Below are 72,089 nucleotides of genomic sequence, written 5' to 3' on the forward strand. Positions count from 1 at the left end.
ACACCACAGACTGACACAACATATGTTCTAGACTTTGCAGTACTCATCTTTCCAACAGAAATATGTTGGTGACTGCGACTTTACGATGGAAGTCTCGACTCCAAAATTGCCTACTGGGAAGAAATATTTCCACTGGAGTGAGAGAGGTCGTCATGTTAGCACATGTTGAAAACTAACATGCTAAAGCAAGTTTAAGAGAAAAGCAGAAGAAACACACAGAGACACACACACATGCAAAGAATGTTGAAACGGTGAGAGGTTTTAACACTACCCATTACAACTACAGAAACACAAGAGTTCCTTCTCAGGAATGTGCCCAATCAGGACATACCCACATTGTACACCTTAGAGCTTTCTCCACAGAGTGGCTGGTAGTCTCATGAAGCCTCCATGCTTTAATTCAACAAACATATACGTAAGCACCTGCCATTTCCAAGTGAGTGTGTGCACATGTGCACGGGGGTGTGCCCTCACGCACATGAAGAAGTGAACAAGATGGCGGAGAGGGAGAGAGAGAAATGTGGAGGGTAAAAGCTTGTGGTTGGTGGTACTAAACCCCTGAGAACACATCCCGAGGACAGAAATGGAAGACAGACCTACACATAGATGGCTCATCATCCCAGGAGCCAGTGGACACACTGTGTGTCTGAAGAAAAGGCATGGTGGCATGAGATGCCTCGTCATGTATCCAACAGGGAATTAATGGCAACTGCCCCTCGGTGGAGTCTACCTCAGGGGCAAAGCAGGACCAAGACAGTAGGTCTAGCTCAGCCATTCCAAATCCTAGCAGTGAGCCCACTGCTGGCCTTCCAGACTTGGGAGAATCTAAGCCTCCCCGTCAAGGTCAAGTCTGTTACCTCCATCACTGCAGGTCCTGGAGTCTGAGGCCAGGCTGTCCGTGGAGCCCGTGTTGAAGCTGACGTGGACGCCCCTGCAGGGAGGACTGAGGCTCTCTGCAGAGCCCTGGCTCACTTTTTCCAAATCAGAGCTGCTCTTGTTCATTTTTAAAAGGTGCCTGGAAAATGCAAGAACAAACAAGAAAAGCGATTAATTTGGGTTCAGTTCAAAAGCCAGGCAATGGGTCATGAACCTACTATGCTCTGGAAAGCTGAAGCAACAGCAAGTTTTGAAAAAAAGATGATCCTGGCAAGAGAGAACGGGCACACTTTTGAAACCTTATGCACGTGAATGGTAGGAGATTTGTCAAGTATGGTTAGGACAGGTGACTCTATGAAATTTAGACAAATCCAAAATCATGATTTGGGAGGAACCGCCTTCATATTCTAACCCTGTTGGCCAAAACATTTATGTCCCCTATTGTAGACTGTACAACATCTCTATGAAGAAAAACATGAACATTATCATACGAGTCAATTACAGAGATATACGGAGATGGGGTAGTTTCTGCAGGATCACAGAGCAAATGAATTGCAAATTAGGACTAAAAAGGTGGGATTTCCTCTTGACTGGTACTCTCTTAACAGAGCTTCAAAGGGTCTAGGTTATTCCTTGGAATTAACGAAAACTTTCTATCATTTTAACCAGACTTCTAGTACAATGCTCAGAAACACGTTAACATAACCCTTCTTCCTGAAGCATAGAATCTGCCTTAGGCTTTCTATGAAATCTTTTGTTGCATCTCTAAGACACCATTACCAACATATCACGGACCAGAATACCAAGTTCAAGAGAAAAATAACCTGCCTTGGAGAAAACACGGCCCGTTATCAGGTAAAGCAGTTAGCTTATTGATTTCTCCTTCCCTTTTTCCAAGGACTACATGAATATTCACTCTGACCTGACATTTTTGCCACCAAGTGAGGCAGACCACAATCAATCTAGCTCTCTCCCTGTTGGTGGTAACCCAGATTTGTCCAAACTGATATTTCCTGATGACAGTCCTGTTCCCACTACAGCAGATCTATATCTCAATATTGGCTGTAGGAAATATACAATGCAGTATTGATCTGGCATCAGAGCTGCCTTATTTAATGCACATGACCTTACAGTCAAGAATGTATCGACTGTTCTTTGTGTTCAACATTGCCAGACCCTCCATTGGTCTTTGCGGTCCCGGGAATGCTGTACTGATCACCAGAAAAGTTTAGAGAAAGTTTGTTAGCTCCCATGAAAATACTCTTCAGGGACACGTCCTTCTCCTCACCCCAAATTCTTAGAACCCACACTGAGAAATAGCTTACAGCTGTCAAGTGTAAGCTGTGACAGTGATGGCCAGGTCACGACCAATACTATGCCTTACGTTTTAATGTCGCTGTAGGGCTCTGGGAAATATCAGATCCTCAGGAAGTGCTCTGGCAGTAGATTATTTTACCCTCTGGCAAAATAAAATCATGGAAAGTTTTATAAAATATTTTTATTCTCATCTGATCTATCAAACATGGCTTTTGCAGATAAAGCCTAGATATGCAGCTGTGAGTAATGACAACTCCTGGGTCTATGAGAGAAGCCAGCTCTGTGGCAATGCAACGACCCAGCCCCCTCCAAAGTGGCCTTTGGAGTCTCTTGCTCCTCAGGCCCAGAAAATTGCCAAGGGAGAAATTCCGGCGCCAGAGCTGCTGAGCTGGCAAAGCTCCCCAGTCCATAAACCTAGAAAAACACTGAATGAAATGTATACAAACAGATAAAACTAAAAAAATATGTAAGTGTGTGTGTGTGTGTGTGTGTGTGTGTGTATGAAGACACACACACACACACACACACCTTGGATAGATGTCCTTGAGAAATGTTATTCAAATCACTAGTAGTGAACATGCGGCCCAGTCAATTTAGTGAGTCATAGCAATTTACCAGCAGTTTAACAAAATAGGCTGCTATGGGACCAGAAAACACGAAAATATTTCAGTTTAGGATTTTTGAAACATTGTTTTGTGAAACTTTTTTTTTCAGGTGTGTGCCTACTGGGTCATGATAGCCAAAAAATTTCTTATTGTGGGTCATTGTTAAAAAATGGCTAAAAACCACTGCTCTAGAATAGGGGTCAACAAGCATTTCCTTAAAAGGCCAGATGGGTGATATTTTAGGATTATGGATCATATGGTCTCTGTTACAACTACTCAACTCTGCTATGGCAACAGGAAAGAAGTCATCAACTCTATGTAAATGAATGGACATGTTTTCCAATAAAACTTTATTTACAAACACAGATTACCATACTGTAGATGGTAATTACTGACCCTGATGTAGACCAGCCTTGTCCAACAAAATTACAGTGCAAGTCATATATATATATAATCTTAAACTTTTTAGTAGCCAAATTATAGGTGAAATTATTTTAATGATATCTTTTATTTAAACAAAGTATGTAAAAATACTGTCAACTTAATAGGCAATGACTATAAAAATCATTAATGAGATATTTTACTTTTTTTTTTTTCATTCTAAATCTTCAAAGTCTGGTGTGTATTTTATACATACAGCACAATGCAATTTAGAGTAGCTGCATTTTAAGCTACTGACTATTATACCAATCAGTGCAGATCTAAAGAAAATCTCATACATGGACAGGTTCTTCATGGTGTTACTAACAGCAAAAACAATCATAAACAGTCCAGTGTCCATCAATAAAATAATGGATACACCGCGGTATAATCTTATAATGGAATATGATATATAACTAAAAAATAAATGAACTTGACTTAATGTACTAATACTGAAATGATTCTTAAATGTTGAATGTTAAAAACAGTTAAAAACTGCAATGAGATAATGACCTCACACCAGTCTGAATAGCTAGTATGAAAAACATAAGAAATAACAAATGTTGGCGAGGATGTGGAGAAAAGGGAACCTCGTGCATTGTTGATGGGAATGCCAACTGGTACAGCCTCTGTGGAAAACAGTGTGGAGTTTCCTCAAAAAATTAAAAATAGAAATACCATATGATCCAGTAATTTTACATCTGGGTATTTACCTGAAAAAAAAAAAATGAAAACCCACTAATTTGAAAAGATCGATGCACCCTTATGTTTACTGCCATGTGATTTACAACGACCAAGATACGGAAGCAACCAATGTGTCCACTGATGGATGAACAGATAAAGAAGAAGTCGTAGGTATATACAATGGAATATCACTCTGTCATAAAAAAGAACGCTCACCATTTCTAACAACATGGATGCATCTAGAAAGCATCAGGCTGAGTGAAATCAGTCAGAGAAAGACAAAAATACCCTATGAGCCCACATACATGTGGTATCTAAAAAAGAAAATGAGCAAATGAACAAAAAAACAGAAAAAGAGACTCATAAAAACAAAGAAGAAACTAGTGGTGGCCAGAGGGGAAGAAAGTGGGGGAACGGTTGAAATAGAGGAATGGGATTAAGAGGTACACACTTCTAGTTATAAAATAAGTAAGTCACAAGGATGAAAAGTACAGCACAGGGATTATAGTCAATCATATTATAATAACTTCATAGGGTGACAGATGGTAACTAGGCATCATGGTGAGCATTTCATAACGTATGGAATTGTTGCATCACTATGTATACCCAAAACTAATATGATATTGTATGCCAACTATATAGTTCAATTTAAAAAAAAAAAGTAATTTGCAAATGGTCTCAAGTACAGTGTGATGCCATTTAAATATATTTTAAAAATACATAATGACACTGCAATTTTTTTGTTTATCCTATATATGCAGTCAAATGGAAATAATACTCATCACCTTCAAGTTAGTGAACACCCTGGGTAACAGTGGGAAATGGAAACAGAAACTAGATATGAAGTCCTTTTCCCCTGAACCTGTAACATTTTAGTTTTCAAAATCTAAAATGGCTAATAACACTTGAAAAATCTTTGGAGGACACATGACAGCTAAATTATTCTTTGAACTTCCCTGTATGCTTAACATATTTGATAAATGGAAAATGAACATTTTTAGGAGGACAGAAAGTCAGTAGGGCCTGCATGAACCTAGGGGTGGCCGTTCTCGTTGACCTGCTGCTGAGCCTCGGAAAGGTGAGGGACAGAAAGGAGGACCCAACAGGGTTTCCACCAGGCCCCCTGGTGGGACGGGCAGATTCAGAGGAGGTTAGTAATACCACAGAAGAGCATTATAGATGGAAAAAGTTATTTTTCGGACCTAAGCACTCTTCTGAGACTTCAGAAATCAGTTCTTCTGCGTCTAGTCACTAGAAGGGAGAAGTCACGGTTTTGAACTCACCAAGTGAATGCAGACAAAGTTATTCTCGGGGTTGCAGGATAAATTTTCGGCAGTATGTGTGTACGTGTAGGGACATGGGGAGCCTCAAAAGTAGACTTGGTAAATCTCAGTACCTACGCACAGGGGGAATTTTCATGTTTTCATGGCTTCTGGAAAGACTATCCATTTCTCTACTAAAAAGGCTTGAGAAGCCCAGGCTCCCACCAGGTCACGAAAGCCCAGTAGGCACCTGGAATGCTCCGGTGTAAATGGGGGAAGCAAGGGGTAACCCTTTCTCATAATAGTGAGATCTTGGGAGTGATGACTCTTTTATATGAATTGCATCAAAAACCTTCTTTCTTGGAAGCCCATGGAATCTGTGCTCTTAACGCATTGCCATTTTAGGTAGGGAATGAGCCAAACTAGCTCAGATTTCAGAGTGAAAGGGGAAGCTGACCGTCAGAGCACACACCTACAATCAAGCTGCTTTTGTGTGCTCCATCGGTGTAAGCAAGAGATTGCTTAAGAATCCCCGGGAAAGGCTTGCTATTCCAAAGGTGACTTCTCTGAGCGCCGTTGGGTTGTTCTGTCGGACCTAAGGCCACAGCCAGGACTCTACTAGTTGTTTCTAAAGGCGCTTTCCCCTCATTAACAATAATTTGATCTGCTCTTCATAAAACTGGTGCCAACCATCTAGAAGTTGCAATCTGATGTCATGTCATTTAAGGAAGTAGCTTCAACCGGCCGAAACCACAGACTCCGGTCTTTCCTCTTTGGGTGGTGAATAACATTCTTATCAGCAGCAGGGAGAGCACGGCCTGCACAGATGTCTTTGCTCGTGCAGGGTGATAAATGACTTGTTCTTACTCAGACTTCCTTCCCTGCCTCCCGTCGATGAGCTAGAGTCACAGGAGAGGAGGATGAAATACAGGGCCCACGGCCTGGTATCCTTAGAGACTGAGCCCTGCAGCTGCCGCCCGGTGTTTTCAGAATGGCTTTTCCCCCCATTGTCCTTCAAGAAAGAAGCCCTGCCAGTGTTTTCTCCGAACTGTATTGGTAGAAAGCTGGGGGGGGAAAAAAAATCCAGGCACAAGAGCCATCTGCCGGACTTCCTCATTCATAGGAACAAGACTCATCTAAAAATATCCACCGAGCTTCCAGAATGTCCAAAATTCTTAGCGGATGCCCAGCCCCAGCTTGCTGCAGGGACCGTGGCTCAAGCTTTGCATGGCCACCAGGCTCTCATTGGACATCATGGTTTGTAAAGTATGACGGAGGCCAAGTTTCCTTTTCACTGTCCTGAACTGTGTTCAGTTCACACACATTCGGTTGAGAAGTTTTTGCCTCCGGAGCAGAAGCTTATGAAACCCCAAAGGACGCTAGAGCGTGATTTCAGACCCAGGACTCCAGATCCGGGTGCACCTGCACACCAAGCCTTAGGGCTGGTCAAATTCATTGCTAAGTTTGATGATGACTCGGAGAAACCCTCTGAACTAGATCTGAAAGCATACACGGGTTAGAAGACGCTACACCTATTTTTTAAAATTGCCCAGAAGAAGTGAAAACAGGCTAGTTTCAGAAGCAAGTAAGTCATGCCTAAATCAAAGAAGGAGAACCTCTTACCATCCTAAACTCTGGCGCGTCGTGTCATCCTCATTGGCAAGGCCCCCCAGAGCCCAGGGATGGGCTGGGCCAGGGGCTACAGGGTCCCATGGAGCAGCCCCGAACAGGAGGGCCAGCGTTGGTGGCAGTGCCGGGAGTGCGTGGTCAGCTGGCTGGGAACTCACCGCTCAGAGCTCTCCTTTCCCCTCAGTTCCTCTCTGACTTTTCTATAAAATGCACTTCCTGCAAAAGTACAGGAAAACAGGGACGGCTCTGCTCTGACCTGCAGCTCTCAATCTCCAATTGTCTTGTTGGGCTCCAATGTTAGCGGCAATTCAAATACGCTCTGAAACACAGTCAGCCTCACCCCACTCACTCTCTACTATGTAGCCACATCCTAAGGTCAAGATCATTAAATGATTCAAGCTGAGCTTGCTCGGTGAATAAAAGCACCTTGGTTTTTTTTTTTTTTTTTTTTTTTTTTTTACTTATCCTATGCCTCTATTACCTGCAGCATGTCCCCTGTTCTGTCTGTCCTGAAAAGCATTCCCAGGTCTTTCAAGAAATAAATTTTGACTGTCTACTCTGTGCTGAGCACTGTGTTAAATTCTGCGGTTACAACAGTGAGTAGAGACGATGCCATCCTTGCTTCAACAGACCTACGACCTGGGAGATAAATACTTATCCAACTCCCCTAAAAAAGTATATAGAGGGTTCAGTCTATACCTTCAGAATACATTTGCAGTCTTGGGAGTTGAGCATCCTGACTCCAAATCTCTCTAAAACACTGCTCTCATAATGACGGCTGACGCTGATGAGTTCTATCCAGAGCTCTTGCTAAGTATGCTTAACCTCAGCCATCATATTGGATCTTGGGTGCTCCATGGTGACTGAAATACATACCTCAGATATTCTTCACTAATCTCAATTTAAAACATTTTCCCCCGCTGTTTATATATTGGAATATATAGCTAGACTTCTTGTTTGGGAAAAAAAATTATTACCATCTTGTTTATATACTACTACTTCTCCTCCTTAATCCTTTGCTCCAACTGGGCTAATCTCTCATCGTCCCCAAAGCACTCTACATTACTGTCCCCTGCCTATCCTAGCTCTGAAGAAACAACTGTCTCTCCCTTTCAAAGCTTTTTATACCCGCAAAACCCAGGGTCAGTATCACTTACCTACAAATCCCTCCCAAACCACTGCAGTCTTTTCTGACTGGCCCGTCTCCTCTGGAAGGGACACCAAGCTGAGTCTGATTCACATCACTGGGCATTAGGTTATAATTCTGGTTAGATTATTCTAATTGTTTCATGTGAAATATGCTTGTTACCACGCCCAAATTATAAATTGTTCGAGGAGCTGTGTCATACTCAGAATATACTGGAACACACAGTAATTACTAAATACTTCTTGACTAAGTTTATCTGCCTCTGTTTCAATAACTCGGTGGCATCTGGGAGCATAAATGTTTCCTTTTGGTAAAGAATTACACTTGCCCGGCAAAACTTGCAAAAGGCAGGAACATGGAGCAAACACCCCCAGTAAGGCTGGATTGAATAGCTGGACCTTTCTCATATTTACAAAACACAACAGTCTCAAAATATCCTGAACTTCTACAAATCTTCTAGTTAAAAAAAATTAAAAAAAAAATTTTTTTTTTCAGGAGATGGGTTGAAAAAGGCAGATAACTACGCTGAAAGGTTTTTATTCTTTTTATTTTTGGCTCTCTTTGATGAAAATGCTAGGGGAGTTATTTTCCAAGTATCTCAATGTCATAGGAAAGGGCTAATAAAGTCCAGTCTACTCAGGGGGACATGCTTCCCCCCTGATTTATTAGCATGTATAAAGATAGGAAATCAGTTTCATTTTTGGTCAAATGACCTCAATGTTCCCCAAAAGGCAAATTAATAAATTTGCATTTGCAGTTAATGCACTAGTGACTTCCATAGCTCTACAAGCTGAAAAACCCTTTGGTTCAACCTGATGATGAACGCAGTTTGCATTCAATGCAAACCACTTAAAAACAGGAATAAACCCATACTTATTTTTAAAGATAGGGATGTGCACATGCACACATTTAGGTCAGTCATTAGTTTTAGGGAAGGATAAAAATGCTTGAATTGGTCAAATGGAAATTTGAAGGCGTTTGCCCTGATGACATACAGATCTACTTTGGCACTGAGAGATATGTATGTTTTTAAAAGATCACCTTTCAGGTCCCCAAAAATTAAAATTCCTTAATCCGTGGCCCCAGGTGGCGCTGTTCTTTTGTGTACTTTCCTAGAGAGGGTCCGGGCTGCCTGATGCTGGAGGAAGGCAGGCAGAGGTTTGGCGTTACCTGGCCTGGGGAGCTTTGAGCTGGGGCTGAGGACAGGCCAGGAGCTGTCGGGGAGCAGGTAAGAGAGACCCCACCCCCAGTGCACCACCTGTTATCTCCAATAGAGGTAAAGAGGCCCCGAGTCCTGGCTGGTAAGTCAAGGAGGATGCTCTTACAGGTGTTCACCACGGGCAGAGAGGAAGAGAAGATGAAAAGGAGACGAGGAACAAATGGACGACCAAGAAGCTGCAATCCAGAGGGCTACCCTGACTGCTGGGCCGCCTATGGGCCAGCACAGTGTGGGAGCAGCGGGAGCCTTTGGGAGGAATAGCCATGCAAGAATTTGCGGAACTTCCCAGAAGGATTTCAGAGTCATCTAGGAAGGCTTCTTATGGGGAGGTTATGTGAACCCCAGGGGGCTTTGCTGCTTGGCTTGGATCCTGGCTCCTTGGCTTACTGGCTTGGCACCTCAGCTCTCCGTGCTTCAACTGCCCGTCCAGCCCATTTCTCCTAATGGGGTAACAATCGTACTTATCTCACCGGACTGTTAGGCAAGAGGCAATGAGTTAATATTTGCTACGTGCCAAAAACAGTACCAGGTGCACAGAAAGATGGATGGTTGGATGGAGACAGAGACAGAGGGAGGACTTCAGCAGCCTCCAGTAAACTGAGTAATTCTGCTCCCTGGATAGAAGCAGAAAAGAGCACATGGGTCCCAGATTTCACTCTGACATCTCTACTTTTATTATGGTCCTTGAAGAGACTCAAAGGGGGCACCTGGATGGTTCAGTCGGTTGGGTGTCTGACTTCGGCTCAGGTCATGATCTTGGGGTCCTGGGAGGGAGCCCCAGGCCTTGGGCTTTGTGCTCAGTGGGGAGTCCGCTTCTCCCTCCCCCTCTCCATATGCCCCTCCCCCCACTTGTGTGCTCTCTCTCTCTCTCACACACACACACACACACACACACTCTCTCTCTCTCTCTCTAATTAATAAATAAAATCTTTAAAAAGAGAGAGAGAGAGAGATCAAAGAAGAAAATTCATCAGGATGATGCTTTGAAGATAGGCATTATTCTAAAGTAATGAGGAAGAACCAATCTGTCCATCAACCAGACCTCAGTATGAATCTATGATTCGAGACGTCGCTAAATTGTAGTATGGCCCCAGGCTCAGGGCTAAGGTACTGTACAGATGACCCGGTTGCTTAGCTCCATCTTCAAATTAAGAAACAGAAGAACCTCTTTTCTTGTACTAGCCTGTCTCTCCTCTGCAAAAAAGAACCTTGCATGATTCCTTCCCTGTTCACACCACCTCTCCACCCTCTCACCAGGACTCTGGTGATTGAGTAAACCAAAGCAGCAGCAAATTCTTACTCATCAACTTGGGAATTACTGCTCTTCCACTGCTGACCTATCTCTCTTGGAACCCATCCACCAATACAATCTGTGCCTGACCAGAACCTTTCTGTTTCTAGACTACTGGTTTTGGCAACGACGCTTTCAGAATTATCTTTCCCTCTTTCTCTTGATTCAGCAAATGCTCCAAGTCCACTCTGTTGACCCAATTTCTGAGCCCAACAATTGGCTTAAGAAATCCATGTGTATTTACGTTAGACTTTGTTCTTATCCTCCTGGCTTGGGAGAGCGAGGCTATTTGTAACAAAGCCACTAGATGATCTTTTCCACTCCCTACTCTGGCCCAGTCTGTTGCCCAAAAAGGATGAGGTTTCTTTCCCACTCATGGGTCACCTCTTCAGCCCTCTGTTAGCTGCTCTCTCCCACCTCCCATCTCCCACAGCCCTGGCTGAAACCTCCCCCAACCCAGGTAAGGGTTCTGGTCGCCTAATTCCAACATGGCGGTGGTGGGAGGGGGGGTTCCCTACACCACAAATTCTCACCAGCTGGGTGTCCTACCATTGAACTCAGTGCTGACACTAACCATCCAGAGACAGCATCAGATTCTACAGGTTAAGGGCTCAGTCCCCACTAAACTGCCCTCTATGGCAGATGACAATCCCGGGTCCACGTCACCACCTGTGCTCTGACCGACCAGCTACAGATCGGAGGTTCCAATGACCTCCTCCCTGGGTCCGATTCATTTGCTCGAGCAGCTCACGGAACTCACAAAAGCACTTCACTAACAGAATATAACCCAGGAGCAGCCAGATGGAAGCGACGCACAGGGCAAGGTGTGGGGAAAGGGCTCGGAACCACCCATGACCTCGGCAGGTCCACACCACTCCACCCGCATCTCCAAGGGTTCACCAACCTCGTAGCTCTCCAAACACCATCCTTTGGGTGGTTTTATGGACGCTTCATTCCAGAGGCACAGCTGATTAAAGCACTGGTCACAGAAGATGGATTCAACCTCCAGCCCCTCACTGCTCCCCAGAGGCTGGGGGGTGGGGCTGAAAGTTCCAACTCTCTAATCGCAGGGCTGATTTCCTGGCAACCAGCCCCCATACTTAGGCGGGTTCAAAAGTCACCTCATTAACATAATAAAACACACCTTTATGACTCCTAGGAAATTCATCACCTAGCAAACTCCAGGGGTTTTAGGAGCTCTGTGTCAGAAACAGGGATGGAGACCAAACGTTTATTTCTTACAAATCACAATATTGCACCAGATAAGTTCAAACACTTTCCATCTTCACTCCTGCACCAAGCAGCCCACTGCTTCTCTAGGAAAGTGCATAACCAAGCAGCTGGGGACCTCAATTAATATACGCTTCCTGCCTTCATCAAGCTCTTGGGGCTCCCTGGCAATCCTTGCACTTGACCTCTCATGCAACAAAGCAGCTATATCAAACATTCAACAGTTTTCTTGATAATCTTGGTTGCCATCCTTATTTCTTGCAAGTAAGTCTTCATTCTCTATGATTCAGTCTTTCTTTATGTTCTTATTCATTTCCAGGGCAGAGAGGTGAGATCTGGATTATGCCATACACCTTTACACAGATCTGCCTTGTTTTAGCGTTTCCCTTCCTCCCCATCTCTACACTAACCCTCCACTTTCCTGTTTTCCCACTTGCACGTACTCACTGTGTTTCCTTGGATGTATACCCTTGGACTGATCTTTTAAAAAGACATGTTGTTACTTTACGTGTTTTCAATTTATAGAATTACCTTGTGTTACAGATCCTGTTCTGTTTCTTAGTTACTTCTCTCAAGGCTAGTTTAAGTTTCTTCCATGTTTCTGCATATATATCCAGCGCATAATGTCTGACTGCCATTAAGTATTTCATTTCATACTCATGATGTTTTACCTTTCTGTTTTCCTAGACCTTTTACTTTTCTGTTTTCCTAGATAGGAATATCTGGGCTTGCCCCACCTACCCTCTACTGGGAACAATGTTGTGATGATCTCCGTCATATGTGTTCCTCTATGGACCCAAATGTTTCTCTGAGGCATACAGGGAAGAAGGGAGAGTGCAGGACATAATGTATTCTTACATTGAATTTTACTCAGTAACTCATATTAGCTCTACCTACACTGAGTCCTCAATATTTAGTGACTGATCAACTGTTAAAACCAAGAAAACTTCAGACTCTGAACTGTAAGAAGAGCCTCTTTCATTATGGTTCTCTGCTTTTATAAGAGGCATGGGCAAGCATCGGAAATAGGATAAGAAGTAGGATCAAGGGGCTGGATTTAGGATTCACTGGTAGAGACAATTTCTGTTTCAAGTTTTGGAGAGGACATGAACATAGAGAAGGCATTTTGAGAGACTGGAAGGGAGGTCACGAAACAAATGTAACAGATCAGTGAATATTCTGTCCTGGCTTTCTTGTACTTGCTCCTCAGGAGACATGCTCCATCCCCAAGTTGAACATCTCTGAAACAGACAACCTAGCTCACCACCAGCCCGGAAGATGCAGAAAAATTATATCTACTATGCATTATGAAAACATGTATTTATATTATAATACATTTATGTTACATTTATATGATAAATCGATATAATATTTACATTTATAATATGGAATTTTCATTTTCAAACTATCTGGACTTTGAGGTTATAATCAAAGAGAGACCATAGTCCACTGAAGTCTGCTCAGGATGGCCTGAGCTGGACAGAACACAGATCCTCTCTCAGGTGTAAAATCCTTGAATTAGTGTAGGGAATAGTTATTAGACCTAAATTAACAAATACCTGGCACACATGTCTACACCCTGTGTTGGCATAACGTGCTGACAGTACTCATTGACCATGGTGAACCTTCCTGCAGGGAGGACCCAGGGTCTCCCTGTTTTCCACGTGGGGCTCAGGCTGTCACTCCCGTTGATGGGAACTGGTGTGGAGAGTGCAACCGCACTGCCCTCACGGTTCAAGAATATGCAATCACAGAATCTTCCTTTTGAGCTACACATATGAATAAGTTTTAAGTGACATCCCCACTGTGACCAGTTCTAAAATTCCAAAGACTTCCTCCCTTTTTCCCTGATCTTCAAAGTCTTATTACTTACTAATATGTCAAGTTATCCCAACTATCCTTGGGTTTATCCAATGTCATTGTATTTTTTCATTCATTTTGACTACCACCCAGAGCTTCCCAAAGAGCGGAAGCCATTCTGAAGGGCGTTCTACAACCCGGGAACATACGTGGTAACACTGCCCATTATCTGCCTAGGTTTCCAACTTCAGATAAGTTTTTATAGCCAAGCATACATGAGCACGAAGTGGCCAAAAACCGAACTACCAGGAAGTCAGGGGATCATCTGACAGTGATAGGTTCTGGACAGTAAGATGAGTAAAAAGGGAAGGGTTTCTTAACAGCTATCTTCAGTCTGGAAGTTCCCCTCCCCGCCGCCCCCCCCCAACAAAGAACAGTTGTTTCTGGGAGTCAGCCCGTTAGAGAAGCACAGAGAGTCAAGCCATCCAAGCCATCAGACAAAAGCTCATCGAAGCAGGGAGTTTTACAAACTTGTATGGAAAAGAGCATGAACACCCTTAACAACCGACAGCTTTAGGGAAGTGACCAAGAGTCAATATAAAAAAACAGTAAGCAATTCTAGTGCAGAGGATGAAGACTGATCTTAAACTCTGAAGGTTATCAGCTGCAGAAAGGGCCACGGAGTATTCTCTGCAGTTGGTCTATCAACGCTGATAAGAGGAAATCCTTCCCTGAGCACACCCATGATCCTAACACAGTGTAACAAACGACTCGCACCACAAATAGATAATTTCTCACCAACTGGTGAGTCCTACACCCCAAAAGTAGGCTGGCTATTTTAGGAAAAAGTTCGTCAGATCACTTAATGGACGAAGGGGGCTCAAGCATATGGCCCACCCATGTGTTTTTCAACCCACCTCAGGAAGCATGAAGAATCTCTTCCCAAGAGCAGTGAAACCACACCCAGACTTCCTTGCGACTCACTGGTGGGGAGAAAGGTGCTTAGATGATAACTACCTGAAAGGAACATTCTTATGGCAAGAGAGAGGGCTGGATCCACACACCTGCTCAGCTTGGGGAAAAAAAAAAAAATAAAAAAGCAGAGTATGAGCCCAGTTGCAAAACCGAAATGTATAAGTGCTGGAGAGAAATTAATCCATGAAAGGATGCATTGTGCCTATAGGGCACCTTGAAATGCCCACCTTGAAGCATTAATAATTATTAACTTCGGCTTCTTTCGCTCAAGGTGACAATGTTCTGTTGAGCAAGGCTAGGCACAGAATTATAAGAGGCTATCTAGTGAAAATCAGGCCAAGTTCTGTAGTTCTCTCTGGCCTTTTGCCCCCCCCCCACCATTCAATAATCCTTTATTGAATACCTACTATGTCCCAGGTACTATGCTGAGGCACCCTATGGGAAAGTCAAAGGAAAACATACAGAACATGGTTCCTGCACTTCCAGGAATTTACAATTTCTTGACAAGATACAAATAGGGATCCAATTGAACATGGTGTAAGTCATACTGTGTTAACTGCCTAAACAGAGTACTGGGGCAATCCAGAAACCTGGGTTTCAGAAAAATACTTGGATATAAGAATTTAAGGCTACTTCTTCCTTTCTCAACATTTCCTGATGTCAAAGCATAGTGCTTTTGCAGAAAGTGAGATAAGCCGAACATGTTTCTTTGCCTACAATTCAACATGTATTTCTTGAGCATCTATTATGTACCAGGCACCAAACAGGTTACTGTGTTTTTACAGATGGCTAAGCATGCACTTGACCTTCAAGGAGCATCTGCCTTCCCACCCCATCTTGCCTTTTAAAAAATAAATGGTTATCTATAAACCAGTACTAACCTTGATCTTGAATGGGGTCAAAAGGCACTGAAAGAAAGGACTATTCTTTCGCTCCTCTGGGACACCGAGCTGCACTTACCTCTGTGTTACCCAATAGAACGAGGATGTGCTGAGACTCCAGTTGCTGTGATAATGAATCTCATCAAAAGGAACCAAAACAACATGGGCAGAGCCCATGGTGGTCAGGCAACACACCGCTGATTTAATTTATACCCACTCAACCCTTGGGGCGTGAGGGCCAGAATCCAATCACTGGTGTTTTAGCACCTTACACAGAACATAACAGGAAGTAGACACCTGATGAATTACAGAAAGAATCTAATCCCTACCTAGACTTAGCCTTGGATGTGTGCTCCATAATGGAGAGAAATCTCAAAATTCTTGATATAGACTACTGCTCAACCTGGTGATTTTTCTAAATTTCAGAATAGAAATAAAGGAATCAATTTTCATCCTCCCTGGTCCAGACAGCATCATTAGATGTCCAGTGTTTTCAGTTTCTATCCATAAACTCCGGGGAAAAAGCCAACTATTAATTTGCCCCTGGCAGGAAGCAGAATACAAACGTGCCTTGCTGGTGTGCTTTGTTCTGTTTGCCAAACTCTGAGTGTATACGCGGGAACAGTCTCTCTCCCTGAACTATCCCCAGTATTCATTCTTCCCTGGATCGATTCGACCTCCAGCTAACTTATTTCAGCTTTGTCGAAAAGGCTAAACACAGCCAGAGAAGATTCTCAGAGCACACATAGTGCTTTCTAATACAAACTGTGATTCCTAAAATGCCACACAGAAAAGCCCATTACTTTTACATCAAGACTATGGGATTTCCTAGTAAATTGTTGCCGTTCTACCGTAATCCACTGTAGCAGAAAATGCCTCAGGAATAAAGCATCTGGAGCTTAACTCAGATTGGATATGGAGTCTGGAGATAAATACCGATTTCCATCATTCCATTTCCATCCTTGGGGCTCATGCTGAGAGACCATTTTACTAAGAGACCACACAATGAAGTCATTTTGATTTTTATTCCAATGGCCCAGTGGCCACTTCTGGGGACAGAAAAGTGCTTCATCTGTGACACTGTCACCACTTGTCTGGGGAGCAGTGATATGGGAGGGAGAGCAGGGATTCAAGAATGAGCAGAAGCCCAAAGATAGACTAGGTCTCTGCTCCCCAGAATCCCCGCAGAGGGTGGAGAATGTAGTTAAGCAGTGGGGTAAAATCACAACGAGCATGAGTGACAACGACAAAAGTAAACGTCTGTCACTTTCTTGGGGGAAACTCTTTTCTTTTGGTTAGTCTTATCTGGGGCCAGACCTTTGGCCACTAAAACCATATAAACTTGTCTTCGTTCTTATTCACCTGCCATGCTCTCAATCCTCCTCGGAGTTCAGGCCTCTCATCCTAATTTGGGGTTTCTCTATGAAATTTCTGTCTGTGCTAATCAGAGGATTCTCCCTCAACTGAACTTGTCACTCAAAAGCCATAAGTCTTTTAAAATTTTCCAGGTTTGCATCTGCGAAGAAATAAAGGGCAGAAATAAATTTGATTCTTCTACATCTTAATTATTTCCCCAGGTGCTGCCGCTCTCATGAAACTGCTTTAAGTCTTGAACGTGACATTGAAACTAAGAAGCCCATGCTTATTTCCCTCGGTGAGGTCCATTGGTCCAAGTCAGTGAGCCAGAACTTGTAGGTGGCCGCCTTGGTGGACCCAGACCATGCCTCATCTGCTGGGAGGAACACTGGGTGCACTTAAAGACCTCTAAAGGGTATGAAATGGGCATTGAGAGCCTCTAGCCTATATGGCATTATGGCAAGAGTCTTCTCCAGAACCCTAATGGGAGCTTACAGAGGACAACATCTCAGACAAACAGAAAAGCTACTGCCAAACATCCAAAACAAGATCCCAGGAAAGCCAAGTCAACCTCCCCCCCTTTTTTTTTGAACTCCAAGCCATAAAATGATTCTTCATTCTTCCATAATAGTCCAAGAAAGCAGAAGGATCTAAGTGAAGGTAAGTGAAAAGTAACACTGTCTTACATGAAACAACCCTTTCTCTAGAGTGTTGAGTCATATGAGATCGGCTATTTTTGTTCACGGGTGAGGCTGATTGTTAGAAATAGGACCCATTAACAGATGGGCCATGCAAAGAAATTGAGTTGACCTTCAATGTCATTCACAGACCTTCCAACATTTTCCATCTTGGAAAACTGACATCAGCCTGCCGTAGTTACCAGTGTAATACTGGTATTGGTTCTGGATCCACCGTGGGCTCTATTCTCGTAGAATAGGGTGATCTGCCTTCACCCTGACCTGCTAGATTCAAAGACTGTGGGTTTCTGGCACCTTTCTCAGAGGGATTCAGCAAGTATTGAGTTCCAGAATTAAAAGTCACCTTATGGTCCCAAGCCCACCCTCTTATCTCCTCACAGGGGAGATGATTCAAGAGATGTCAGTAGCTTAAAACATCTTCCCCAAATGAAAAAATATATATGTATATGAGTTTGTTTTAAATAGTACCAGGCGCTCTTTGCTCTTTTCTAAGTTCCCTTAAGCTATTTTTGTTTGTTTGTTTGTTTTGGTTCCCTTAAGCTATTTTTATTTCCTAGATTTTTTTCCCCCAAAAGTCGTGAAAATAAGAACTTTTTCGGTTTGCTTGCTTTTTGTTTGTCTGTTTGTTTTTGTTTTTAAGAGCTGGAACCCAGAACCTCTGAGATTCCCACCAGGTTTGAGCTGTATATAACCCAATGGTTTTATCATAACAAACTGGGCCAAAAAACTCTCACCTCAACCCAGCCGCTAACACAAACCCTACCTGAGTCACATTGCTGTGGCGACTGGGTTTCGCCAAGTCCTTAATTCTTCCATGAGAAAGGTTTAGTTTCTTCTCCAAGGAACCAGGTAGTGTTCAGGTGATATGCCTAGGAGTGGGTCAGGAGGTTCCCATAGGGTATGGGTGTCTCTGCACCACCAGTAGCCCTATGTGGCTCTTGCCTACATAATAACTAACCTCTCAGAATGCCTGGGTGGCTCAGTTGGTTAAGTGTCTCCCTTTGGCTCAGGTCAGGATCCCAGGGTCCTGAGATCAAGTCCCATTTCAGGCTCCTTGCTCAGCAGGGAGTCTGCTTCTCCCTCTGCCTGCTGCTCTCCCTGCTTGTGCTCTCTCTCTCTAACAAATGAATAAATAAATCTTTAAAAAAGTAATAATAATAGTAACTAACCTCTCTACTGGAGTCTGTTCATCACACTCGAGTCTTTCAACAACAGGGTGTTATAAAAGCATTGTTATTCCCATCCAATTTTAGGGAGGCTCAGTCACCCCCAAGTGGCTTGCTCAAGATCACTCAGCCCATAGATAAGACAGATGCCGTCTAAACTTGATTTTCTGATCAAGTTCAAAGCGCGTGCATCCCACTAACCTAATGAGGCCTGAGGCAGACAGATCCAATGCCCATGTTTTCCTCTCATGCCTTGTTCGCTTCCTACACCTGCTGAAGTGCCCTATGTGTTAGGAGCAGAGCTGTCCAGGGATAGCTGTGTAACCTTGGCAGGTGACATCAGCTCCTTTTATCTCTGCCTTGTCGTCTATAAATTGGGGGTGGTAATTCCTACCTCCTGGGGCTCTTCTGAGGATCAGATGCGTTAATAGGTCTAATTCTCTTAGCTCTACGCCGGGTCCATAGTGAGCACCATATAAACGGGAGCTATTCTTAGCTGCTGGCTCCCTCATTCACTCAGGAAGTTAAAACTGTGGCCAAAAGGAGTCTGCAACCACCTGAGGACCTGGAGGACGTCTACGCCGCATGGCAGGTGGCCAGTGCAATAGCAGAACAAAGCAGTGGTCACGGAAAAAGCCCATGTTAGAGAACATCACAGCCTGAGATGCCTTGATGTTCAAAGTCAAGTGTCACAGCTGCATCTCTCTGTGGACAGCTCCCTGCTTCCCACAGCAGCCCAGAGGCACATGGGCTGAAACAGAATCACTGGAAATGACACAACTAGAAAAGTCCTGTTTGGAAAGGCTGTCATTTTTAAAAACAAAAGAATAACAACAACAACAACAACAACAACAAAAACACAGCAAGCTTTCTCCTTTCCCTGGTAGAAATCCATTTTGCTGGAATAAGAGGGAAATTATGTTTTCCCAGAATTTATATTCCATGCACAACTCAATATCTTTAAAAAGGCACTTATTTTTTCTTAGGCCTTTGAAAGGTACTTTAAACTGGCAGGAGACTGCAGAGAAGCGGTAGAAAAGCTGTAAGTTTCAGCGTGCTCAAATGAACTCCTTTTTTTTTTCCTCCCCGTAAAAACCCACATCTGAAGGTTACTAACCACGTGCAGAGCCTCCTAGTATTCTGCTCTTGGCTCCAAGGCCTAACTGTTTCTGGAACACATTTGGCAGCGCCCATGGGCCTCCCCATCTCTTTACCTCTCCAAATTCTGCCTTGTAGTCTCCCCTGGCCTTCTTTTGCATGTCTAAAGAAATGGGGAATCGGGGGGCATTTCCCCAGAAAAGCCTGCTAGAGAGACTTCAGAGAGATGGGGAGGAAAACAGCACCAGTTTCCACAGCTCTGAGCACCGGGAGAGAGGAGGACCAGCTTGGCAGTGCTTCTTGGAAAGAGTCATTTCAAAAAGACCGGGCAGGGCCCTCCTGGTAGGCCTGTTTGCTGAGCACAAACATGAACAACTCAGAAGCTTATATAAAGGCACAAGAGCCTTTGGGCTGACGCTGGTGCCCAGAGCGCAGGACTCAGGGCTTGGGCCTGAGGGATTCCGGTCTAGGACAAGAGCAAAGGTTTCTGGAAGGGCCCCGAGGGACACAGAGACCATCGTACTCACCTCGACTTTGGAGGCGGTGGCGGAGGTGAGAATACCTCAATCCCACTTCTGTCCTTGGGGAACTCGAAGGCAAAAGAGGCTGACTTGCTCATCCCAGTCCCAACTTTGCTGCTCTGCGCAGAGGAGCTGTCCGTGGGGCGCAGACGGTGCCAGGTGGAGGAGCTTGAGGGCTCCGCGGTGCCATTTTCCATCTCTCTGCCCCAGCTTTTACTCAACAGATCGTGCTCTACCTCCTCCTCTTCCTCTATCCGGCACTGGCGGCTCCAGGCTCCCGTCTGGTACCGGGGCCTCCTCTGGTCCAAGGTGGAGGCGGCGGCAACAGGCGGGTGGCACCGGGCAGAGTCACCAGTGGCGGCGATGCTGTTGGCCCGGCAGGAAGCAGCAGAGTCTGTGGGGGCCCTGGAGGAAGTCTGGGGCCCGGGACCACCTGTGGAACTCCCCTCGCTGAGGTCTGAGAATGGGGAGGTAGACGGCGACACGGGGGACCCTCCAGGGCTACTCTTGGACAGCTTGGGGGGAATGGCAGGCTTCCCCTTGGGCGTGTTCTCACTGGCGTCGGGACGGGCACCTTCCCTGGAGCTCGTCCCCTGACCAGCTGAAGCCTCCTCTTCCCCTGCCTCAGAGTCCTGGCTCATGGGCCCGCGTGGCCACTGTACCCCCACGGCGGAGTCAGGGCTGCTCAGGTAGATTGTCCGGTGGTCCTCTTCTGGGTGGGCTGCCATGACTGTGATGGTGGCTGCCACCTGGGGAGCCATGTCTGGGCCTTCCCGGTCCCGGCCCCAGCCAGATGCTGATTTCTGAGCCCAGGTGTTAGCTGTCCGTACCTGGCCCTGGCCTTGGCCCTGGCCCTGGCCCCGAGCAGCTGCTGCCTGTTCCACTGCGGCCTGTGGCTTGGAAGGTGCTGGAACCACCTTCTTCCTCTTGGTGCTCTCGGCATAGATGGGTTCAGGCTGTACCGCCTCTCGGGGGTGGGCTGGAGGCTGGGGTTCCCCCGTTAGTCCAAGGCCTCTGTTAGAGGTTGCCAAGTGGCAGCCTGAGTCCTGCGGCTTCCCTGGCACAGGCTCCTTCGTGAGGGAGCAGTAGTCACTGTCCAGATGAGGTGCGAAGGGGCTGCTGGCCCCGCTGCTGGTGCTCCCGCAGGAGAGGCCGTCAGAAGAGCTGGCAGCCTCGGAGGTCAGGGACAGCTTCTTGGGGGCCAGGCAGGGCGGGTTCTCTTCGGAACCCTCCCTCCGGAAGCCCAGAGCCCGCTTCTCCTCCTCGGGGGGCCCCGCACATACTCCCTGCTCCCAGCACGGCGGGGAGCGGTCCCCTCTGCCGGGTCTGCACCGAGAACTCTCGGCCTGTGACGTGTCTGTGGCAATGGGGCTCCCGGGGCAACAGTCCAGAATGGAGCAATACTCTCCCCCTTCGCTGTCCCCCGAAGGTGAGCACCTCTGATAGCTGTCATCCTCCAAGGGCAGGGACTCCCGCAGGGGCTGCGGGGAGGGGCAGGGCCCAGGGCCCTTGTGACAGCCAGACGTCATCCCAGCAAAGGCAGCCACCTTCTGGCGGAAGCTCTCCTGAGCAGAGGTCAGCTCTTGGTAGGGAAGCATGGGTTTCTCTTCTTGCCCCACCTTCTCAGGGGAGAAACTCACGGGGTGGAAGGCGGTGGGCCGCTCCCCCCGGGCCTCTAGGCTGTGCAGCCCCACCATGGCATAGGCGGGGGGGCAGCGAGCGTGCCCATCTGTGGAGGCAGAGGGCCCAGCGGCCTTCTGGACACCTCGGAAGCTGCCCAGGTAAACTATCGGCACGTCGTCCTGCTGCGGGAGGGGGAGCTTGCCGGGGGCTCGTCTCCAGATGACCTACACAGCCCCAAGGTTAAAAGACTTACATTAGACCTTGTCAGAGAAAAAAGGAAGAGAGAAAAAGTGAGAGGGAAGTGCCATGACATTGTGAATGGTCTTCCATGCTGCAGAGCTCCCTCCCTGCAGAGCACGCCTACCTTCTGATCTCCCCACAGACTCTCTTCATGGCTGGGGCGCCCCGGAGCCAGTGGTCTTCCCAGACACTGAGCTGTGCTTCCCACCCGGGGTCTGTAATTCTTTTGGCTTAAGTCTGTGAGGCAGGGGTAAAAAAAATCTGAAAAAGGACATTCTGCCTTCTCCCTCAAAATGGCCCGATGAGAGAAATTCTCCTAAGAGCTTTGAAAACAGAGTTTTGAGTTTGGTTGCATTTTTGTTTTATGTCTGTTAGTTTTTTGATAACCGTGTCACAGTACAATGCTGAAGAAACCAAAGTCATGGGGCTTTTTGAAATAGCTTGGGGAGGGTGGTAGGGCAGGAGAATGAGGGCTGGTTTCTGAACTGGGTCCCCAGCTCCCTTACCGCTCTCTGGACCTTGCCGAAGAGCTACTCCCCCTCCAAGTTACAGGCAGTGTGACTCAGCCCGAGCTTGCAAAAGGGGCTGGACTAGTTGAGCTCTGAGACAAAGATGCGGGTTGGTCATGGGACACCTGGGTGGCCCAGTTGGTTAAGTGTCCAACTCTTGATTTCAGCTCAGGTCATGATCTTGGGGTCATGAGGTCAAGCCTCATGTGGGGCTCCATACTAAGTATGGAATCTACTTGAGATTCTCTCTCTTTGGCTGCCCCTCCCCCCACTCATACACGCATACACACACACTCTCTCTCTCTCTCAAAAAAAAAAAAAAAAAGAAGAAGAAGAAGAAGTAGATGGTCATTCCCATTACTGAAGTCACGGTCCCCTTGCCCTCCCCTTCTAAAGTCTCCCGTACCCCAAAACTTTAAGAAGCGGCCTCAAAGTTGGGCCGCCATTTGCCTCCTTTCCAAGATGATTCTGAACTGAAGGAGTCCCCGGCTTATGTCTGCGAAGACCAAAGGTCCTGAGTGCAGCCTGGTGAATGGGTGTAACCAGCTTCCGACTGATGGAGTGGTTCTGGAAGGACATGGAACTAAGTGCAACCACAGGAAATGCCGCTCCTCAGTTAAGCATCCTCCAATTTAAAACTGACCTCTGATTTCACATCGGCTCAAACACCCTTCCTAATCCACTCAGCAGAATAGGCAAAAAGGTCAAACAAGTCCCCAGAGGTTCTTAGTCCTAGACTTCCAGCTTCCTAGACCTGTCTAGAGGCAGCAGGCTCTACATGCCCTCTAAAGAATTATACTTCTGTAAGGGGGACCTGTGGGATGAGCAGACCAGTCTAATCTCTGGGGATATAACGGTCTCTAGGAGTCCCAGGTCAAAACTGCTGAAATCCAAGCTTCACAACGGGAAACATGAACACCGGCTGGGAAGTGGATATGAAGGGATGGCCACTCACAGGTCAAGTGTGATCATAGCCTTGTGGTTCCCTTTTTTAGGAAGACTTTATTTTTTAAAGACATGGGCAGAAATGCCTGGGGTGTGCTTTAAAATCCCAGGGAGGAGAGGGTGGGGCTGGGGACATAGAGGAAGCAAGGTGGGGTCATGAGTTCATCTGCGGACACTCATGGATGTGGACGTGGGGCATTCCTTATGCCATCACTGCTACTCGTGTATGCATTGTAAACGCAATAAAAAAAGTTCAAAAACTTTTTCTTTTTAAAGCTGCATTTTTGTGTGCCACCAGTTACATAATTAAGACACTCTCCAATGCCACTTGCGGGACCGGACTGATGGTTCTCAGCCTGAAGGGACAGACGGAAGGGAGCGCAGCTAGGAATGAAGGGCAGGAGTTGGGAAGGAGCAGTCATGGGGTGGGCTGACCGGAGGCCACCCCGCAGGAGTCATGCTCTAACAGCCCTCCCTGGCTGCCGGCCAGCCATCCCATTACAGCAAGGGCAGCCCCTGTAAAAATACCACGGGCGTTAGTCAGCCTCACCTGCGAGACGTCGGCGCTCAGGTTTGCCTCTGTCCACACATCAGAGGCGTCGGCGCTCATCATGGTGGGCTTCACGGCGATGGTGGGCTTGGAGTAGGGCGAGCCGTTCACGGCTTCATCTTCCAGGCGGCAGGTGTCAGGCCTGGGGGGCAGGCGAGGCGGAGGGGGCAGGTGGCCGGCTCTGGGCTGGGGTTGGCCGGGTGCCAGCTGGTGGTCACTCCTCAGGCAGAAGCAGTTCTTGCAGGACCCGGGCTTCCAGATGTGCTCCACAAAGTCACTGCACGCAGACATCTTCGGGCTCTCGGCGCTCAGGCGGACGGTCTGGTGCATCTTGAGCCCGCGGCGCGCTGGTTCATCTTGCGCTCGGCTCTCCGGCTGGGCTTCTGGGGGACAGAGGTGGGTCGCAGGGCGGCCTCCTGGAAGAGTAGCAGAACACTGGGCCGATCAAAGGGCTGCCCAGCCCAAGGACAGCTGCATTACCAGCTGGAGTCTGATTATTTCGAGGGGAAGTAGAAGGGGGAGGAAGGAGGAAAGGAGGAGAAAAAAAAAGGCAAAGATTAGCATTCAGCGTTTTCAGAGGCCCTCACCTATTTGCCATAAGGCTCTTAGTCACTCTCCGGTGGGGCGGCCTTATCAGAAGCTGTAAAAACCAAACACAGCTCTGGGACGGGAGTACAGAGCCCAGTGGGCATTTCAGTCCCCAGGGCCGAAGGGGTCTAGCGCTGGGGACAAGAACTACAAAGCTGTACAGCAAATAAACGTGGTAGCTTCCAGAGGACAAGCCACGACTTCACACCAAGGACTGTGTGAGTGGGCAGGAAGGCCTGGGCCCTGAGCCTAGCTTTGGAAGCCATACCTCTGGCCCCGCGGACACTGTATGGATGAAAAAGGGGAGAGGTGTGGGGCCGGCCTGCCCCTCAGAGGAACTGTGTCAGGAGGTCCAGCATCTTGGGAATTGGCCCTCCTCCCCTTACTTCAACCCAGTGCTCACGGAGGTCAGCAGAGCTGGGGCTGCAGGCCAAGGAGGGAAACAGAAAGAGAAATGCCCAATTACCACAGCCCTCTGGTCTAAGGGTGGCCAGGTAAAATATAACAGAGGGAAGAGCTTATCACACAATTATTTTTCCCTACGATAGCCCTAGGGGTAAGGCAGCCGGCTTGTTGCAAGAGTTGTCTCTGACAGCGAAACAGGGAGCAGCGGGCTCTCCCAGAGAACCTAGTAAATTCACTTGTTGAAGATGAGCTCAAAGGGGTTGAAGATATTAGCCAATTAGCCTGAATAACAGCCCGGCAGGGAGCTGTTATCCCCATTTTACAGATGGGGAAACAACGGCAGTGACATAAACTAAGACTTGTCCAAAAGACACAGGGAGTTTGGTGGTTCTAGAAGGCAAAAGGCCAACTGTGCTGGAAGCCCTTCAACTTTCATCACGTCATTCGTGACACACGGTGGCTGCCCATCGCCTGTTTGCCGCTCCTCGCTCTTCTTCCCTCATTTAAATGAACTGGCCTCCTCAGAAGGAAAACATTCATGAGAAAATCATCTCTACAAACCGCGGGTGATCAGATTCTCATCAAAAAGGGAGTTCTGCCCTGGGGTTTGCTCTCCACTCTCCTCCAGTGAGAACTTGCTTTGGGGCTGATGCCGGACAAATTATCAACAGGACTAACCAGGTGGAATGAGCCAGGAGCCCATTCCAGCATCTGCAGGGAGCATGCTCTCTTTCCAGTGCTCCACACTCACGGACAGGGGTGTTTAATCACCAAGGACCAGAGCTAAATTTGCCTCCTTTCCCTCCAAGGATCACCGTGAAGCCACTGACTCGTGAAGCTAAATGAACGCTCCGAAATAAAGGCAAGTGTTTGTCTTTCAGCAACTGCTGGTGGGGGCTTAGGCATCCCTCTCTTTAAGATGATTGTGGGTTGCATTCTTCTCCTCCCCTAAATATATCTGAGTAGCAGGTTCACGCCTCACCAAGTTCCCCAGAAGAGGTCACTAAGCTTCAACAAGCAGAGGAGGAGAGCAAGGGTTTTTCTTTCCTCCCATAATCTTGAGCCACAGAGAGCTTTCGGCTCTGCTGCTGAATTTGGGGGAAGTAGAGGAAGCACACTGGTATTCAGAGAGCAAGTGTTCATATCCGTGCCCCAAGGCAGGGAGTTGGTCCTCTCCTGGAGAGCGGTTGGCTTTCTGACCACAGGGAAGGAGAGGCTCCCCTTTACTGCAGGCAAAGGCTCCCAAGCCCCGTTGGTGGGATGGGGAAAGAACACCTTCGAAGCCCGTTTTGTGGGAGCCTTTCACATTCCTGCAGCTCCTTATAAGGCTGAGCTATCTGTGGAGGTGGACGTCCAACCACTTCCTCAAGGCTACCACAGACTCACAGAGAGGCAGTCTGGGATGGCCGCCCCTCATTTCCTCCCCCGGCAGGCCACCCAGAGCACAAACTTGTCACATCTGCTTGGTGCCAGAGTGCCTCATTCTCTGTCCCCGATGGCCCACAACAGCCCTGGGACTTTGGATCAGCTCTGGATGACTGAGGTACAGGCAGCTTCCTTCAGAACGTTCCCCGGCTTACGCACACTGTCTGGGCTCCCATGCCCAGCTCTGAGATTCTCTGACCTGGGCACAGCTCTCCACACCACTGCTCAGAGATGCAAAGATTTTTAGGGGAAGTCTTTGACTACGAGAACAGAACGAAGCGATAGACTTCCACCATCACAGACTCACTGCCTCCTGTTAAAACTGGTTTCACAGTCACAGCAAACAGAATTTACCATCACGTCAAGCCAGAAAAGATCCTTTTCCAGTTCTGTCTAGAGAGCTCTTTGCCTGGAATTATCACCTATTTGTTTTCAGCGAAAGATGGTGAAAAACTCAAGTGGCGCTCTCAGAGTGGCAGCAGTGCTGGGCCTCCCAGCGCTGACTCTCCACAGCCTGGGAATGGCACCTTCCTGCCCACATTCCTTACCTCAGAGGGGAGGCAGCCCCCAGAATTATGCAAATTCCCCATTTCAGTGGGAGGTAGCAGTGTAAGATTAGAAAAAGATCCCAGCATTCTTTCTGATCCAAGTCATGATAAAATAGCTTTGCCTCTGCAAACCTCTGCACGGGATTTGTGGCTACAGTTTGCAAGACTGAAGTTGTCAGACACACTCCCATCCCATTTCGAAAGAATCTGAAGAATGGTGGCCAGATCCACAAAATCAAAATGCCCCTCACACTTGCATCAAAGGCTGTTAATGCCTTACTCTGAAGTGACAGAATTCCAGAAAATATTCATCTAATAAATAAATATATATGTATCATATCTGTATCTATATTCAGATATCTATATCTATATCTATCTCTCTATATATGAAGATTAAATTAATGCAACACTGAAAAAGAAAAGTACATGTGGAAGGTGTCTGGATTTCAATACTCCACTGGCAGGGGTTGCCCAGGCAGAAAGAACAAAATGACAACCTTAACACATCTCCCTAACACCCCCCGGACACACACACAGGGTGTCATGATATTTGCCCAACTTTTAATTTTATTTTTTCCTTCTCCAATGCTATGTAATCTAATCTCAGTGTTAGGAATGTGATTTTCATGGGTTACACTACAGCCTGCGCCAGCAAGGAGGACAGCCGGATTCCACAGGATCCCCTGATAACAAAGTAGTTACAGAATTCCCCAGGGCTTCCTGTCACATCTCCCTCTCAAAAAGGGAAAAGGCTGCCACCATAGCACGGGCCAGTGATCAATAAGGTCCGTGGAACCTGCTCTGCCCTGATCTCATTGCAAAACTCCTGGCCGGTAGACCTTTGGGCCATGCCTTCGCCGGCTGAGCTCTACCTGAGAAAAATAAACACGTTTAGCCGGCCCTGCCTCCATTCCCTTTTACAGGACCTGAAAGCGGAGAGGTGGAGAGGTTCTGTTTTCTCTCTCTCTCTCTCTCTCTCTCTGTGTGTGTGTGTGTGCGCGCGCGCGCGTCCAGCTGGGGACACAAGCAGCAGGAGCAAAGGTTAGGAACATGCCCACAGTACGCCTTTCAGGGGGCTCAGCCAGCGCTCGGGAGAAAGGCATCATCTCGTTCCCCCTGGGGGCTCGGAGGCTGACATCTAAGCCGCGGCAGCGCATGAGGCAGCTACCCTGGAGCCCCAAACCATCTCGCCCCCGGGGTCCCCGTCCTAGCAGCCCCGGCGGCCTCTCCCTCTCCGCTCCTTTGACAATACTCCTGCCGCAGAAATGAAGTCTTCCCCATTAGCAACTCGCAAAGCGCTTCGGTCTCTTGCCCCAGACAGAACAGCAAGCCCAACAAGACCGGCTGAACAGGCGGCTTCCCCTCCCCGAACTCGAAGGAAAGTTTCCCCGTTTTAAAAAAGCGCGATTCTCGAATGAATCGAAAATACCCTCCGGCTCCCGTGTGCTCCCGGCTCAGCGCCTCCAACCTCGAGCACAACCCCCGGGCGCACGCGGTCCGGACGCTCCACCCTCCGCCAGCGGCCGCCTGTCACCCCGGGGGAAGCCGACAGGGGAGTCGCCCTCTCGGGCACCAAGGCGCTCCCCGCCGCCCCGGAGCTCCCCTCTGCGGCCGCGTTCGCCAGACAAAAAGAGACGGGATTTGGAGAAAGCGTCGCGGGCTCACCTCGGGGCCGCGCTCCCCCGGCCTCGCCGCCGGTCGCCCAGCCGCCAGCCGCCCAGCCGGGCGCCTCGGAGCATTGTTTGGAGAGTGAGTGCGCGCGGTGCGTGCCCGGCCCCGGGCGGGTGTCCTCTGCCTGGGCCCGGAGGCCGGGTGGCAGCTGCGAGCGCGGCTCCGCCCCCTCCGCCTCCGGTTCCGCCGCGCGCCGGGGCTCCCGCCGCACCTCCGCAGTCCCCGCCGCCGCCCCGCGCGCCCCTAGCCCCCCGCAGGCCCGCGCGCCTCCAGCTCCCCGCGGCCGGGCTGCGGCTCTCCCGGCCCGGAGCGCTCCCAACTCTCCCCGCCCCGCCCCTCCCTCCCTCCCTCCCGCGCCCACCCGCCCGCCCGGGAGGCCCCGCCCCTGGCCCGGCGCTGGGTGCCTTCCGACCCGCGAGCCGAGCCCCCACCTGCCCCCGCCCCAGAGGCGGCGGTGCGCGCCTCCGCCGCGGCGGCGGTCCGGGCTTGCCGCCTTCCTTTGAGCACAATGCGTGTGTAGGTATCAGAGGTGTCCGGCATCCCTTCATCCGGCCGGCTCTGCTGGACCCCGGGGCGGTAAAGCCCGACCGCTGGGCGGGGGAACGAGAAAGCGAGGGGTCGGGAGTGGAACAGCGAGGTCGGGAGCCCTCCGGGTCGCGAAAGCTGCGTGGGCACCGATGTTGGCCGTGACTGTGGCGGGGGAGGAGGCGGGTGGGGGGACGCGAGGGAGCCCGGCTGGGACTCCCGACCGCGGATTCCTGGTCCCGCTCAATCCCGGGACTGAGCGTCAGGCACGTCGCTTCACCCCCAGGAACTTCAGTTTTCTGGACATAGAAGGATGGTTGGGGCTGGGGAGAGCTGGTCTAACACCTCCCCTGGACCGACAGCCAGGGCTTCCGCGGGCCCGTATTACACCTGTGTTTACAGTTTTCCCTGAGTGACTCACTCACTGAGATAGACTGAGTTCGAAAGAGCCCCCGGGCTAAAAACTCTTGTAACCGAGTATGACCGCCTACCACCTAGTCAGTCTCCTCGCCTCCTCCAGTGGCCTGTGACGGGCCCGGAACCTTGACCTGGGTGTTTCCTCAGGGAATTAGTGAGCGCCAGGGTCACCACCGTAAGCATGCCTGGGTAAGGGCAATGTGGTGGAATGGAATAGAAAGAAGACCCTGGAAAAACACCTGTGGCCTCCCCTCTGGCCCTCCTGCTCCCCAGAGAGGTAATGGATGGCAACTCCAATTAGGTCCACAGGGGTAAGCCCGTGAGGCTCCAGCCAGCTGAGAGGCGCAAGACTGGTTTCCCTTGAGATTCCAGGGCTTGCCATGAGATCTGGCAGGGACAGCAGGACTGAGGGTGAGGAGGTAGGTGGAGGGGGGACCTGTTCTTGAGGTTTGGCTTGGGTGCGAGAAAAGGGGAACGGTAGAGGGATATAAGGAATACTTCCTCATGCTCCAATGTCTGGATTTCTCCTTAGTGTGAATAGAACTGGGGGGAGGGGAGATAGCATGGAGGGATGGAAGGGGAACTAACATTGTTCAAGTACCTACCCTGTGCCAAGCCACCCTACGAGAGGGATGCCATCCCCATTTTACAGGGAAGAAACCTGACGCACAGAGGACCACAGAATTTGCCAGGGCCTGTGAACAGCGGTAATACTGGGATCGGAAGCAACAGCCATCTGGTTCCGCTGGTGGACAATCCGGTCTTGCCGTGCTGCCCTCTCCAAGTCCTGGCAGTCCAGCCCGATTTTTCCTTCTTCTCGAAGTGAGAGGAAACCATGTGAACAAACAGGGAAGGAAACTCTGGCTAGCCTCTGTCAGCATCCAACAAAACAGAAGGGTCCAGGCCTCTCTTTACCAAGACCTGTTGGTGGAGGGAGGGCGCAGGGGGCCGGGGGGTTGATAAGCAGGTAGGTACAAAGTGGTCTATACCAGAGAAGTAAAAAAATGGCATAAGGACATGCATGCGATTCAGTTACAGTGGGAGATGGCGCACCCCTGGGATTCGAGAAGTTCTTTGTTCCCATGATTCAGGTTAGATGCGCCTCTAGTTCTCCCTCTATAAGGCCTGGCTGGGGACACCCACCTCACAGGATTGAACATAGAGAAAGCATTCCCATTCCCCCTTGATCTTCCTGTCTTTACTTAACGTATCCCTAACACACAAACAGGCGGAAGAACATAAGGATCAGAAGCAAAGGCAACGGTGTGACGAGATTGACAGTTCTGTGGCGTGGGATGGCAATGGAAGGGTTAATTCAGTCTTTCTGCCAAATAATCCGTGTCCCCAAGTGTTTTGCTGCGCTCACACAAAATAAATGCATTATTCCGTAGTTGCTGACATATCACGTGAATCTTTTCACGCCAGCGACATGGCCTTAAAGATGGCTTCATCTTGCCTAATGAAAAGAATCAAAAAATACTTCAAAAGACCCACTTAGATCCACATAAAATACCCGTTCTCTCATGCAGGGTTCCACCAGTGACTGTTAAGTATGTTATCTCCTCGGTAAAGCCGCGGTAAGCTCATGCATTTTAATAAACAATTCTCACTCGAACTTCCACAATGCATCCTGCAATGCAATGTCATTGGTGTGTACACAGCGTTCTGCTTCTAGTTACTTATCGGTGCATTTCATGACACTTCTAACTGCAGGGCTCGGGTTCCCAGATACAGATCAGACCTTAAAGAAGAGTGATTCCCTTTAGGTTTTAGTCCATGAGCACCAGTCTGTATAAGACAGCTGTGAAATGGGGGGAAATTAGGACAAAGGCCGGGACAGGTAGTGCTTTGGTGGTCGGTAAGCTAGAGTCGTTTGAACTTAGAACGGCAAAAAGGCAGAATGAGGAAGTGTACACATGAAAATATACTGAGAAGAGGTTAGCTGGGATATTGGAGGGGTTGGACCATGGAAGTTTGAACCAAAGTAATCCCATGCCTGATTTCTGCCCAGCTGGAAAGTAGAGGTCCAAACAGCAGAGAGGTGTCTCTCCCCTTAAAGGGAGAAAGGGGTTCAGTATTAGTAAACAAACATTTATTGAGCACTTCTACTTACAAAGCTCAGGATGAGGTCCTACAGGGAAAACAGGTCTGTGAGCTGGAGGTAATGCCGGGACAGTGGGGGCTCAAAGAAGGAAAAGACAGAAACCCAAAAAGTGGTTTCACAGAGGCAGGGGGCTTAGGAGGATGAGAAGGATTTCAATTTGTGGACAATGGGAAATTTCCAGACTGAGAGAATGGTATCCACAAAAAAGTGGTCAGAGGAGAGGCAAGAGACTTTGCAGAGATTCCCCATGCGGTATGGCTGGAGTGTGGTTATAGGAGATGAGGCTGAAACCACAGCGTGGGACTGGCAGGAAGGAGGAAACTTACCAGTGGGGGAGCACCGACTTTTCTGAGCAACCGAATGACGTCATCCAAGCTAGTTTTTCATTGGCTCTACCTGGATCTTCTATCCCAGATAGATTAGGAAGTGGGAGAAGAGGTGAGAGACAAGGAGACTGGCTTGGAGTTTCTATCTTTGGTCCAGATAGGAGGTAAGGGGCAGTGGGAATGGAAAGCAGGGATGTGGGATGGATGGTTTGGAAAGATGTGAAGAGGGAGATCTGGGGACTGACTGCTTAGTAATTCACTGAGGGCACTAAGATATTTACAAATAACAGCTTGCACGGCGGAGCATCCACTCTGTGTCAGGCCCTGTGTGCTAATGGATTTGTATGCCTTTTCTCATAGGAAGCTCACAGAAATTCCCAGGTTGGTGCTACTATGGGGGAGAGGAAGGAATCAAAGATAACCAGCAGAATTTTAACCTCCAGAGACTGGTAGACTAATGGTTGTGCTAGTACAAGTAGGGAAGTGGGCTCTCGTGTCTGGTGTATATGGCAGCCAACCGGGGAAGGACGGTATCCTGCCAGCTGTGATGTGTGGAACCATAGAAAAAAATGAAGGACATTGGAGAAGAGATGATATGAAGTGGCAAAGTGTTGGCAAACACGTAATCTAGAAGACGCCATGGAGAAAAAGAGCATGGGCCCTCTCTCTGAGACCTTCTGAAACCTAGAGCTGTGTGCAGAGGGAGACTAGCCAGGAAGGAGGTGACATGAAGGGAATTCAGGTTGCAATGAATTGTGTCAGATGGAGAGTGTCTGAGACCAGCTTAAACTCTTAGTTACTCTGCTTATAACAGCAGGAAGTTCCAGTGGACCCCATAGAAGAAGGAAATCAGGGACAGAGGAACATGGGATGGAGAAGGTGGGCTCCTCCAGTGGGCTGTTGGTCCAGAAAAGGGCGTTTAACGGGGAGGAGGATGGGCTGCGGATGAGATAGGATGGAATCACTGGAAGCCATAGGCAGGTGCCCAAAGCCACCCCAGAGGGGACTGGTCAGGGAAGAAGCAAAGGAAAAAGTTCTGAAAATTGCTGGGAGGGAGTCATCTGAGCTGGAGGCTGGTCGTCTCAGCGAGACAGCCAAAAGTTGGTCCAGCAAGTGTGCACAGCCCCGCTCCCCTCCTTCTTTCTCCCCAAGTGATAATCAGCTCTTTTGGTTGCCAACCCAACTTATCTTTTTCTTCTCTGAGCTGTGGAAATTCAAGGAATTTCATCAGCCAACCCTGTCCTGTGATTATGGCATTACATCCTTGTGTCCCAGTGTTTTAAAAAACCTTTTCCAACATCCCATTCTCCCCTCACCCCCCGACTTTAGTCCTAGGCAATTCTCCACAGGATAAAATATTCTAAATAATTGACAGTATCATATTCCAAGCACTGAATAGTTTTTTTCACCAAAACTGAAAGCTATTATTTAAATAACTGCTGGATGTCAGAATCTCAAACCACATGGGACTGAGAGCCAAGGGTTCAAGATTGTTATGATCTTCCTTTGTGTCCAAGTGCCACAGAGCTCAGACGTCAAGGGCTGAAGAAGGAAACACTTTCTTTTTTTCCTTTTATAGCATAAACACAGTTAGTTGTGTATTTGGTGACAGATACCTTATTGCAAACCTCATTTTCTTCAAAAATGTTACTGTTATAGGTTGATTTGTGTTCTCCCACTCCCCCCAGAAAGATAGATTGACATTCTAACCCCAGTTTCTCAGAATGTGACCTTATTTGGAATTAGGGTCTATAAAGAGGTAACCAAGTTAAAACGAGGTCATCTAGTTGGTCCCTAACCCAATGTGACTGGTGTCCTCATAAAAAGGAGGGAAGAGACAGCCAGCCAAAAAAGGTAGACTGTGTGAGAACACAATGGGAGAAGAGGCCATGTGACTAAATCGATGCTTCTAGAAGCCCCGGAAGGCCAAGAATTTCCTGCGTACACCAGAAGCTAGAAGAGGCAAAAGAAGGTTTTACCCCAGAGCTGTTAGGGAGAGCCTGCCTCTTGCCTCCACCTTGATCTCAGACTTCCAGCTTCCAGAACCTTGAGGCCATACCTTTCTGCTGTTTTAAGCTGCCTGGTTTTTGGTACTTTGTTAGAGCAGCCCTAGGAAAATAATACAGTTATTAAAATGAAAGTGTGCCAATGAATGATATACACTCCTGCTTCTAGACAGAAGATAAAGATTTTTAAAAATCAGGTCCAAAGAGCATGACACACAGGAGACAGGTTAATTAATGTCCCCTAAGGATATAAGGCCAAAGAGCTTTCTGTAATAAAGTCAGCATGACCCTTTGTTCAGCCTGCCCTAAGAAGAGAATGGCCATTCTTTCACTGATAGCTCCCTCTTTCTCTGGTTTCAGGGCCCATGGTTAGGAGAGAGTCCTGGTTCCATACCTGGGTTGGCATTTGCATGGTTGAGAAACTCTTTATCTCCACACCCAGGCAGTATGAATCAAGATGAACCTCAAAGCCCATCAAAGGATTGTTCTGGGTCCACGTACATTCCAGAGATATCATTAATGGATAGGTGAGATCATCCAGGTCTAATCCTTCAGGGACAAATGGAGATGTTGAGGTCCCCAGTGACTGACATGACTTGCCCAAGGTCTCCTGAGACATTTCATAACCCTGTTCTTCTGAGATGTCAAGGTTGTTTGGTTTTAATGTGGACTCACTGTGAGTTAAGGGTGTGAAAATGAGGATTATTTGAGGAATTAATTCATGACTCCTGCTGCTTTTCTTTCTGACTGAGCTAGAGCCAGGGTTGGAAAGAAGCAGAATATTTGATGTTAGGAAGAGTCACAAAGAAAAAACAAGCCCATTTGAAAGATCTGCTTCATTACTCTAAGAAAACCTCCTAATGCTACAGCCACTTCGGGAAATATAGTTTAACGGTTTCCTAAAAAGTCAACTATAACTTTGTCTTCTGGCCCAGCAATTCCACTCCTAGACATCTACCCAAGAGAAATGAAACTAAGGACACACAAAAACTCCCACACAAATGTTCACACAGCATTATTCATAAGAGCTAAAGAGTACAAAAGACCCAAATGTCCATCAACTGGTGAATGAATAAGTACATGTTCTGTTAATACAGTGAAATACTGTTCAGTAATAAAACGATAAATCCCTTATACCTGTGACAACATGGATGTATTTCCAGGTTACGCTACCTGAAAGAAGACAGGCACAAAAGATTACTTAAGGTGCGATTCCATTTATAGGAAATATCGAGGAGAAATAACTTGATGGAGACAGAAAGTAGAAGAACGGCTGCCTTGGGCTGGGAGTGGGAATGGGGTCTGGAAGTGGGAACTAACTATCAATGGGCATGGGGGTTCTCACTCCAATGACAGAAGTGTTCTACTATTGGATTGTGAATCATGATCACACAACTTGAAAAATTAAAAATCGTTGAATTGTACACTTAAAGAGTCGAACTTCATAGGATGTGAATTATATCTTAATGAAGTTGTTTATGAAAGGAAAAAGAACGGAATATGATTCAGCCTTAAAAACGAGGGAAACGGATACCTGTTACACCACGATGAAACTTGAGGACGTTACGCCAAGTGGGATAAGCCAGTCACAAAAGGAAAACTGCTGTATGATTCTGCTTTATGTGAGGTCCCTAGAGTAGTCAAGTTCACGGAGAGGGCAAGCAGAATGGTGGTTGCTGGGGGGAAATTATGCGTGAGTGGGGAATTATTGCTTAATGGGTGTAGTTTCCGTATAGGAAGATGAAAAATTTCGGAGACGGGTGGTGCTGAGAGTTGGGCAACTATGTCAATGTGTCTAGTACCACAGAGCTGTACATTTAAAAAAGTTGAAGTGGTGTATTTTGTGCTACATATACTTCATATAATTGAGAGAGAGACTGAGAGAAACACTTATGTTTCTGTAAGTGAACTACCTATTGCTGAGTGAAACAGGTCTGGAAACGCTCATGTTTTCTTTTTTTTTTTTAATTTAATTTTTATTTTATTTTATTTTTTCAATAGGCTCCACACCCAGCGTGGAGCCCAACATGGGGCTCGAACTCACAACCCTGAGATCAAGACCTGAATTAACATCAGTAGTTGGATGTCCAACCGACTGAATCATCCAGGCACCCCAAATGTCATGTTACCTTTAAGTCAGTGGGCCTTAGTCGTTCAAAAGACCATCAGTTTTTAAGCTCCTTTAGGAAACAGATCGATCCACAATTCTATAAAGCCACAGAAACTCGAGGCCTATTTGCCGCCTGATAAATCATGGATGAGAAAACATCACACGCTTCACCGTTCAACCATCCCACCGCTGAACATCATTCTCCTCTTGTCTCCCCCAAGGCAGCTTTGGTTTTGCATTTTACTAGGTCAGTAGGCTTCTGAGTGTCCTGACCCCTGCGTTGTTTTTGTTGACTTCCGCGACCTAGTCATCATTCGTCAAAACCCAGCCGTGAGACTGTCATTATATGGACTATATTTAAGGGGTTTTACTTACAAAGGTAAGACAATGCTCTGAATCATGTTTTCCCAAGGAATGCTTAATGGTAGAAGAAAAGAAAGTTTTTAATTTTATTTTTCTAGAAAGATACATCATTCGCCGTCTATTGCAAAGTTTTATAAGCCTATTGAAAAGCAAACTGTTTCCTTTACTTATTCACCCTTAAAGTGAGGTGGTCTTTCCTCTTTCCTTCTTTTCTCCTTAGGGTTCTCATGGGAAATCTACTACAAAAGGATTGAAAGACCATCTTTTGGACATTTACAGCATTTTACTAATAACCAGCATCGGCCCTTTCTAGGAGTAAAATCCCATTTTGGTACAGCCCAAGTGACTCTGAGGGCATCTTACTTCTCTCTATGGTCCACCACATGAGGAAACCAAAAATGCTTTTACCTGCTTCCTCCTTTCTTGCTTCTGAGAGCATGAACTGAGCAAAGGGACAGATGGTGCCTGGTTTCTGCGCTGGGTGGGGAGGGTGACATGGGGGGAAGCAAACAAACCTTCCTCTCTAGGACCTGCAGATACATGCAAGCTTCCTTCAGTTTCAGGCCCACACCATGTAATTGACATAGATTATCTAGAACCTTCTATCCAACCCGAGAGCCTTCTCCAGACACTGGCGCTTACCAATAAATGAATTCTCCCCAAGTCAGAATCTCCTAGAATTAGCATTCTCATATGGGGTGGATTTACAGGGTCAGAACAGTCAAAAATCAAGTATAGAAGACTGGAGGGGTGGGGGAAGTGGTTTATTTATTTGCTAGAACCCCTGTTTAAACTCCCAGACAGCATTGCCCACAATATTCCCCTTGCTATACTTTGTGTAGGTCAGTCTAATCTGCTTGTGGATTTACAGCCCTAACTGGTTCTGACCTATCAAGAGAGTAGCTGAGAGGCTCCGGGAGGCATTCTTGATAGAATGTCCAGTGGTCACAGAAGGTATCAGAGTCACCAAGCTTTGCAAGTGACCAATGAATGGGGGGGAGGGGACCACCATATCTAGAAAGGGGGAGGAGAGCAAAACCTTCAACTAATTTACTGGAAAGCCCCAGGCTTTGTTAAGGAGGCCTTAGGATAATGGCCCTTTTGACCGACTGTTCAGTTTTTTTCCTCCTTTTAGAAGTGGCAGTGGTGGCTGGCAGGGAGAGACATGTAGCGAACAGGGCAGGAAAGGGGTCAAAAGACACGTGATGGGGCTGATTAACAAGCAGGCTTTTTAAACAGTGGCCAGGGGACACCTGCGGCTCTTCCAGACTTGCTGGCCCTGTAGGGGTTGTTTGAATGAGAAAACAGCTTCCAAAAAGATGTAACACAAGAGTATAAAAGGGAAAAAGAAAAACGTGCATTTGTGAGATGAGGGAATTGTAGAGTTTTACCTCTGATTCTTCTCAAAAGAAACCTTTTATTATCTAATATTCTCATCCGTAGGTCAAGGCTCACAAGATGAGGAGAGAGGACTCATCACCAGGGCACAGTGCTGATGTTTTGCTCCAAAAGGAATTTGCTTTCAAACAGACACGCATTCACTAATCTCTTTTCTTAAAAAAAAAAAAAAAGAAAGAAAAGAAAGAAAGAAAAAAAAAAGAAAGAAAAAGAAAACCACAAACACAAAATCTCTTCCAACTCAGCTGACTGAGTCCAAGTGGGGATGACAGCACCATTCACTTGCATGATCCCACAGAGCCAGTGTCCAGAATGAAAATAAATGTGACTTTTCAAATCGGGGCATAGTGTTGCTTTGTTTGTAATTCAATTAAAAGACAGGCATCACAATGTTATTGTATGAGAGGGAAGATAATACAGAGATCCACATCTTTTGGGCTGTAATACATCCAACCTGGGCTTGACAGATTGGCATCAGTATCTTGAGAAAGCCAGAAGGGGCCAGTTCCTGATCTCCAAGGGGCTATACTGAGTGTGGTGGCAGGTGGTGGGGGAGGGGGAGCAAAAGGACAAAACCCCCATACCTTCCATTGTTAACCAGCTTAGCCCGGATCTACACCAGATGGTTATGTCTCATATTTATTAATATTTCCTATAGTTGATAGAACCTTCCTTGATAAATATCAATTATGTGATCATATACATGAGATACTTATCTGTCTGTCTGTCTGTCTTTCTCTCCCTATTAAGATGCTAACCTGCCAGAGAAATTCAGCCACTTAAATTTGGTTTGGGCTGGACTTGGAAGGGATTAAATTATCATAAATCTTATCATTGTCACTTTTGGAAAGCCTTTGCCGATTCTGGAAGCAGACTTGGATGTTCCTCTTGGTGCTTTTCCTGGCCTCAATTTCCTTGTCTGTAAAACACAGGAAGTGATACCTTCCTCAAGAGATTTGTTTTGAAAATTAAGTAAGCTTTGTAAACCACCTAGCTCAGAACCTGGTGTCTTAGCACCCTTGAGCTATTACAGCAAAGTACCATAAACAACAAACATCTATTTCTCACAGCTCTGGAGGCTGGGAAGTCTAAGACCAAGGCAGCTTCAATGTCTGGTGAGAAGCCCCTTCCTGGTTCACAGAAGGCTGTTTTTTTGCTGTGTCCTTATATGGTGGAAGGCGTGAAGGAACCTCCTGGGGTCTACTTTATAAAGGCACTAATCCCATTCAGGAGTGTTCCCCTCTCATGACCTAATCAGCTCCCAAAGACCTCCACCTCCTAATACCATGCCCTGTGGGATAGGTAGGGGTTGGTAGGTATATGAATTTTGGGGTGAACCAAACGATTAATCTACAGTTCCCAGAATATACTACACTCCGTGAGTGATGGGTGTTGTTAGAACAGGCATCATCACTCATTCAGCACATTGTTACTGAGGACACACCCTGTGCCAGGCTCCAGGCAAGGCCCCGATGATACAGTGATGAGCTAAACAGATAAGCTTCCTGACTTTCTGAGCTGGACAGTATAGCAGAGAGTGGGGGAGTGGGGGAATGGAGGATGACACGGCCAAACAGGACCATGCGTTCTTTTTAATTATATTCCTTTCTTTAAAATTTTTCTTATTGAGGTGTAATTAACATATAGTATTATGTCAGTTTCAGGTGTAGGGATGGTGCATTTTTGATGGGAAATAATGACATCCTTCCATGTTGGAAGGAACAATACTCTAAGGTCGCAGAGCAGGGGAACCCCATTCCCCAGGGAGTTAACGAGGTCTTCCTTATGATGGATGCTGTGGCTTGGGTTGCAAGCATGACGGGTGACCACTTGGAAAGTGAAGCGGGACACGGAAGCAGGATGTGGCTAAGGGCATCTGTTCTGTTGTGGTTCTCTATCAGTCTTGCAGGATTAGGGTATTTTTTGGGATGGATTTGGAAGAACCAAGTTCCAGCCCTTTTCTTGGCGTGTGAGTTGTTCTCTCTGGCATCACAGGGAATGCAGACAGAGCAAAGGACAGAGGCTAAGGCGTCTGCAGAGAAGACACCTGGGGGAGAGTTATGGGGGCAAATACAAAGGCACCAGTAAGATCCTGAGGTAAACCCACAGAGCACTGGGCTGAGTCAGGTGAGCTGAATCTCATTTCTGGCTAAGAGTTCTAGCTTACAGATGAGAAAACTGGGATTCACAAAACTGTATTCACCCAGAATATACACCCGGTAGGTGGTGGAACTTAGACTATAATCCAGGCCTTTTTATTCCAGGTCTTTCCTTAATAAAGCTCAAAATTATGAGAGATCCCTATGGTGTCTCCTTAATAGTGTAACAAAAAAGAAGGAGGAGAAGGAGGAAGGGTAAGGTGAAGTAAGGAAGGAGAGGAAAGGGGAGGGGGGGAGATGCAGAGAGAAAGAAATAATAAAAGAAAAGAAAGGGAAAAAAAATCTTAAATTTTATTTATGACTTTTCCACTTTGGAAGATGTCCAATTTAATCATTTATGGAACCATTAAAATCCACATTAGAGCGAACACCAATTGAAGGTTCTGTCTCCATCTCATCGTGAGGGCAATCTCTGGGAAAGACACAGGACTCTCCACCGTATTATCAGAACGGCTGTTCCAGCCAAGGCTCGGTTATCTGTGCCAAATGCGGGGCAAGCCGTGGAGACATGAACCCCGCTGAGAGTTCAAAACTGTTCTGAGTCATTAGCTCCAATAAAATCGCAGCTCCCAAAGCAGCCAAGCTGGAGGTCTCCGCGGAGCCTCATTCGTTTAACCTCTTCCCTGCTCTCCTTCTGAGTCCAGGGGTTAAGAAATTGAAGACAGCACACAGCAAAGGAAAGGTTTCCTTTGCCCTCAGGGTAGACAGCAAGTTGAGCCACCAAGCTGACATTGGCATCTGGAGTCTGGGCAATTCCTTGTCCTTTCATTGCTTGCCCCAGACCTTCTTGTGGCTGCTCCAAGTGTAAGGCAAATACGTTTCTCCTGAAGGCCTTTTTGGCATTTCCTTACTGCCCTTAGCCACAGTGACTGAAGACGCTGTTCTTGGTGCCAATGCCTGTCTGCTTCAGCCGCCCTCCCCTGCCAGGCACACTGGTTTTCTGTTTACACTTTTGTGAAAAACACAAATGTGTTGTCCTTTAAACATCGTTTCGGGGCGCCTGTGTGGCTCAGTGGGTTAAGCCTCTGCGTTCGGCTCAGGTCATGATCTCGGGATCCTGGAATCAAGCCCTGCATCAGGCTCTCTGTGCCAGCAGGGAGCCTGCTTCCCCCTCTCTCTCTGTCTGCCTCTGGGTCTACTTGTGATCTCTGTCAAATGAAAAAATAAAATCTTTAAAAAAAATAAATAAACCTCATATCAAAGCCTCCAAGGTATCTATTTTCTGTTTATTAGAAGAATCGTGATAAAAAATTATTCTTTGTGGTTCTCGTGGCATTTAAATATTTTAAAAACAAAATGTTAGTGAGAGACACGTATCTCCTGCTCACCAAAAACAAACAAACAAACAAAAAACCCCAAATCTTCATTTGATAAAATGAATGTTTAAAAAAGAAGAATCTGGGGCACCCCTGGCTTGGTCGGTAGAGGATATGACTCTTGATCTCAGGATTGTATGTTTGAGCCCCACATTGGGGTATAAAGATTACTTGTGTAAATAAGTAAACAAACGAACAGACAAACAGATAAATAAATAAATAAACTTTAAAGATTAAAAAGCAGAATTTGCTTTTGTGTGTGTGTGTGTGTGTGTGTGTGTGTGTGTAATAGTTACTCAGGAGTGACAGGAATTTGTTACTAGTATTATGTAGCAACAGCTCCTGGGCTCTCTGTGGTGTAGAAGGAGAAAGTACCTAAAACTGAGGTACTCTGAGGTGACACTCCAGACAAAAAATTCATCATCTATAAAAACAGCATCTTTATAGTACACTTATTTTTAACCAATGTTACAGTACAACAGAAAGATCTCAACATTTATCCCAAATTCCACCATCCGAGACTTTTCAAGAGGAATAGCTAGGAATGTACAGACCAGAAAGTTCAATGGCTTTCCAAGACCACTGAGAAGGAAAATAAGGCCAGTCCCTGTTAGCACACAAACTATTTCAAAGAAAACCAGACACTTCTAAAGCAGCGAACAACCCTGTTTTGGGGATGAGGTTATTAGAAAACATCTGTGCTCAGAAACATCATCTGTGTGTCACGGGATCCCGGGTGTAAGATCTAAGTCAAGACCACTTACGTTGGGTTTTATCGTTAGAGATTAGCCACATGGACTTCAGAAAAGAAAAGATATTGTTGCCTTTTGTGATGCTAACGTCAGATCAGGATATAGACACATCCCCAGTTTGTCTTAGCAACCTATCCATTGTGTATAAACTGCAAGGTTGTAGTCACACTTTTGAAATATATGTTTATTTAGTCTGTATCTTTTAAGGTTAACAAGTTCTATAAGGTTTCCAACTACTCTGCAAAGTAATACTTATTTTGTTTTGTCCAAATGCTGTCATTTTCTACCTCCAAAGGGTAATTTGGCTTCCCCTCTGGGTTCCAGAAAAGGAGTTCAGACTCTTTTCCCCCTCTGATTCCCTCAAATCTCTCTGGGTCTTCCCCTCAGCTTCAGTACCTAGTCTGCGTTGACGTGCCTCCTCAAATCTGTCTTCTGTGACAGATGCATTCACCCTACTGATGAGTGTTTCCTTCCATATTTTTTATTTTAATCAGTTCTACCTATAAAGCTCTTTTCTCACCCCCCACCAGCCCATCTAAATTCTATTCATCTTGCAAAGTTCATTTTGGGGTCATTGCCCCCTGCCCCCACCTGCACCATGTCCTTTTACTCTTAGCACCATCTACTATGACCTCCAATACCATTTATGTTGGTCCCCTTTTGTCACTTCCATGCCTCCTTCCATTGTTCTTAACCATTTTACAAGTTTCTTTCAAAGAAACCTTGATTCACACTCATTTCACATCCTTCTTCACCTGTAGGAGTGAACTTCCCATAGAAGAAGGGTCATATGTGTGTCTCAGAGTCTTTGATGGTTTCCCTGCCAGTCCTTGTCAAGAAAATATTTAGTGGAAGTCTGTCCTCTTTTCAGGTTTGTTCTCCACCAGGATCGTTGTCTTGCTGTCTATGCACATGGATACCGGAGGGAAAAGCAGAAACTCATTATTTCAATATGAAGAAGCAGAAAAGAGATTCAGTGGACCATCGGGCTGATAGATGAAGACCATGCAGTCTACGGTGCACCTACAGACTCCATGGAGGCATTTGATGAAGAATTCCATGACATCTTTGTGTGAAAGAGAGAAAAATAAATTGTGTTGAGTCTTAGTCATTTCTGGATCCTGAAGCAGTTGTCGCTCACTCTAAATTAACCCACTGGCCTCCTGGATTTTATACAGTGTATCAGTTTCATAGGCTTGTCCTGCCACACACTGCAGGGCCAACGTTCAGGGTGCTGAAAAGAATCTGGGTTCTCTGACTTGGTCAAGTCCTCAACACCTGTTTCTCATCACCACTTTTTTGAGCCAGGGGCCTCACCTTTTCCTTTGCAGTCTCTCACATTATAGGCTTGATGTTAAGCCAACCACAAAGTGATGAGTTGCCAAAAAGTTAAGACAATGTTAGCCCTAATGTAATGACGGGTGATGGGGTACAGGGCAGAGCCAAGGCCTAGCAGAGTCAAGAGTCTGGAAACTGTTGAAAAGAAACAGTAAGAGCCTGGAAGCTGTATCCCACAGAAAAGGGCATTTGATAGAAAGAGGAGGCAGCAGGGTTATATTTCATCGATACATGATAGAAGGATAATATGGAACTGGGCCTTCATTTATACGAAAGCTAGGACTAGTGAGGGTAGATCATAGGGAGGGGCAGTAAGTTTACAGACCCTGACAGCAAGCTCCCCACCTTGGTAGGATGTAAGGACTTGAGTTCAGATAATTCATCAAGATATTATGGAAGAGATTCCTGCATTACATGGAACTAAAAAGTAGGTGTTCCCTAATGCTATATACAAATTACTCTAACTCCAAGCTTCTTTCAGTGTATTATGGTTTTCAGTTCACTTATGTCTTTCTAGGGGTGGAGCACCTATAAACAAATAAGATTGCAATTTCAGATGTACAGATAAATCAAGGTTTCATGCAAGGGCAGGATTTGGAAAGGGGGGGTGCATGGGAAGGTTTGTCCAACTTCCCAAGAGTAGGTCTTTCTTGAGAACATGGTGGTTATGCAAAAGGCAATACTATTTCTGTTTCTGCCTTCACATCCAGCATACCACTCAATACGTTCTCCAGGTTTTAGGCATGCTAAAACCTCCAAAAGTTTGAAAAACACAGATCGATTGCTTTAAATGTATCCAGCCTTCTTTCCATGTCCATTTGCCATGAGTAAGAATAGCAAATAATTAAACTTCGGGGGGATTATTCTTTGGAGGAAAAAATATGATTTGTAGTGTTATTTTCATACATACGATCCCATTTATTTTCCAAGATGGTTCTGTAAGATAAGTGTCATCATTCCAATTTTACAGTTAACAGACTTGGGGAAAGCATGCAACTCACACGAGTTCCCACAACCATGAGGTTGTAGAGCTTGTATTTGACTCTCTTGGACAGCCCTAGTCACATATCCTGCATATTTTTGAAAGATAGAAGGCGATGTTTAGCGACGCCCATTTCTTCTGAAAGGAATGGCTTGGCTTTGCAACGATAGAGCAGTCTTTGCTTAGTGGGCAGGAACTCTGGCTTTGGCATTGGTGTGGGTTTGACTGTCAGCTTTACCCTCTAAATAGCTGAGTGCCCTTCAGCAAGTTCATTAATTTCTCTAGGTATCCTCGTTTGAAAAATGGGAGTGCTCGCAGTACCTTCCTCATAGGGCTGTTTTTGATAGTCCGTGAAATAATACACGGAAAGCACCGAGCACAGTGTGAACACAGAAAGTAAGTTCCAGACATTGCGAAGAATATATATTCTTCTTTACCTTCTATCTCTCTACTTAGAAGGGGGCTAGTAGGGGTCAGTAGAGATCAGTGAAGAACTAAGTTACAGGGAATCACCATAGGAGAGAGAGATGGGACAGCAGATTGCTCCATAGAAGTGAGACTTACTGATAACAGTAGCTCTCTTATAGGCTCAAGTAATTCCTCTGCTAACTTACTCTAGCAGCGCCCCTCCCCCATGCACCTCGCTTTTGTAGCCCTTCAAGGCAAATGAAAAAATGTCTTTTCTTTCCTTTTTCTCTTTTCCTTTTTTTTTTTTTTTTTTTTTTGGCCTCCCTGCTATACCTGCCTGGGGTGCAGTCCAGACACGGAAAGAGGGAAACCAGACTCCCTTGGCTGCTGTCCCTTTAGTACACTTAGGAAGCCAGAGCAGGAAGAAGGCTTCCCATCCTGGGGAGGGTCATGATTTCAGTCTCTTCGTGCACCGAGAAGGTCAACACCGACTTGATGTTTTCCACCTTCAAGCAGACGGTGAGAGTGTTTGGTAATAAACCAAAGCACTGGCAAATCTTGGTAGAAGCATTTAGAATGGGGTGGAGAATAAGGTTTGCCCTCTGCTTGCTCCCTTTGTCTTCCTTCTTCTTCACTGTTCCCCTGAGGTCTGGGAGAGCATGAGAGGTTAGCAATGGCCATTCTTTCATCTGCCATTCTGCATTTGCTGGGAATCCTAGTCTTTGGCTCTCTCCAGATGTTTGCATTATCCTACATCTTTTTCTTTGATGTCACGTTTATTGAGGCATAATTTATATACAGGAAGTTCACCCTTTTGAGGTGTTGTTGGTCTATGAATGTTGGCAAATGTACGCAGTCCTGTGACCACCGCTACAATCAAGATATAGAATAGTTTCATCACCCCAAAAAGGTCACTCATGCCCCTTTACAATCAGTCCCTTTCTGCCACCTCCGGCCCCTGGAAGTTGCAAATCTGATTTCTGTCCCTAGAGTTTCTCCTTTTCCGTAATATCATATTAGGAGAATCATACATTGTGTAGTATTTTGTATCTGGCTCCTTTCACTTAGTATAAGACTTCTGAGATTTATCCGTGGCGCCCCACATAGTAGCAATTTGTTCTTTTTTCACTTCTCAGCAGTATCCATTCCGTGGCTATACTGCAACTTGTTTATCCCTTCTGCAGTGGATGGATATTTGATTTATATGTGCGTTTTCGCAGCTTCGAATAAAAATTGATTTCAAAAGGGATTTTTTTGCAAGTTAAGTCAATATATATATATTTTTAAGATTTTATTTATTTGACAGAGGGAGAGAGCAAGAGAGCACAGTCAGGGGGAGCAGCAGGCAGAGGGAGAGGGAGAAGCAGGCTCCCTACTGAGCAGGGAGCCTGATGCAGGGCTCCATCCCAGGACCCTGGGGTCATGACCTGAGCCGAAGGCAAATGCTTAACTGACTAGCCACCCAGGTGCCCCTCAATATTGTTTTTAATAACTTATCATAACTTACTCATATAGCAATTAGCAATTTGCCTTTTCAGCAGAAGCATTTGTATGAAATAGGATGAGAACCAAGGCCATGGGAACCTGTCACAGACATTGCAATAGGCAGCCTTCTTTCTATATTGTCATTCCAGGCCCACGACTCTCCACGGGGAGAGCAGAACACGGCTTTCTCTCCATATCTGAATAGGCAAATGTGCTGCTGGCCAAAGGGACTGAGAAAGTGGTGGCTGCAGCTGCCTGAGATCCCCTGGTCCCTTTTGCAATAAAGCTATGATGTGAATAATCATACGTGAGCAGGTTTGCAACTTCACCCAGAGAAAACTAGGGACTCAACTTTGATTCTTCAAACTCTGCTACGTGTTGAAAAATGCATACCTGAGAAGCGAGGAGAAAAGCACCCATAAAGACTTCAAAGTACCAAGATATGTTAAGTGCTGAATTATTATATAGTGTAGGCACTTAAAATGGAATTTGTCTTTTAGATACATTTGCCTCAAGCGTCACGGTGTTGCGACATGCTGTGGTATTGGATTGCAAAACTATCCCTGTTGAAACTTCTCTCTCTCTCTCTCTCTCTCTCTCCAACCTCCTTCTTTTCCCAGAAGAAGGGGGGGGGAAAGGCAGAGAAAAGGGGGTAGGTAGTGGAGAAGGAAGTAGAAAACCTGAGTAATTGTACAGCACTTTTTATCTTAGCATCTCGAGAATTCTTTTCAGAATCAACTCACTTGCTCTATTACCTGATTGTCAGGTCATGGAAAGCTAGGGAGGAATCAGAGTGGATTTTTGTGGAGAACCACAACATGGTGGTTAATTTGATGTGTCAACTTGTCTGGGCCATGGGTGGCCCAGATATTTGGTCAAACATTATTCTGGATGTTTTTGTGAAAATATTTTGGTGATGAGATGAACATTGAAATCTGTAGACTTGGAGTAAAGTGGATTACTTCCATAAGGTGGGTGAGCCTCGTCCAGTCAGTTGCAGGCAAAAGGGAGTAAAACCTTGACCTCAGGAACAAGAAGAAATTCTGCCAGCCGACTGCCTTTGGACTTGAACTGCAACTTTCTCCTGGTTTCCAGCTGGCCCTGCAGATGTTAGATTTATCACCCCTCCACAATTACATGAGCCAATTCCTTAAAATCTCTCTCTCCCCTCCAACCCTCCCTTTCCCTCCACACATATGTACATATATACACATACCCTGTTGGTTCTCTGGAGAACCTTGACTAATATAGACTGCAAGTCAGTGGCAGATGGAGTGCAGTGGTTGATGACAGAAGCTCTGGAGCCAATTATCTGACTTCAAAGGAAGGTTCTGCCAGTCATCAGCTGTGTGCTCAGTCTCCTTATCTGGGTGACAATTCCGCCTACCTTAAGGAAACGCGGAGGAGCAAGGGCTGTGGGAACCTAGCTGCAATTATCATTATAATTAATATCTGAGTCCGAGTCTGTCTGTCAAAATTGGCCCACAAGAGGTGTACTGTTTCTAGAAACCCTGAAAATAGCAGAGTTCAAAAGTTTTGGGAGGGCCAAATAGTTATATCTAGGTCCTCGTTTCTATCAAGATTTATCTACTTGTTATCAAATATTCAAAATGCATCGGTCACTCTGCAAAGAGTTTTACCCAATGTAATCGATCCTCCGAATACACAAGAAGCATGGTTATCCCAATTTTATAGGTGAGGAAATAAGCAGGTTGGGGAAGAACCTTCTCTGAGGTCACACAACAAGATAATAGCACAGCTCTTAGGGGACTGGTCGCCATGATGTCAAACCAAAAGCAGACACACACACACACACACACACACGCACAAACTCCTAAAGAATCACAAAACTCACAGCTGGGAATATATTAAAGACCATTTCCAACCCTCCCTGAAGCTGTAAATCTCTTCTCTGGCATCCATGTAAACAAGCACTGAGCTTCCGCTGACGGTTTCCTGCCCAGGAACCGAATGGCTACTGAGGCAGCTCTTTGTATCTGTGGCTTGTTCTAAATGCAACACATTTTGAGGCTTTATTTGTTTCCAAGACAAGCCCCATCTATGTAGCAATGTCTTCTCCCCTTTGGCCCAATCCTGCACCCGGGAGCTAGGCGGGCTATTCACACACAGGTGTGCATCCCTCTTGTCCAATTCATCTTAATTTGAACGATCTATGTGGCAGAGCAATTTTGCAATATTAGCTAGTTTTGTGGGTGTGTTTGCTTCCACCACATTTCTATGTACCCGCTGTGTCCTTCCTTCATAAATCACCTAGGACATTCCTGCCTACTGCCTCGAGGAAGGAAAACAGTGGAACACTGAGCACAGAGTCCGTTCTGGGACACGGCAGAAAGAAAGAACGCTGCAATGGAAGGGATGGGCCTCTGGAGTAAGGAGGGATGGGACACTGATGTGCCCGATGACCAGGGCCAGCCAGGAAAACCGGCCTCTCGGAGATGTCTCCCCAGATGGGCAGTGGCCAAGGACTAGATGAATCCCAGACTCCACCAGGCCCTAGACGCAAACATCAGGCACAAGAGGGCACCTGGTATTAACTGGGTTAAAGTCCCTACCACTGAGAAAAGGTAGGAAACAAAATTTTAGCTGGGTTATAGGAAAATCTAGTTACATTCCTTGCTCAGCTAAGTGTATAGAATAAGATCTACATCCACTTTGGTCCATCACTGAAAAAGAAACTAGAGAAAGTGATTCTTTGCTTTGAGACTAGTCCTATCCCTGGAAGGGTCTGGATATAAAGTTAGGAAGTCACGGTCCCAAGGAAATAACCCAAGAGTCACGGACATGTAGTTTTATCTTCTGTTGGTTCCTCATTCTTTCTGGTTGCCAATATCCCTTCAAAAAGCATTTAGTAAGTGCTTGGTGCATGCTAGTCAGTGCGCTAATCACTGGGAAAATCAGAGACAAGGGAGCCCTTGTGACCAGGAGGAAAGCTAAACTGTGAAGAAGCAGAACTGAATGACAGTGTGACATTGGTTTAAAACCATGTAAAGGTCTCAGTTTCCCTTCCTCGGCAGACCTGAAGTTTTATCTTTGAAAAGTGAATCTTAGGTAACCAAGTTGCTACTGAATCTATCTCCTGAGGTTTGTGAGACCCTGAAAAGGTCAGTCAGGGGTAGAGATTCTAAGGAGCTGAGCTTTATAGCGGTCTGAATCACCCTGTAGCGTGTAACTCTCCTAAAGGTTCACAGGCAGGCAGGCGAGGCCGCGCTGGGCTTTATTGCTGATGGTCGTGGCCTTTTCCAAGACAATGTAAATGCGTGAGACAGATAACATTATGGAGCAGTGGCGCTCGGGCCTTGACACATATTATTTGTGTAATATCTACATGTGGGTGACATATTTTAATCCTCAAAGCAAACCATGAAGTCAGTATCATAATATCATAACTGGTATTATTGACAGGGAAATAAAGGTTTAGAAGGTAAAGTAACATGCCTAGTGTCACACAGGTAATTAGGGGCAGGGCAAAAATTCAAATCCGGGTCTGATCCAGAACAAAATCATTAACCTGATCTATATTATTGTACCTTAAAAAAAATGCAGAACAGGCGTTTTAAAAGCCGAAGGGTTACAAATCTTTTTTGTATTTCTGCTGTATCATCAACTCTAATAGGAATCAGCAAACCCTGCACCTGTTTTTGTAAATAAAGTTTTACTGAAACACAGCCAGGAGCATGGACATATGTCCATTTGTTTACATTTGTCCTGTGGCTACTTTCATGCTACAAAGGCAGAGCTGAGTAGCTGTGCCAGAGACAGGAGAGCCTGTAGTCCTGAAAATATCTACCATCTGGCTCATTCTAGAAAATGTTTGCTGACCTGTAATACAGACAAAATATGACAGTAATATCACATGTAGTTTGACCAGGTCATATTCTCCTTAATCAGGAAGCCCTATCTTCCACATTTATCTGGAAGTTGGCCTCCTTGTACTGGATGTTAAGGATTTGAGAAACATCAGACAATCTTACTAGGTCTCAGCTTACCATATTCGAGCAGAAGTCAGTCTTCCTATGCAGTATCCTTCTGGATCTATTATGAGTGCCAGTACCTTGAGTAACAGACTTCTCAAAGATCTGATTTTTTATCAGTTTGGGAATTAGTCATATGGCCCAACCACCTTTGAGAGAAGGACAAAAAAAATTACTTTTAAAACTTGGAACATCATCTGGGTTTGGGAATGACAAAGTACGTGATTCTACTGGGATTATCTCTTTGGAATTAGCACAAGTCGTGGCATGCCAAGAAAATTACTCTCGAAAGCAAGGGAAATGTGTCTAGGGTGGCTGTTACCCTCGTTTACAAAACAATGTTTATGCCATATGCAGAGATATGCACACACACATATGTACACACACACATACACATTTCAGGCAACCCAGTTGAGGTTTGTTTGTTTTTCCATTTCTCGTTGCTTCCAAAGACCAGAGTTAACCCTGTCTTCATTCTAGGGCTCTTCTGTTCCACTCCGAGACTGACTATATTTGCTTTGGCCTTTTCCTCTCGTGCTGAACCCACACTGATGATCTCAGAGCACCTCACATTCAGTCCTGCAACTCATTCTCCTCCCCAACAATTTCCCGTCACCCATCCTCATCCCCATTCTCCCAGCTCTTTGGCTTCGTTTCCTGAACAAACGTCCAGGCAGTGACTGGAAGAGTCACGCACTGCTGGCGTAAGGACACCATAAAGACGTCCACCCGCCCCGAGGGTGATGCCTGTTGTAAGACGTGATAGGAACATGGGGGCTGGGTGGGGATGGGAACAGCTAGTTATCCCAGCACAAGGGATATATTCCTGGCGGACGTGGTATCTGATAAGGATCTTAAAGAATGAGTAATAGCTGCTCCCAAGAAAGTGGAGAGGAACCCCATGGAAGGGCAAGGAAGAGTCTGGACAAGGCCATGCATGGGGTCACATGTGTCGGAGAGCCTTATCGGAGAGGCTCTTGTCGGAGAGTGATGGAACTCCTGGCTCTGCCCTCCTGCGCACTACCCGGAGGTGCGGACGCTGCCAGGGGAAGATTGAGGAAGCCATCCCTGAGGTGGAGAAAGGGCCTTGTGACCTCTGACCTCTGTCAAGCTCTCACGGCTCTCTGTCTCTGTCTTCTGCTAACAGTGCTTTATGGGGGGAAGCCTGCGGTCAGCATTTCCCTCCATGTAACTTGGGGGGTGGGCTCACCGAATTCCCTTTATCAGGACCAGCTGAGAGGCCAGACCCACTAGTGGTACATGGAATCAAAGACCTGCCCTTGGGACTTTCCTTATTTAGTGAAACTATTGTTGACAAACCAAAACTGCAGGCAGACTCAACACCCAGGGTTTAGCCAAGGCAGATCATATACTAAGCACAATGTGTAAGTTACAGCGTCTTTCTTTCCAGAAATCGTTGGCACCGGAAAAGAGAGTTCAGATGTCGGTCTGGTGGTTTCGTAAACATCTTGGATTAAGATTCATGTGGGCAAAGTTTCTGTGGGATCTGATTTAAACATGAGACAGCGCCCAGGGGGGGCATGTGTAATTCATATGTAAATATTTTTTCCTTCTCATGTTCACAAACTTAGAAATGTCTCTTTGCTGAATTAAATAATAAACAAGAATTTTAATAAAACACTTCCTGACAAAAACCTTTAGAAAGTCTACTGCTAACCTTGATCTTTGGAAGACGGGGGCTGATTAACAGTCTCAGAGCTCACATGTCAGTGTTAAGATTTGTCATGGCCCTTGTCAAGCCTACATAATATGGTTTTGTGTAGTGACATGGGCACTGCCTTACCCAGCAATGTGACATGGGTCCCCAATACTCAGCACATTTTGGAGCAGAAGCATGACACTAAGACCCTTCTGAGAGGCTCCCGTTTTGCCCCTTTGTGACGTTACAATGGGGACATTGTTTTTCCAAGATAGTCATGAGACCAGCACTATCAGATTATGGCTTGATAGCTATGTATCACTTGGGGGTTGATGTAAAAATCAGGCATTTCTAATCACTCACAATTTAGAAAGGCCACAGTGCTTCTTTCAGAGAAAAACGTTCTTTAAAAGGACTATTGAAAAAATTATTTCACAAACTTTTAAACCCTAAAAGAAATCTGGCTTTCCACTCAAATGTTTGGCTAATACGGGAAGCAGTTAAATGTGATCACTTTTCTAAACTCCTTCTGTTTTATGTATTTAATGTGGAGAGGGCCAGAGGACAGAAAGAATGCATTGTTCCTTCCAGGATTTATCATAGGATATATCACAAACACTTTGTTTTTTGGGGTTTTTTGTGTGTGTGTGTGTGTGTTTTGTTTGTTTGTTTGTTAGTTTTTTTACCTCTAGGAGGTTTTACAAAGAAAAGTCAGGACAGGATAAGAGGGAAGGGTTGGTTGATTCCATTATATCTGATGCATTTGTCAAATGATTAAAATGACTGGACTTCAGATGTACCTCAGGGCAAGGAAGCAATCCCCACAAAGTAATAGCCAAGTGTCAGGTGAGGGAGGGGATGAAACCTCCCCCATCCTGAGTAATAATAGTGAGGACATCCCCCACCCTGAGGAACAGCCTTCTGTCCTACGTTGCCCTCATAAGCATCCTTTGCACACCTCTAGCGTAATATGCATTTAATGAGGATTAATTATCTCCCCATCACCGGCTTCTCCTACTGGACTGGGAGTCCCTGATACCGACCATATGTTATTTAAAATGTTTTCCCCAGGGGCACCTGGGTGGCTCAGTCCACTAAGCATCTGCCTTCAGTTTGGTCATGATTCCAGGGACTCGGGATCCAGCCCCAAGCTGGGCTCCAGGCTCAGTGGGGAGCCTGCTTCTCCCCCTCCCTCTGCCCTTCCACCTGCTTGTTCTCCCTCTCTCTCTCTTTTTCAAAGAAATAAATAAAATATTTAAAAAATTAAGTAAATAAAATAAAATGTTTTCCCAAATCCTGGCCAGAGTAGATGCTTAGTAAGCATTTTGGAGGAAGGAAGGAAAGGGACGGAGGGAGGGAGGGAATGAAGGAGAGGAGGGAGAGAGGCAAATTTCACTTACAAAGTCTAAAATGGTATTGGACAAAGTAGAAAATGTGTTTAGTTTGAGGGGCGATTTTATTAAAAGCTGGTTATGATTTACTCAGTATTAAAACACAAGTTACAATTTAACAGGTACTATGGACCTTATGTAATGAGAAATAAATGCCACACATTTTGAAAGGCTTTCGAGTACCGAATATAAACTAAACTGATGAATTACCTCAAGAATTACCCAGGATATGAGCTTTGCAAAGAGTAAAAGATAAAAAGAGGGAGATTGCTGAAATGAGGCCAAGTCACTACATAAATATTAGTCACTACAAACTTCCAAAGGATTTTAAAAGTGAAAAAGAAATATTTCTAAAATAAAGAAGCTTTATTTATCACACTTATATATTATGAAAACAAAATATTTTAGTAAGTCTTACCCATGAGTGGTCGATTTCATTCTGTGTCAATGAAGTTCTTTTTTTTCCAACACGGAGAATGTAAATATGTCGGTTAATCATTAGAGACGCCCAGTCTTGTCTTTGTTCCACTCCTTAAACGGGGAGATTGTAAATCCTTGAAGTTTCCTTGGAGTTAATCTTAGGCAAAGTCCAAAGTTTAAGGTAGTGTTCTACACACCATAAACCGTGCTACCAAAGTACCTCTAATGGCAGAAAAGGGCCAGAAGACACCCTAATATTCTGGAATGTTCCTACTTAGTCTGCCTTCAACCTGTTTCTTTAAAGATTCATCATACTTGGCCTTTTACCCATGACATATCTAGATTTTTTTAAGAATAAAAAGATTTTTTATTTCAGAACAGTCTTTTTTTTTTTTTTCCAGAACAGTTTTAGATTAGAACACTTACAACTGTGGTACAGAGAGCTTCCATACATCCTGTACCTGATTTCCCCTATTATGAGCACCTTACATTATATTAGTAAGTTCATTTGTTATCATTAATGAACCAATATGGATAGATTATGATTAACCAAAGTCCTAGTTTACTCAGATTTTTTCAATTTCTACTTAATATTCTTTTCTGTCCCAGGATCTGTCCAGGATCCCAGATGACATTCCATTGTCAGATTTTCTTAGGCTCCCATTGGCTGTTAATGGTTCCTCAGATCTTCTTTGGCTGATTTTGACTCAGATCTTCCCTCATTTGGGGTCCGTCTGACATTTTCCTCAGGGTTAGACAGGGCTTATGGGTCTTCAGCAGAAGATCACAGGTAAAGGGCACCTCCCATCGCATCATATCCAGAGAACATACTAACCAATATGACATCACTGTTGCTGTTGATCTTGATCTCCTAGCCGAGGTAGTGTTTATCAGCTTTCTCCACTTCAAAGTTACTCCTCTCCCCTCCTTTGCATACTCTCCTCCCTTCAAGGAAGTTAGGAAGTTACTAAGCACAACCCGTAGTTAAGAAGTGGACAGTCAAGCTTCACCTCCTGGAAAGCAGAGTACAGAAATTACTTGGAATTACTGAGATTTGTCTCCTTCTTGCAATTTATTTATTCAGTCATTTATTTATAGTAGCAATAGGCTTATGGGTATCTATTTTTTTTCCTTTAGATTATAATCCAATTCTATTTTATTTTGGTGCTCAAATTGTTCCCATTTTGGCTCTCATTAGGAGGTCTTTCCGTTGGTTCCTGTGTCCCTTTGACGTACCCCTATCATATGGGGTTTGTTTTTGGGATTTCTTTTTCCTCCAGCATTTTTTAACTTTCTGGCACTCGAAGATACTCCAGGCTCATTGTGTGTGTTTCCTGCCCTGCTCCTAGAAGCAGCCATTTCTCCAGGAGTTCTGCCTGGTTCCTTTTACTGGAGACTACTCTGAGAGACCAAGATTCTAGGTGTACTGGCTTCTGGGTCCTCTCGGCTGACAGAGGAAGGAAATAGATATGTGTATACTAATTCCTATATACACATTAATAAATATTTGCACATCTATATGTATCTGAAGTACATACAGATATATCTGTACCCATATTCAGCTAAATGTAAGCTCGTACAGGGTTTCCAGTGTGAATCCATTAACACACAGATCATTCTAGCCTTCTCCCTTTGCTTATCTGTGAACTCTCATTCCAAGAATGAGAAAACTGATTCCTATCACTGGTTATCCTTCTATTGATTTGTTCATTCCCGGTGTACACGTGTACCAGTAACTATTGTTAATCTGCACCCCTATGGAAAGCAACTTGATTGACAGAGTGCAAAGCTTATGTACAGTTTATTTTGCCTTTAGTTGTATAGACTCTCCTCATTCCAGAAGTTCCTAAGGTCAGAACCACCCCCCATCCTCCCCACCCCACCACGAGCACACATCCCGTCCGTGAAGTCATTTTTTGTGTTTCCATTCTGCATCTCATCCCTGGGATCCCTGATCTCCCAGATAATTTTTTTTAAATCTGCATACATTCAGATTCATGCTTAACACAGACTTATTTTAATATTAAAATAATGTTTGGGGTGTCTGGGGGGCTCAGTCGGTTTAAGAGCCAATTCTTAATCTCAGCTCAGGTCTTGATCTAAGGGTTGTGAGTTCAATCCCCTCATTGGGCTTCATAGTGAGTGTGGAGCCTACTTAAAAAAAAAAAAAAACAAATAAAATAAAGTTTTAAGTTATATAACAACCAATGAAAGTGACAAACCACAGAGATTTATTAACACAACAAATATTTTCCAAGTGCCTCCCTTATGTCAGGCCTTATAAGGGTGTGTCTCTGAGGGGGGGCTCCATCTCGTAGTTCCCTTGGAGCACCCCTGGTGTACCCCTGTAAAAGCAGGGCATAGGCACGCCAGTTCAGGAAGCACAGACTAAGGAAACTAGATTGTGCTCTTTATGGCAACATCTCTAAAATTCCAGGATTTTTTAGAATTGTGGAACCCTACCTCCCTCAGTGGTTCCAGAATCTGCAAAAATAATCTATTTGGAGAACTGCATTTACATAAGGTTAGAATTTGTTTTGTTTTGTTTCCTTACTGCTCCTTTGCTTCTAGTAAGAAAGTGATTTAAACTGCAGGGGAGAATAATAACTACCAAAATCAACCACCAGCTTTTGTCTAACACAAATGCCGTCCGACTTCAGCGATAATCCCCTTTGTCATTCCGGGTGTGCTGAAAACAACAATTAAATTGCTCTACACTTGCAAGTGATCTACTCTATTGTTGTTTTATGGGCTTTATTCGTTGCACCCGCCCCATTATCTAAACAGCTAATGAAATTGCGAGTGTAAAATTATGCCAATAAAGGAAGGGAAGGCAATCATTGTTTGTGGCTCTTATCTTTGGGGCAGGGGAAGAGGACATGCAGGCATTAGCAAATTCACCAATGGATTAGCTTTCTTCAGAACTTTAATGTTTTGTGAAGCTTTCCAAGGTCATCTTGCTGTACTCCTAGGGTGACCCTCCACCTCCGGTTTGTCCCCAGTGGGAAAGGCTTATCTCTAACATTGCCTCAACAGGTTGAGAACTTGGTAGGAGCAATGCCATGGAGTCGTAGGACTGAGTGAAAAAGTAGGAAAGATGACAATCGTAATATTTACCTACTAAGATCCTGGGTCATATCATCTGATGTGCAAACTTCTGCCATGCCGAGGAATACAGCACTCTCTGGGGGGTGGAGACCCCCCTGTGGCAGAAGAACTGTTGGCAGGATCTTTCAGGGCATTCGTGACTGACCAAATGACTGCCTCCATACAAAGGGGAACTGGAACCCGGAGAAGGAAGGAGTTCAGGCTCCAATCCTTGGGCTGGAGATGCTACCAGCTGCTTAAAAATGCTGAGGAGTTCCGTAACAGCGGAACTCTATTATGAAGAGACAGACAATGGCTTCTCCCGAAACTTTCCAGAATATTACTGTCGTTCATGGGAGGTATGTTGACTTTGTTGTCCACACATTTGCTTTTAAAAAATTAGGGACGAGAACCAGCTTTGTCAGTAAAAACAAGCTTACTTGAAATTCTGTCCTCTTCAGGCTGGAAGGATGGAGTAAGACAAGGGATGGCTGAGCTGGGATCCTGAAGCCTGGTCTACGTCACATCGCCCATAAGAGCCGTGATTTGAGGTGACCTGTGGCAGCCACTGGGAGAGCTCCCAGGGCTCCAGTGATTGCAGTGCCCATGCTCTGAGGGGCGGGAGATGCCTGTTTAGAAGAAGGGTGGAATTTACCCCAAAGGGAAGAAACAACGATCACTCATCCTAGCAGAGAGGGAGGGTGAGTTTTCAACTGGAAAGATAAGGTTCTTCTTTTCTTTCTGGGAACTGAGTTGGGCTTGGACTCTGAGGTATGGGGAGGCCTCTGGAACCTAAACCAGGGTTCAGAGCTTGGGTCTGAGCCTAAAATGCCAACAGTATACAGTTCTAGAAGCAGTTGTGAATTTCCCTTAGCTTGTGACCCAGTCTTCTGGTCTCCAGCATACCACGTGTGGTGTGTAGGTGTACCATAAGGACAACCATTGCCTTCCTACAGCTGCAGAAAGAGATGCTTAGGATGACAGAAATGACTGGCCTAGAAGAGCTATACTCAATTTTGGGGGGGGGGGTGTCACAGGGGAACTTTATTGGGAAGAAACATGGTCACACACAGCAGGCATGATTTTCCTCTCATTCTTGGTCTTGTGCACGCGTGTGTGCACATGCACACACACACACACACACACACACACTCACACTCATCTCCAGCTTCTGCCACACTCATAGCCCAGTTCTCAGCCACAAAGTTGGGACTCTCCTTAGTTCCTCAGACCAAGAGGCAATAGGGACAGAAGAGGGTCAAGGGGGTGAGCAGTGACCTGGTTCATAGGAGGGGGGCGTCTCAGGAACGGGGTACAGACAGCAGTGGTGAGGTCTCCAACCCCATACTAATCCTCTCTGTGGAGAGTTGGGGCAGAGCAATGGGCAGGAGTGGCTCAGTTCTGGGGCTCCTCGGGAGCCTCACCCTCTCTCCCCTGGTGTTGTCAGCTGTTCCCAGCACCAGGTTGTCTTGCAGTCCCTGCGTGATGAAGGTGCCGTCTTTGTAGGAGTCCTTGGTGAGGGTGTGCAGGTCAGCCATGGCCTCGTCCGAGGTGGTCTTGGCCAGTGAGATAGCCTCCTCTGGGCTGTTGGGGATCTCATAGGAGAAGACCATAAAGCTCCTTGAGGTCAGGCCCAGGCAGGTGGGGTTGGCGGGCAGCCATTTCCTTGCTGACGTCTATGGCCTCCTGGCAGGCTGACAGGGCAGGGTCGATGATACGCTTTCGGTCCTACCTTAGCAAGGTAGTGGTGTAGTCACCCTTCAGTTTCAGGTGGAAGACCCAGCTTTTAGCGTCACTGGTACCTTCGAAGAGGTGGTGTCCAGCGGGCCCACTGCATCGTCACACACCTTCTCCCAGTCCCTACCTTCTCCCCGGACCCTTCCCTTCCTAGCCCTCCTCCTTGCTTTTCTGCTCAGCACTGAGCAGGCCCCTCCAGGCAGTGCTCTGGCCTCCCACCACATCGTCGCAGGCCACTGAGAGAAGGTTTCAGTCTTCACACGGTAGCTCCTTGCCTTTTCCATGGCGCCCTTCACAAAGGCTGACATGTCCCCATAGCCTTTGCCTGCTCTGCCAGCTTGGCCTTCTGGATCACAGGGGCTCCCTCCGTGGCTCTGGGGACATACAGGCAGGCAGTGGGCTAACCGGCTGTCTGGGGACCAGTGTCAGACTCTGTCAGGGCTGTACTCTTACAAGGGGCAGCAGCAGTAAAGACCGTAGGCCAAGGAACAGGAAATAAACAAAACCAAAATCTTGCTCCTGAGAACATACATTTTGGCACCTTGAAAAGCTTCACACCAGCTGAGAGGCATGGGACAGGGATGTATGCGCGTGTTCGGGAGTGGGGACTGCATTCAAGTAACTAAAACCAGAGGGGTTCGTGCATGAACATCTTGGGAGTGCAAAGATAGTAACCTGTCTTCGGTTCAAGGTCATAGTTTGGGATGCCAGGGACACAGAGGTCACACTTCATTTTCATCAGCTTCCCAACACTTTTCTGCAAAATTTCTGCCACGGAAGGTACACTATTGCTCATCCATACTTAATTTGAAAAAACCAGCATTTAAAATAGAACAACATTTTAAATATTTGAAGATGAGGGCAGCCTGTAGGAACCACGCATCCCCTTTCTCCGCAGAGCGCCTCGCAATGTGTGTTCATGGGCACGCACAGTCACTGTTCTCTCTCAAACATCCCTCGTGCAGCTGGAGGACTTATGTTCTTACAATCTTAAAACCTTCGAAGATAACTCATGCTACAGTAACAAAGGTAATAAAATGTGTAGGTGGAAGCTTGCCAAACATTTATAGAGTACCGTACTGTTCATACAGCGCTTTAAAAATATTTGATCTCATTTGAATAATACGTTTCTGCCAGTGTACTGGGAGAGGTTTCTTTCTTTTTTTATTTTGCTTTATTTTATTTAACCTAAGATATGCACAACAACTCATTTAGAAATACTAAGCAGACGTTAGCTCTGCCCAGCACTCTGGATTTAGCTACCCAAGGAGAACTATGTTCCATTTCCTTTTTTGGTATCACAGGCTTTGATCTCTAAACAAATACATGAAGTGGGTCTCTAAACTCGGAGTGGAAGTAAGCTAATCATTGACATTTGAGACACTCTACTACTTGACACACTTTCACAATAAATGTCCAGCCACTCCACCAACTAAGTTCCTACGGTGGCAAAGAATTATCCCCTTAAGGGACCCACGCAGCTCTGTTGGGGTGTTTGGTGGCCTGCAACCTGTCTGTTCCTTTTTCCGTGTCCCTCGGAGTGCCCAGCTCAGAGATCGACACCAAGGGAGTGGTTACTGTGTCTTTGTTGAACAGGGAAAAATAAGGTAATTGTTCCAAAGGGAAACTCTGTCCGTCCCAGGTGTTTGCTAACAAGTGACAGGTTGAATCCTCTTAACTACTGGGTGAGGTATTAATCATAATCCTACTCACAGCTGGAGAAACTGAGGCTGTGATATACTGAGAAATACGTATTTGGTCTTTGTCCTCAGTTCCTGGCACGGAATTCTAAAACTCTTGTAATTTCCTGAGCGAGAGGGGTGATGAGGGCATCTTTTGTTACAACATTTGGTCTTGGTCCCTGACTCCTGTCCTGACACAAAGAGTTTTAAGCTGTTGGGATCTCTGGAGTGACAGGAATGTGTTTTGCATGCTCATGAGATGACTGGTGGTTAGGGAACCCAGATAGCTCCAGGAGGGGGGCAGATCACCAAAAAGACCAAGACATGATCAGAAGCTTGGAACTTCCCTCCGCACTCCCTGACTTCAGGAGGAGTGAGGGAGAGGCTGGAGATGGAGGTAATCACCAGGGGCTATGCCTTAATCAATCATGCCTATGTAATGAAACCTCCATAAAGTTCCTGAAACTAGAAAGTGCCTGGGTGGCTCAGTCAGTTAAGAGGCTGCCTTTGGCTCAGGTCATGATCCCAGGGTCCTGGGATCAAACCCCTCTTCGGGCTCCTTATTCAGCAGGGAGCCTGCTTCTGCCCCCTGTCCTGTTCATGCTCTCTTCTGTCTTAAACAAATAAAAAAAAAAAAAAAAAAAAAGGGATCCTGAAACATGTCTGGGGGGTGGGGGATGGTTAGAGAGCCTCCTGGTTGGCAAACACTTCAAGGTGCTGGGAGGGAAATGAATTTGAAAAGGCATGGAAACTCCAGGCCTCTTACCCATATCTTGCCTGCTGCATCTCTTCAGTTTGGCTATTCCTGACTTGTAGTCTCTATCACAAACCAGTCATGGCAGGTAATGCGCCTTCCTAAGTTCTATGAGCCACTCTGGCAAATTACAGAACCCAAGGAGGGGGTGGTGGAAATCCCCAGTTTATAGCCAATCACTTAGAAGTTTGGGAGACCACCACGACCTGTGCTTGTATCTAAAACAAAGGGAAGATTTGTGGGTCGGAACCCTTAATCTGTGGGGTTTGACGCTACGTCTGGATAGCTAGGGTCAGAATTGAATTGCATGGTAGGACACTCACTTGGTATCTGGAAAGTTGGGGAATTGCTTGGTGTGGAAAACCCACATTTAGTGTCATATGTGATATGAGTAAAAATGGTTTATAGAGGCCCACAGTGGTTATTAACTCATTTAACTTCACGCTACATGAGGGTGGGAGAGCTGGGATTTGAACCAAATACTGTGTTGTCCCCTGTTTTATCTGTTTAACTACTGGATATTCGTATCAATGCTAGTGTTGATAAAACATATATTTTGTGAGAAACCCACACAGTAGCTCCTCAGAATGAACACTTTTGTGTCCTTTACCAGAGCAAAAACAGCCTAAAGTCACCACTGAACGTCACATTGAGTTTATCTGACTAGAGCGCTGTATCTGGAAGTCAAGACCTGCTCCCAGCTTCCCTATGGACAAACAGTATTACTTCTCACTAGATACGTGGTCTCTCATTTTGGCTCATTTTCTTCTACCCTCTCAAAATATAAGCAACTCATTATCTGTGTGTTTGCTTCTGAGGTAACAGGAAGCTTCCAGAGATCACATTGTTTGCTTCAGTGGGCCCAGTTGGAAGAAAGGTATGAGAAAGAGATAAAGGATCACTCCCACTAACAAAAATTGAACCACTACAACCACCACCATCATCGTGGGTGTCATCACACCCTGATCCAGTTCTCTTAGGCAAAGACGGACGGCTGTGGTAGGTTCCTCCTCCATAAGTGAATATCGCAAATGATTTTCCTTTCACTAAAAAGTTGTATCCCGTAATTACCCATGCCTTTCAAACTTCAAATATTTTAAACACGACTTTGACAGGGCATGGACTTTTAGTAAATAAAAGCAAATATCCAAGCCGCATTCAAGGCAGAAGTAGTTTACAAACTTCTCTCTTCGATCACATTCTTCTTGTTGTTTATTGGGAAGTGGTCAGCTTCAAAAATGTCTTCGAGGTAAGTTTGAATCTATCTTTTTGCCTGACTCAACCCCTTCTCACTGCTCAAAACATATACACACACACTTGTTTCTTTAAGAACATTTAGCTCTTGCTTATGGATTCATGTTCTACATACACCGATGTCTCTCTCAATGCCTGGTTTTCAAGGTTCTCGGTTAATATTCTGTATGTCAAATAAACCAGTGATCAGCCTGTCTCTCTACAATGCAGCTTTTCATCTTTAATAACCTGTAACATAAAACAATCTCTATGCTTAAAAACTATAACCAATCAATAATAACTATTAATTAATTTCTTAACCTAATAGATTTTGAGCACACGAACAGATGAGGTCCTTTTCTGAGTATCAGTGTGAAAAGTGTGTAAGAATCCATCGGAAACTGCCCTCAAAGTCTGGGGTGGCAAGCTCTCTCCATTCAAAACGGATTTGATTTTTGAAAAAGGTCTCATTCAGAGGCAAGCTGTTGAGTAACAGGAATCATGAAGCTGAGTTTTTATTAGAAATAAGCTTTTACTAAAATATGGCAGTGATTCTCAGTGGGAAATAAAAATTCTGGGGATGATGGAGCGCCTGGGTGGGTCAGTGGCTTAAGCCTCTGCCTTGGGCTCAAGTCATGATCTCAGGGTCCTAGGGTTGAGTCCCACATCGGGCTCTCTGCTCGGCGGGGAACCTGCTTCCCCCCTCTCTCTGCCTACTTGTGATCTCTCTATCTCTCTGTCAAATAAATAAATAAAAATCTTAGAAAAAAAATCTGTTAAAAAACATTCTGGGGATGGCGTGTTGGTGATGTATTTTGAAAATGTCTTCACAGATGGGAAATAGGAAAAAAGATCCTGATTTCATTCCATAAACAACAAAAAATAAATTTCAACTTTAAATTTCAACTTCTTGGGTGATATGTCGATGATATGGGCATTAGGATACAGAATAGTTGATGGTCTTTTTTTCACATTTCGAAAGATGTATATATTTAGAACGGTTAAAAGATATTGTACTAGGACTGTGTTTCTTGTGTGGCTCCTATTCTGACTTTAAAGGCAATTCACAAAATAGGAGTCCAGAAATATTTTGAGAAATGGCAGCTTCATTGAAATACAGCTCCAGTCTTCTAGCGCAATCATTTTGAAGGTTAATGTTCATTTTAATACTATTTTAGAAAAGATTTATTTATCTATTTGAGAGCTAGAGAAAGAGAAAGAGCAAGGGGTAGGGGCAAAGGGAAAAGGAGAGAGAGAAGCAGACTCCTTGCCGAGTGCGGACCTGGAATCCTAGACTCGGGCTCAATCCCAGGACCCTGAGATCAGGAACTGAGTGGAAGTCAGATGCTTAAACAACTGAGCCACCCAGGCTCCCCTCATTTTAATTTTTTTTTAAAGATTTTATTTATTTATTCGACAGACAGATCACAAGTAGGCAGAGAGGCAGGCAGAGAGAAAGGAAGGGAAGCAAGCCCCCCGCTGAGCAGAGAGCCCGATGCGGGACTCAATCCCAGAACCCTGATATCAGGACCTGAGCTGAAGGAAGAGGCTTTAACCCACTGAGCCACCCAAGTGCCCCTCATTTTAATTTTAAAGTTCTAGTAATCTCTCTTAAAAATTAGATGAATACTTGATAATCATCTTTCTTACCCAGATGCTTCCATTAAGAATTGAAAGGCTTTGCAGACTTCAGAATAAATTTTTCACAATCCTTATGAGAAAAGAGCAAGTCATACAGTATCTCTTTACATGGGTGCTCAGGATCTCTGAGAAGTTCAAGTCTTAGAGAAATACCAGTTGTAATTCGCCATAGTTGGGGTGGATTTTTGTTGTTGTTGTTGTTGGTGGTGGTGGTGGTGTTTGGGGCCAAACTTAGTCCCAGGTGTTATGTTTGTAAAATGAGATCCTGCAACTTCTGTTGACCTATGTAAGCATGCTCGTGATTTCTTCTGAAGGAAAATGGGTCTTTCGAATCTAAACTAGCACCCCCAGGCTTTTTCCTGCCCAGGCAGAATCACCTGGAATTACCAAGCACCATTAAAAATAAAAAGCCAAAAAACACTGTGATAGAATCTAGATTAAACACACACACACACACACGCACACACACACGCTGGCTCCCGCTCTGTAGTTCGTCTACTGTCTAAGCAGAGAGGCAGGGCGGGCATCAGGGGTGATGCCTTACTATTTCCAAAATGGAAACCGAAATGTACTTCCTGCCCCTCCCAAGTCCCCTGTTTTGGACATACAGGTTTTGCCAATGTCCATTTTCGTAGACAAGAAAGTAGCCAGTCTGGTGCAGGGTCTCCGCCGACCGCTGTTTCTAGAATCTAAGACCCTTTGTCTCAGGACTGTGTGGCACATTTGTGTCGCCAGGCAGCTGTGCATTCATGCCGATCCACTGATGTCAAATGTTGGGAAGGAATTCCCTGACGGGGCTCGGAACAGGATTCAGCTATTCTTAGGGTTTCAGCTGCTGTCCTAAACAGTTCCATAGGATCAAGACTTTACTCTCCTTCCTTCTCTTGAGATAATTTGGGAAATGGGTATTCGGTGGAATGTTAGTCTTTTTTAGAGCTCTATGTCTGCCTTAAATTAAACAAGTTCTTACACTTCCTTTTAGCAGGCTGATAAAATGTAGTTGCTGAGTCAGGTGTGGGGGAGCTTAGGAAATTATGGGAAAATCAACCGAAGGGCTGGAGAATCTCTCACTGCAATCGCTTCATGAGTAAGTCGGAGAGTAAGACTCATTTTGGATCCTCTTGCAGGCTAATTTTCACACTGGGTTCTGCTGAGCATCGTCGCTGTGAGGCATGACTGTGAGGAGGAGGGGCAGGCACAGCCCCCACACCCCCCGGGGTGCTTGTTAAGATTTAGAGTCTCAGACCCACCCAGATGTTCTGATCAGCCCCTGTTCTATCCACTCCCAGCTGATTCTCACACACACTAAAAAGAGCTTGAGGAACACCACTGATTCAGGTTCCATAGATCTAGGATTTGGAAGTTGGGGTTCTGGGCTGTCCCCACCCCCATTTTGAATTCATCTATTTTATACAGTGGAATCTCCTCCATGCTTTCATTTGAAGAAGCTCTTCCATGACCAAAACCAAAACCCAAACCAAACCCTACTTCAGGACAGAGAAAGCCACTTCCTTTGTCTACTGCAAGGACACCGCTCTGTACCTCTAGCAACAGATCTGTACAACTCAGGGGTTCCTGAGTGAGTGTTAGCTTGAGTAGCTGAGATTAATGCTTTACCCTCCATTGCACACCCAGGACTATACCTGCCCCCTCCAGGCCTCAAATCTGGCTTTCGGTTCAAGAGTTCCTCATTTCAGACAAGATCTGGCGTGTTCAGGGTGGTACGGCTGTAGACTAGAGGTCCTCATTTCAGACAAGAGTTTCAGAAGGTGCCATGTACAAACGTGATAATGGAAAGCATCCCACATGTTGGTTTTTAGGTCACACAGAATGAAGACATTAAGAATGTGTTAATATGGCTGCTTGCAAGACTATTTTGTATCGTGGTTTTTGCTTTCCTAAATGCCTGAAGTAAGTCTTCCCTACTGTGTCAAATTTAGCAAGCAATCTAGATGGTGAAAGAAACTAGTGGACTTCCAAATTTTAAAACCATCCAAAATTCATCTAACCTTCCAATGAGTTTCATATGTTATAAAAACTCACTCACATGATTAGGCCAACTGGGTAGCATAAAAACTTCAAACCCATAAAATACAATACATAGTATCTCACATATTGATTTATTAAGCACCTACTATATACAAAGCTTATACTAAAAATATTTTAAGAACTACAAAGGAGGGGCGCCTGGGTGGCTCAGGAGGTTAAGCCTCTGCCTTCGGCTCAGGTCATGATCTCAGAGTCCTGGGATCCAGCCCCACATCGGGCTCTCTGCTCAGCCGGGAGCCTGCTTCCCTCTCTCTCTCTCTGCCTGCCTCTCTGCCTACTTGTGATCTCTCTCTCTCTCTCTCTGTGTCAAATAAATAAATAAAATCTTAAAAAAAAAAGAACTACAAAGGAAATAATATACTTGGGTCAGGTCTTCAAGAAGCGTACAATCAAACAGGATGTAAGAGGAAACAAATGCTCATACTACACTCTGTAGCAAATGCAAGGATTAGAGCTCTGTTATTATATAGAGAAAAGGGAAAGTCAGAGGGCTATTTTAGATGTTTTGCTCCCACAAAGGTGAGGTACACAGTTTAAAGATGCACATTTTGCCTCGGGTCCCGTGTGTGTGTGTGTGTTTGCTATCCCCTGTGCATGTATTCTTCTCTGGGTATTTGATTTTGTATATAGTTTTTCTTCTGCTTTTATAAGTCTTTAAAAGAAATCTTGCTTTTGAATGTATATGCACTAGAAAATTTTAAAGCTAACCCAGAGGCAATTACTGTTGTGAATTTCGTGTCTCTTTCAGAGCTACCCTGTGAAAAGCATAATGTATGCACATATTTTCAGTCCCTTCTTTAAAAAAAATAAATAAATAGTATACATGACACACACCATTTTTTTATTTTACCTTGGAGATTAGTTTAAAGAAATACATACATAGCTACTGCATTTTTTAAATGGCTGCATAGCGCCCAATTATCTGAACTGAATTCATAGTATTTTACTATCCATAATTGTTTTAACCAATTCTCTATTGATAACCATTTATAATGTTTCCAATATGTTGGTATTCTTGTAAATTCCTAGAAGGAGAATTAAATATGTGCATTGTCTTCCTTTAATAGTTACCTTGGGAATTTTTTAAGTGAAAGTACTTGAAGTCTAAAATCAGCATTTTTACCATTTTCACAAACTATCCAGTCTATAAACACTTCAACTCCAATCACCTCCTCCTTACTTCTATATCATTGTTGTATTTTAATTGTCTTTTTTAACTCTGAAAGGGTATATTATTATTATTGTTTCTCACATTATAAGTTTACATATACAGACAATTTTACTAACTTCTCTACCATTTTTTTCTTTCATCCCAGACCTTTTGTTGAGGATTAGTTTCTTTCTATATGAAATGCCTATTTATAAGTTGTAGCAAAGGTCTATTTCTTGGAAACTCTATTAGTGTTGATTTGTCTTAAAATATCTTTATTTCAGCCTCATATTTGAGTGATAGGGTATAGATAGAAAACTTTAGTTTTCTGAGTTCACTTTTTCTCGGCATATTGAAAATATTATTCCACCAACTTCTGATTTTACTTCTGATTACTTCTGGTAAGAAGTCAGCTGGCAGTATAGCTGTTGGAGAACTCTTCTTTGGCCATCTTTTCCTTCTGGCTGCTCTAAGACAATCTCATTGCTTCCCTTCTGCAGTTTGGTTATGATGGGTACAGTTGTAAATTTTTAAAAACTTAACTTTCTTTGAAAATGTCTTTCTTTTTAAATGTTTTTTAACTTTTTAAAAATTGAAGTATAATTTACATCCAGTGTTATAGGTGTTTCAGGTGTACAATATAATGATTCAACAACTGTGTACATGACTCATCAAGATAAGTGCACTCTTGATCCCTTTTATCTAGTCACCCCCTCCCTTCATCTCTGGCAATGACCAGTTTGTTCTCTGTATTTAAGACACTGTTTTTTGTTTGTTTCTCTTTTATTTCTTTGCTTTGTTCTGTTTCTTAAATTCCACATATGTGAGATCATATGGCATTTGTCTTTTTCTGACTGACTTACTTCACTTTGTATAATATCCTCTAAGATCATTCATGTTGTTGCAAATGGAAAGATCTCATTCTTTTTTATGGCTGAGTAATATCCCACTGTATATACACATCTTTTTAGTATGAGTGTTGTGATCTGTCAACAGTAACAGAGAATTATGAGCCATTTTCAATTTAAATATTACCTCTTCTCCATTTTCTTTATTACGTCCCTCCAAAATTCCAACTGTGGCTTTATGATTCTACAACTCATTCTATATTATAAGGTTCTTAATGACTTTTAAATTTTTTCTACCTCATTTCTTTCTGTGCTGCATTCTGGGTAATTTCTGCTACACTATTTTCCATTTCACTAAATTAGTCTTAAACTGTGTCTACTATGAATAATGGGCTTGACTTTCAATTGCGCTCTTTTTTTTTTTTTTTAGTCATTCTTTTGGAGTCTTCCAAATCTTCTTGACTGATTTTATAATCTGTCATTCATGCCTTTCATTTATGTGTTTCTTGTGATATTGACTATGGGGACTTATGTTCCCTAGAATTTTACCTGTAATACTTTTCGAAGCCTTGGTTGAAGGTAAGTTCCTTCAAAAAGAATATGCATTTTCTTCTACCTGGTACCAATAGGGCATTCCCAACTAAGGGCTACTTTAAAATCAATTGTAGATTTGAAGTACTGTGAATTTGAGCAGAAAATGCCCATGAAAACTGGATTCTACTTATGAACTCTCAGGAGAAACATTTTTTTCCTTCAACCCAGCTTCAAGGCTGAAAGAAACAAGTACTTTTAAGCAGTGTTTTCTGTGCTTTCCGATTTGTCTGACATTCCTAGATTGCTTATAAGTTTTCCTTTCAGATTTTTGCCTTCAGTGACCTCAAGGATTTGTCTCATGTCTTACACATTGCAGAGTGTTTAAAAACAGGAGTTCAAAGTAATCAGGGTTTAATACATTACCTCAGAGCAAAAGCCAGATTCAGTGTTTAGTTACCTCTATATATTTCTCCTTTTAATTAACTTTTACCTTCCATTGATTTTCTTTCCTTTCTAACTTACTCTTGCATGCATTTCGAAAGCGGTTTATCTTTAAAAAAATAAATAAACAAAAATAGCACCTATCTTTGTTGTTTTCAGTGGGAAAGTAGATTATGCTCTCTCTTCACAATTATGTCAAGAAACAGAGGTCTATAAAATTCTCAAGTGCTGAACTTCAGTTTCTAATTACTTCCCATAGACACTTCAATTCTTGCCTCTCTGAGGCACATCCTAAAACCACAATCATGGGGGCAGTTACGATACAGTCCACTGGGGAAGCCGGTACCTAGCTAAGGAAAAGGAAAGGTCTATAGGCCTGCTGCGTAGCTGGGCTACACTGGCCCTGTGTTTCTTACTTGCCCACGTGAGGGGGACGTTGTCTGAGTTTCTCCTACCACCAAGTATTCCTGACGCTACTGAAATTTGTTACCTAATACAATTTTGTGACCAGCTTTGAAGAAAGTATTAACTTTATGTTGAAAGACTCTGTGTGTGTGTTTATAGAGTTCAGGGTACAGGAATAATTTGGAGAGTGTTCTGAGAGTGTCTTAGTCAGCTGAGGCCGCCGTATCACAATACCACAGACTGGGCGGCTTAAACAATACAAATTTATTTTCTCATAGCCCTGGAGGCTGGAAGTCCCAGATCAAGGCCTGACAGGGCTGGTTTCTGGTGAGTACTCTCTTCTGGCTTGCAGATGGCTACCATCTTGCTTGTGTTCGTATGGTGTTTCCTCAGTGGGAGCACACATACATATAAACACACAGAGAGAGACACTGAGAGAGAGAAAACATGATTTCTCTTGTTTTTCTTCTTGTAAGGACACTGGACCTATATAATCCATTTGGATCAGATCACCACCTTAATTTAGCCTGAATTTCTTCCTTAGAGACTCCATCTCCAAATATAGCTACACTGTGGGTTAGGGTTGTTACATATGAGTTTGGGAGGACTACGTTTAATTGTTTTGATACGTTATGTCTGTTCCCCAAAGGGAAATGGACCATTTGTCAGGAAAGAGAGTAAAATGTTAGTGCTCTATTTATAATTATTTCATCTCATCCTTCTATAATTTATTTTGTGGTGTCTCATAATACGTGGAATGTACTGGTACAGTTTTACTTGCATGTGTTTTATATAATCATAAACATACTTATAACAAGGAACATGTCTAGAACAGTTACAGATGGGTGTGTTTCGCAAAGGCTCAGAGAAACAAAGATGGCCTTTTTCATGGTGTAAGCATTCATGAACACAGTTAAGATATTAAAACTTGATAGCAGGAATAGGTCACAAGAAAAAAAATCATCAAACAAATAGGGAAGGTTGATAAGAAGCAATGAAAAGGGAACCCCCTGACACCCCACCACTAGAGGAAAGGAAATGGGAAATGAGAAGAAGAAAATGAAATTTTTATGTCCCAATATCTTTTAGTTGTCTGCTTTGTGTACCCAACTTATTCTTAATAATCACCCTGGTGGCGTGTTTCCAACTAACCACAAACGATAATCATGTAAATGTTCGTATTTGTAGGGTACAATGATATCTGGCAGTGGGCTCTGCGCTGCTCACAGAGTTTATCCTGAACCATCTATGTGTTCCCAATAATGTTTGGTCTTGATGCAAACATTCTTTCTGTTGCTTGATTAGAGGATTGAGAAACAAAGCTAACTGTACCTCCATGATACTCTTGAGGTCCTGGAAAGCCCATTAACTATTTTTTGGGGGGACAGTATTTTAAAAACTTGATGTGTTGAAGTCCCTTCTGAAAAGGGAAAAACCAGTCAGGAGATTGGCTACCCTGCAGTCAGGGGCTGGGAAGGAGTCCTCTATGGGCTTATGAAGAGGCCAAGAGCCTGGGTCCTTCCCTAACTGGCCCCATGAGGCATGTAAAGATTTTATTTATTTATTTATTTATTTGACAGACAGAGATCACAACTAGGTAGAGAGGCAGGCAGAAGGGGGGGGGGGGGGGAAGCCTGCTGAGCAGAGAGCCCAATGCGGGGCTTGATCTCAGGACCCTGGGATCACAACCTGAGCCAAAGGCAAAGGCTTTAACCCACTGAGCCACCCAGGTGCCCCAGCATGTAGAGTTTTATGTGTAGCCTCCAAGTTGTCCAGAAATCAGAATGGCAGCTTCTGATCAGCTCCTACAAATGGTCAGGGCTTTTCTCTCAGAAGCAAACGCAGAGGCACGCAGTGCCCAAAGAACAAAGTCCTCATGAGCACCCACATTTGCAGAGAATCTGGGGTGTATTAAAGGGAGGGGAAGATTCTCTGTCTCTTATGGTACCACAGAGAGACATTATGGGTACGGGGGCTGGGTGGGAGCAGGATGAGCCTAACTCAATTATTTTATTCTCTGCTAGGTGTTCAATGTACCAAAATGAGTAAAGCAATTTCACTTCCAGGAAGAATTCACACACAGTCCAGGATTCAGTAATTTCCCTACAGGGAAGGGAAATTTTTTTTTTAATTAATTAATTTGAGAAAGAGAGTAGGGGGAGCGGCAGAAGGAGAAGGAGAAGCAGACGCCCCACTGAGCAGGGAGCCGGATGCAGGGCTTGATCCCAGGACATTAAGATCATGACCCGAGCCAAAGGCAGACACTGAACCAACTGAGCCACCCAGGAGTCCCTCCCTACAGTCTTCTGATAAATTATATGTGCATTTGGTTTTCCTGGGGAGGCAGTTCTTACTTGCAAACATGTCTGTGACCCCCCTAAATGTGAAGAATGTTTGTCCTAGAGGAATTAGAAGCCTACCAGTGCTTTTTCTTGGGTGACTTTTCATTCCAAAGGGTGTTAGTTCTTAGATGGAATGGTCAAAGACACGCAGAGTGAAATAGAAGGAACTGGAACACCCTTTCAGAGGTCAAGCCCTTTCTGACCCCACTGCTGAAGGGCAAGACAAAATGTTCCTGGCAGACGAAGGCAGTGGCATCGTTGCTATTGGGAGATTTTATTTTTAAAAGAATTTTAGGCTTTTTTTTTTTTTTTTGACATTCACTTGGATGACTGATAGATTTCTCCTGAAAATCAA

General features: G+C 45.2%; 1 protein-coding gene and 1 pseudogene across 1 annotated transcript; both read right to left on the reverse strand.

The window, feature by feature from the left end:
* Positions 1–806: 806 nt before the first annotated feature.
* On the reverse strand, positions 807–28,784 carry LOC116862670 (inactive tyrosine-protein kinase PRAG1-like). Its single transcript, XM_032850032.1, has 4 exons — positions 28,674–28,784; positions 24,043–24,532; positions 20,182–22,022; positions 807–1,015 (listed from the first exon to the last, which is right to left on the reverse strand). The coding sequence occupies exons 2-4, from the start codon at positions 24,370–24,372 to the stop codon at positions 826–828; spliced, it is 2,361 nt and encodes a 786-aa protein (XP_032705923.1). The 5' UTR covers positions 24,373–24,532; positions 28,674–28,784; the 3' UTR covers positions 807–825.
* Positions 28,785–58,313: 29,529 nt separating this feature from the next.
* The window catches only part of LOC116862669, an 18,197-nt pseudogene continuing 4,421 nt past the window's right edge, over positions 58,314–72,089 (reverse strand).

The sequence above is a fragment of the Lontra canadensis genome, unplaced genomic scaffold (genome assembly GCF_010015895.1).
Source record: "Lontra canadensis isolate GAN:19392208 unplaced genomic scaffold, GSC_riverotter_1.0 scaffold294, whole genome shotgun sequence".
Lineage (NCBI taxonomy): Eukaryota > Metazoa > Chordata > Mammalia > Carnivora > Mustelidae > Lontra > Lontra canadensis.

Bases quoted from the DNA above. Each gene is read 5' to 3' on its own strand.
- LOC116862670 (XM_032850032.1), bottom strand. From the start codon at position 24,372: ATGCACCAGACCGTCCGCCTGAGCGCCGAGAGCCCGAAGATGTCTGCG. The intron at 22,023-24,042 runs GTGAGGCTGACT...GGGGCTGTGTAG, and splicing joins TGAGCGCCGACGTCTCGCAG to GTCATCTGGAGACGAGCCCC. The intron at 1,016-20,181 runs GTGAGTACGATG...TGCATTTTCCAG, and splicing joins CCACCGCCTCCAAAGTCGAG to GCACCTTTTAAAAATGAACA.